Source organism: Pan troglodytes, chromosome 10, assembly GCF_028858775.2.
Source record: "Pan troglodytes isolate AG18354 chromosome 10, NHGRI_mPanTro3-v2.0_pri, whole genome shotgun sequence".
In the NCBI taxonomy this organism is placed as follows: Eukaryota; Metazoa; Chordata; class Mammalia; order Primates; family Hominidae; genus Pan; species Pan troglodytes.
This window is the reverse complement of record NC_072408.2, coordinates 97,658,075-97,727,236: the sequence shown is the minus strand read 5'-3', so window position 1 is coordinate 97,727,236 and position 69,162 is coordinate 97,658,075. Positions and strand designations below refer to the sequence as shown.

General features: G+C 36.3%; 1 pseudogene; it reads right to left on the bottom strand.

The window, feature by feature from the left end:
• Positions 1 to 13,686: 13,686 nt before the first annotated feature.
• LOC134807537 (uncharacterized) lies at positions 13,687 to 60,954 on the bottom strand (annotated as a pseudogene).
• Between the last annotated feature and the right edge of the window lie 8,208 nt (positions 60,955 to 69,162).

Sequence of the window (69,162 nt, the reverse complement as noted above, 5' to 3'; positions counted from 1 at the left end):
ATAGGTAATCAACGAAAAATGTTCCTTTTTTTCTTTCCTGGATTTGGGGAAATTTTTTTCCTCAAGGTAGACAAATGGTTCAGAAAGTAGAGAATATGATATAATCCCAGTTTTAAAGCTTCACATTTCACTCAAGATATGGAATACATTTGCAACATGGAGAATGGGGCATGGAGAATTTGCAACATAGTGGGAATGATACAACTGAGACTTTGAATATAACCTACTCCCATGCATTAGCATTATGACCTGGCTCTTGAGTATTATCCAGCAAATAACATTAAATAGCCAATTTTAGGGAAGAAGTCCTGACTTGGTTGTTTTTAATGGCCAGCCTCACCAATTTTCTTATTCCTTTCACACTTACTTTTTGATATATTGACTTTTAAATCATGCTCCTGATCTAGGATGTCTAATCAGACTCCTTTTCCTCTACCAAGATCAATTAAATTCCTTACTCTGTTCACTCAGTTTTAGCATCTACTCTGTATATCTCCTCAATCCACATAGCTCCCTCTCATAGTAGGGGCAGGGATACTGGTATCAAGTGAAATGCCTTACAACTCAATTTTTCTACAATTTTTTATCAATAATCTCAGTGTTATCAATGAGCAAGTTGGATATTTTTCTTATAATTTTAAAGCCTGAAATATTTTTCTCACATGATTTGTGATTTTTTAAAATAAGACTGATTTTATGGAGAGAAGGTTTGGGTTTTAGGTTAGTAGATTAACAACAGGCATCTCTGTATACTGATTGAGATGCCCAGCTTTTCCTCTTACTTCCAGCCAAATGCAATAGTCGAAATAAAATGTGTTCTCACTTGAGGTCAATATATCAAACACATGCTTAAGAAAGGTTCAACTGCTTGTGAATACAATGTACCAAAATGTCTCAAATGTATTTAAAGGTGGTTTCTAATGTTCTTATATATGGTTAGACCATAATTTTAAATATGTACAGTGGTCAACTATTAGCCAACTTAGCCACAAACAAAAAAAGCTAAGTGCTATTAAAGTTTGTAATAGGGAACATTGTTTTAGTTTTGCAAGTTACTCATGTCTTCCTGAAAGAGTATTGATTGAGCAGAAATCTGAAATATGAGTCAACTCAGATATGGAATTGGGAGTTTTACGCAAAGGGAAGGCAGCATATACAATGGTCCTAAGATGTGTAGGGCCATAATACATGCTAATTGACCTGCAAGAAGTTGGATGGGGAGGTAGTAACTGAGTACTAACTGGAAAGACAGGCAAGGATAATTAGTATATAAAGGCTTACACTCCATTTAACGGATTTAGGTCTCTCTCTTAAGAGCAAAGGGAAGCCACAAAAAGGTTTTAAGCAGAAAGTTGACATGATCAGATTTCTATTTTAAAAATACCACTCTTTTGAAAGAGGATTTATTAAAAAGGCAAAAGTAGATAGTGGGAGATCAGATAGAAAGTCTTTTGGGAGTCCATAAACAAGGAGGTAGCATCACGGATGGTGGTGAGAAGAGTCCCATGAGTAGATGTAGGGGTAGTGGTGAGATTCACACTTTGGTTAGAGAGAAATGAGTATATTTAGAATATTTGTAATAGAATATAACAATAATTTATTACATTGGAGGAGTGAAAGGGAGAGGGAGCATTCTATGATAACTCCAGACTTTTGGTTTCTGGCTTGTTCATCTGATGGATAGTGAGTATCTTAGTTATGGATAAGAGCTTTGACTCTGGTGACACGTGTGGGGATAAATGGATGAATGATGGGTAGGTAAACAGACGGATAGATAGATTTTACATTTCAGATGTTATTATTCCAAACATACTAACAAAAAGGAACATAGTACGAGCTTGAGCAAACTCTGGACACCCTAGGATAAAGGATCTTTATTTTTGGTTGTTGAGAGCTGATCAGCCAGTCATAACAGATATAAAAATGATAGTATGCTCAAGTAACATGTTTATGTCCATTGTGGTTCTTATCAGTAACAACAAATATGACCAAGTATTTATTTTGCCCATCCATTTCAATGTAATACATTCACAGTTCAAACCAATACATGCACATATCAGTGAGGCAGTATGATAAAAAATTATCATGTGCATTTCAGGACAGAACTTTCTGATGTGCAAATCCTTATTTTGATATTAGGGCCTTAGAAAACTTATGTATTTCTTTGTATGGTAGTTTTCTATAAGAGTAAAAAAAAATAAAATCTACTCTATGAAGTTATTTTGAGAAGTAAATTAGTTAATACTTGAAAAATGGATAGAAAAATGCTTGACCTTAGACATACAACTTTTCTACTTAGCATTTCTGCTGACTGTCTTAAGAGAGTCTTGTAGAAGATGCTAAGAAAAAATTCGGATCAAACATATTTTATTATAATATATTACAGTTGTGCTAAAACAAAGCTAGAGGAAGACAGGGTTTCAGAGAGAAAATCACGATTTCCATTTTTGGCATATTTATTTTTAGCTTGCTATGAGGTATCCAAGTGAACATTGTATACATCTGTGCAGTAAATCATCTGGAGTTCCAAGGTCATCCGGGCTAGAGATACATATTAATGATTGTCAATATACAGATGGGGGAAAAAAACTATTAAGATAGATGAAAATTACCTATGGAGACAGTATACAACAGCAATGAACTTTGAGTTCCCCAGGAAATAAGACTCTGCGGTGGAGATTAACACACTGGCAGTTTATTAGAAAGTGTTTGTAGGATCAAAATAAATGAAAAAGAAGGAGGCAGGATTGGGCAGCAGGAGAAAAATGACTATGGTGAGATATCAACAAAGACTTCAGATGACCCAACAGGGAAACTGCAACCAAGACAAATCTTCAGAATGGTCAAAGTTAAGGGATGTTTTGAGGTCTTTATAGCACTCTCCTGACCAGTCATTGAATGTAGACTGTCCCAACGATAAGGGCTCTCTGCCACCAGCATGCCCAGTGACTGGCTGAAAGGGTACTTCCATGACGCTTTTGAGAAGTGCCTGACAGCATCCACCACAAATGAAAGAAAAGAGTGTAAGGCTGACTCTTGAGCATCTCCCAGCTTTTAAAGGTCCAGAAGATGACGATAAGCCAGAAAAGAAGAATTAGAAGAGGAAGCCATCAAGTAGAAAAAATGAATGATGTTGAGTAATGGACACTAAGAAAGAAAGCATGTTGTAAAGGATGAAGTACTTCAAAGTATCAAATGTTGCTGAGTTCAAAATTTAAAAATACACTGTAAAGAGCAAGCTAAATCCAAAGGAAAGAGATTGAATAAAATATTTAAAATTAGAGTGAAAATAAAGAAACTAAAAAATAGAAAAATAATAAAGAATAAAAATGAAACCGTTTTTTGAAAAAAATTAACAAAATTGACAAAGTGTGAGCAATACTTTGTCAAGTAAAAAAAAAAAAGACAAGACTCGAGTAACTTAAATCAAGAAGGAAAGAGGAGATATCACTAATCCAGTTGAAATAAAAAGGCTTATAAGAGAATACTATGAACAACTACACACCAAGAAATTAGATGATATAGATGAAATGAGAAAATTCCTAGAAGGACACAAACTACCATGACTGACTCAAGAAGAAATTGGATAGCTGATTAGACATATAGTAAATAAAATGATTAAATTAGCAATTTGAAATTTTTCCACAAAGTAAATCTCAAGACCTAATTGTTTTACTGGTTAATTCTATAAAAAGCTTAAAAAGGAATGAATATAAATCCTTATCAAACTCTTTTGAGACACGGAAGAGAAATAAACACATTCCTTTTTATTCTATGAGGTTAGTATTAATCCAATAATAAAACCAGAAAGAATACATTACAAGGAAAAACTTACAGACCAATATTCCTTATAAATATAGATGCAAATATCGAATCCACCAGCATCTAAACATTTGTACATATTATGACCAATTGGGATTTATCCCAGTATTACATGGTTGGTTTAATACTTTAAAAATCAATCAATTTTCACAAAGAATTAATATAGTAAAAGCAAAAACATGATTATTACCATAGACACAAAAAAGCATTTGACAAAATCCAACAGTTTTTAATTTTTGTTGTTGTTGTTGTTGTTTAAAAAAAAACCTCAACAAATTAGGAATAGAAGGAAACATGCTTAACTTGATAACAAACATTTATAAAAATCCTACAGTTTACATCACACTTCCTGGTGAAAAAATGAATGCTGTTTCCCATAACATAGCTATACTGAACGTTCTAGTGAGGATAATTAGGCAATTAAAAAAAGTTAACTAGACTAAAATAAAGTTGTAAATCTATTTCTACTTTCAGATGATGCAATCTTGTACATAGAAAATTCTAAATAATCCACTGAAAGACAATTAGAATTAATAAATGAATACATCAAGGCTATAATATATAAGATTGATATGCAAAAATAAATTATATTCCTATACACTGGCAATTAACTACCTAAAAATGAAATTAAGAAAATTTTATCTTCAATAGCATCAAAAAGAATAAACTATTTAGGGAAATTTTAACAAAAAAGTTCATAACTTATACAGTAAAAGCTATAAACCATTATTGAAAGAAAACAAAGACTTAAATAAATAAAAAGATATTCCAGATTAGAAGACTTAGTATTGGTTAAATGGCAATATTCCCCAAATAGATCTACAGATTCAACATGATTGCTATCAAGATCCAGAGGGCCTAGTTGCAGAAATTGACAAGTTGATTCTAAAATTTATGAGAAAAAAACAAAACCAAGAATAGCCAAAATAATCTTTTTTAAAAAAGAACAAAGTTATAGGACTCTACATAATCTGATTTGAAAATTTACTGCAAAACTTTAGTAATCAAGAAAGAGACTGTAATGCTATTTTAAGGAAATACATACAGGTCAGTGAAATCGAATTGACAGCCCCAAAATAAACATTTACATTTATGATAGTTGTCTTTGACAAAGTTTTCAAAACAACGTAATGCTGGGAAGAGAAATGTGTTTTCAACACATGGTACTGGGACAACTGGATAGCCACAAGAAAAAAATAAAGTTGAAGCTTTATCCCACAGCATATACAAATACTAACTCAAAATGAATTGCACACTTTAATGCAAGAACTAAAACTATAAAACTGTTAGAAACAGAGGAGCAAATCTTTGTGACCTTGGATTAGGCCATAGTTCCTCAACATGACAACAGAGTACAAGTAATGAAAGAAAAATGGATAAATTGGACTTACTTGAATTATTTTGAAAATGTGCTTCAAAAGGACTCCAACAAGAAACATTAAATGAAAGAAATTGAGGTTACTTAGAACAAAAGTCCATCGTATTTAGCAAGATAAAGGTTATTTCTGACTTTATCAAAAGTTATTTTTGCTTGAATTGTGGAATTATAAGCCAGAATGGAATACATTGACAAGCAGATAGTAAAGATGTGGGTGCAGAATGAATGGACAACACTTTGAATATGTTTGGTTATGAATGTGTGAAAAAAATTGCATTGTAGTTGTTTCTGTGAGGTAAAATGTAATAAAGGGAGAAATTTTATTTCATGATGGAGACATAAAAATGTTTAAATGATAATAGGAAGGGGCTAGTGCAATGGAGAGATTAATAGGAGAGAGAACAGATTATGGAGAAAGCTGTCTGGCAAAGTACGAGAAGAGACAGTATCCAGAGTATATTGCGGAAGGAAATGTCCTCATGAGACTTATATTTATTGAGTTAAAGAGTATACATCTGAAAATATCATCGCTAATAGACAAAGGGCAAATAAACTCAAATTACATAGTTTTAGATTTCAGGTATACATGAGATAATTCTGGGCTAATGTATTTTGGTAAATTTTGTATATTATACAAATAGACTACGTCCTAGAACCAACAACTTCAAAATATCACTAGCTTTACAAAATTAAATTTTATTTCCTACTCATGTAATAGTTTGTTGTGGATATTTGAAAATTAACTCCTTAGGGCATTGGAGTCTTGCATTAGATCCTTGAAATATGGCCTGCAGACAGAAAAGAAGGAAACCACATTTCATAAATAATATTTTTATGACTCAAACTTGGAAAAGGCTTACATAACTGCTGCCCTCTTTTCATTGGTTAAAACTTAGTTACATGGTCTGACTTAACTGCCAACCTGAAGGTCCATCCAGTCACTGCATCTAGTTCAAACTCAAGGATCTCTCGATGATCCAAAGTGCTTTCTGTCAGTTTTGGATCTGCCTCCTCTTGGTCTGGGGTCCTATAAACTATAAAACAAACAAACAAAAAACATCCAAATGACTTATTTGACACCCAACCATCCCACCAAGTAAACAAAGATGGACCAAGTATAGAAAAACTGCAATTTTACATAGAGAAGGCAAAACAATAAGATATACACAGTCATTACTATTCAATAGCAATTTTTAATTTCTGCAGGGTGAGCATTAAGAAAGTCTCCTACACACATGGACACACACACACACAGGCACACACGCACACACACACACATTTTTCAGCTGTTCAGCCTCAGATTTCAGTATCTTTGTTGCCTGCTTCTACAAGACTGCTAAGCCAGTCCCAAACATTTTAGGTTTATGTTATGATAGCAACCATCTTCAAGTACATCACTTTCTAATTAAGGTTAACACTCATTGCTATAACCTATGAATCCCCAAATCTCAGCAGATTTTAACACAATATAAGTAGCACAATATACCTGGAAAAACACAATATGACTTGTGTTATAATTCAATATATAACTTGTTTTATATATAACTTATGAAATATATTTGTATGTACATAGCACACTATATATAACTTGTGTTATAACACAGTATCACTTGCATAACAATTCAATGTGGTTATTTGGCAAATGGCCACAGGTTTAGATCCTTATAACTTACCTTTCTGTCATTCCGTACGTCTTTGGAATCATCTACTGGATCCTCTAAAGTTGCAAGGTGACAAGGGAAGAGTATGGAGGATCCCCTGTAAGTTTTTAGGGATAGAAGTATGTATTAATTTCCTGAGGCTGCTGTAACAAACTACCACAGTGAATTACCCAGTCATGGGCAGTACATTTTCACACTGCTATAAAGAACTGCCCAAGACTGGGCAGTTCATAAAGGAAAGAAGTTTAATTGACTCACAGTTCCAATTTATAAAGGAAACAGGTTTAATTGACTCATAGTTCCTTATGGCTGGGGAGGCCTCAGGAAACTTGCAACCATAGTGGAAGGTGAAGGGGAGGGTCTGTGAGTGAGAACTGACCCAAAACAAAGTGATCAGACAAAAGAGAGTGAATATGCTCAGGAGGCAGATCTTGAGCAGAACATTCATTGGAGCAGAACTGTTTGTGTAAGATGACAGCCTTCCATGGAACAATTGTAGCAGAATCTTGACTGAGGTGATGTACAAGGCTGATAAATATGCTAAAGACTTGGTTGAGATGCATGTATAGAAGTCATGAAAGGCAAGATTAGATGTTAATATAACCAGATTGCTCACTGAAAGCTGAACAAGCCATGTAAAATGAAGCCAGTGGACATTAATGAACCACTATGTATTTTTGAAGATAAATTATATAATAAAATTCTTTGAGGGAAATTAATGATGTTTTATAGCGAGTAGTGGTAATGATGGTAGTGTTGACAGAGTAAGTTAATAGGAAAATTTATTAGTACATATTTGAATGAGTTTGGTATGGTAAGGGACTTGGATTGGGGCCACAGCGGTGGAAATACATTCAATTTTTTGTTCATCAAGCACAGATTTAGTAGTTTCTGGGAATGCAAGGTAGACAAATCAAAGTCTCTGCCTACATGAAGCTTACACTCTAGGTAAAAAGCAGATTATAAATAATTAAAGAGTTATGTGAAATATTGTCAGAAGCTGAAAGGTGTTATATGTAAAAATTAAGTCATTTAAGGGGACAGTTAAATAGGTTGCTATTTTAGATAGGGTGGGATCAATAGGCCTCTTAGGAGATACAATGTTTAAGTAGATGTTTAGTTAAAGTAAAGGATTGATCCATTATGCTTTCCAGGGTAGAGGCTTCCAGGCAGAAAAAAAAAACTCATTTACAAGAACCCTGAGTAAAGGTAGGGAAAGCAGTAAGTGACGAGACATTAGACAGCAAGTAGAAAATTGAGGCCGGGTGCTGTGGCTCACTCCTGTAATCCCAGCAATTTGGGAGGCCGAGGTGGGCGGATCGCCTGAGGTCAGGAGTTTGAGACCAGCCTGGCCAACATGGTGAAACCCCGTCTCTACTAAAAATACAAAAATTAGCGAGGCGTGGTGGTGTGAGCCTGTAATTTCAGCTACCCACGAGGCTGAGGCAGGAGACTCGCTGGAACCTGGGAAGCAGAAGCTGTAGTGAGCAGAGATCATGGTACTGCACTCCAGCCTGGGAGACAGAGCAAGACTCCGTCTCAAAAAAAGAGAGTAAAAAAAAAAAAGAAAACTGATAGAAGTTGAAGTCAAAGGAATAGTCACAGTTAAGTCATATAGGCCATGGTGAGATTTTTAATTCTTTTGAAAATGTTGACTTTGAGACATTTATTGGACAATCAGATGAGAATATTACTCAGCCATGTGGATTTACTAGTTTGGAGTTTAGGAGAAACCTGAAGCATAAAGGTGTACCTTTTGTACACGTTAGCATATATAATATATTTAAAGCTAGAAGACTGGATATAATGCAAATTGAACATTATAGAATCTATGAAAATGATTTACTCAGTTGATGCCTTATTAGATATATTGGGGTTCAAGAGATGAGTGTATTTTGCAGCATAGCAGACTATGATTATAATAAAACTAAAAAAATTGATTTATGTAGGAAGTTGAATTTTAAAGAGAATTAGTGACTTTGATTTCAGCTATGTTATGTTTAGAAGACATAAGATAAATCTTATAAAAAATGTAGAGTAGGCAACTAGAGAAGAGGGAGCAGAAATTGGAAGAAAGAAAAGGAAAAAAATGTAAAGATTTTGGTGTTCTCAGCCAAGAAATGATACCTGAAGTTAAAAAACATAGGATATAATGTCATTTTATCAGCAGTATACAGTATGGTGAGAATTCCAGATTCATAACTGATTATGTTAGTCTGAATAATGGCGTCCCCCCAAATATATCCATAACCCAATCTCTGGGACATGTAAATTACCTCATGTGGCAAAAATAACTTTGCGGATATGATTAAGTTAGAGATCTTGAAATGGGGAGATTACCATAGATTATCTAGGTATGCTCTAAATAATACATGCACATTCATAAGAGGGAGGGAGGCAGATGGGAAATATATATATATATATACACACACACATATATGTGTGTGTATGTGATATTTCTAGCACTTGTAAAGATTCCTTGAATAGTAATTTTTTATATTTAGATCTCTATTAAATTTTATTCTGTGTATATAAATGTACATAGTACAAATCTGAAAACTTTCATCAATAAGTTATCAATAGTTCCAATAATGCTTATGGGAAGAGACTAAAATTTAATATATATAAGCATTGTAAAGAAGTACTTTAAATGAATTTCTATATAGAAAAATTAACCATAAAGCAATATGAGAAGCTTGTAAATAGTGATGTTAACAGGAAAGTAGGAATCTGTCTTAACTAGAGATGCAACTGAAATATATCAACTGATGAAAAATGAAATCAATAATCAACATGTATTATATTTACTGCTTGCCTGTTACACACTTAAACACCTGATGGCTTGAGCTACACAATGAACAAGACATCATAGTTCCTCCATTTTTTTTTACCAATAGTTTTAGGTTTACAGGAAAATTAAGAAGAATGTACAGAATGTCCCCATATACCCCTCATATATTTTTCCATATTATTGACATCTTACATTAGCATGGCACATTTGTTACAACTAATGAACCAGTCTTGATGTATTATTATTAAGTCCATATTTTTCAGATTTATTTAGTTTTACCCTCATGTCCTTTATTTGTTCCAGGGTCCCATATGACATTTAACTGTCATGTCTCCTTAGGCTCCTCTTGGCTATGAATATTTCTCAGATTTTCTTTATATTTTGATGACCTTGACAATTTTGAGGTGCACTGGAGAAGTGTTTTACAGAACGAACCTACAATGGGATATATGGAATTTGTCTGAACATCTTTCCATGAGTAGACTGAAGTCATGGGTTTAGGGGAGGAATACGGCAGAGGTAAATGTCTCTTTTTATCATATATCATATGTATAAAATGTCAACATGACTACTGATACTGTCCTCAATCACCTGGCTGAGGTTGTGTTTCGCAGGTTTCGTTGCTGTAAAGTTACTGTTCCACCGCCTACGTTTCCATGATGTGTTATTTGGAAGGAAGTCACTATGCTCAGCCCATACTTAAGAAGTGGGAAGTTATGCTCCACCTTCATGTGTGTCTACATAAATTATGTGGATTTTTTTTTTTTTTTTTCGAGACGGAGTCTCTCACTGTCGCCCAGGCTCGAGTGCAGTGGCCAGATCTTGGCTCACTGCAAGCTCCGCCTCCTGGGTTCACGCCATTCTCCTGCCTCACCCTCCCGAGTAGCTAGGACTACAGGCGCCCGCCACCAAGCCTGGCTAATTTTTTTGGTATTTTTAATAGAGACGGGGTTTCACCGTGTTAGCCAGGATGGTCCCGATCTCCTCACCTCGTGATCCGCCCGCCTCGGCCTCCCAAAGTGCTGGGATTACAGGCATGAGCCACCGCACCCGGCCAATTATGTGGAATTTTTATGCATGGGAGATTTGCCTCTTCTCCCCGTTTATTACTTTATTCAATCATTTATTTTTTAATTTTTTTTTAATTTTTAATTTTGGGGAGTACGTAGTAGGTATATATATTTCTGGGGTACGTGAGATGTTTTGATACAGGCAGGCAATATGAAATAAGGACATTATATGAAGAATGGGGTATTCATTCCCTCCAGTATTTATCCTTTGAGTTAAAATCAACCCAATTACACTCTAAATTATTTTAAAATATACAATTAAGTTATTGACTATAGTCACCTGCTTGTGCTATGAAACAGTAGGTCTTATTCATTCTTTCTATGGTTTGTATCCATTAACTATCCCCACCTACTTCTTATTTGTGGGATTTAAAAAATCAAATCAATCATTTATTTAGATCAGTATGGACTCATGAATATTTATTTTATACTTTGGGTTATTATCCAATATTACTTTATTTATTCTGTTGCTCCAATTATTCCAGGTTTGGCCATTAGGAGTTCTTTCTGGTATCCCTTATGTCCCACTGACATTCTCCATCAATGTGTGTGTGTGAGTTTTAACAGTTTATTACTTTCTGGTAATCCAAGGTGCTTCAGGGTCACCTTTCCCACCCTGGTTCTAGAATAACCAATTTCTCTGAGAAGCCATGCTTCCTTTTATCAGAGAATAGTATTAGATACTAAGATCTCTGTGCTAGGTGTGCTTGTTGCTACTTGGGCAATTTTTAAAGTACTTTCAGCTAACGGAACAAGGAAATACACATGTTTATTTTACCCTTGTGTATATACACATATCTGTAAGTATTTTCATAAGCAAACTGTGTCTATGTTAATCTAAGCATGAGTTTTTATTGATGTCTCCAACTGTAATCCTTCATTACATGGGCCTTTCTAGCCTTCTCTTTTTCTTAAATTTAAATTCTCACTCCAACAGTGAGAAACCTGGCTCCCACCACTCACCCTCCATTTACTTATTTCTTCACTTCCAATATATATGTGTAGCAGTATCAGAATTGTAAACCTTGTATCCCATCCTACACTTTCTTCACTTCCAATATATATGTGTAGCAGTATCAGAATTGTAAACCTTGTATCCCATCCTACACTTTCTTAGCAAGCTTCTCAGGTGATTTTTGTATACATGAAAGTGATATGGTGGGTCAACCCCATTGAATAATTAATTTCTGGTTTTAATTACATTGAATTTTTCTCCCATTATAAGATTAAAAAAATTCATCTTAATTAGGACCACAATTTTCAAACTTTGTATTTTAAATATTATATATTAAATATTAAAATTAAATATTGTCTATTTACCTTTAATTTATAGACTTATCAGTAATAAAAGTAAATAACCATAGCAAAAAATCACAATAATAAATTTGTTTCCACACTTAATCTCATTTTGCTGATAATAAGTGATAGATTCCTCACTTTGAATGTAATTAGGTAACATCGTCCACCTCTGCAGGCTTTCCTTATTAATAATAGCAAATGTAATTCATTAGGATATATAAAAATGAAAACAGTTAACTGCCTACCAGAAGAAACACCTTAGTCAAGATTTAGGATGTAGGTAGCAGTGACCTACATAAACTAGCTTAAGGGGAAAAACAGAGTGGAGGTGGCTTAGATTAGAGCTTTCTAATGGGAACACAGAGGACAGAGGCAGGTCAGAGAAATATACAACAATGGGGAACTGCCAAGCCATATAAACTTTTGTTTTCATATCTTTGTTTCTGTGTACCTTTTTTTTTTTTCCCACTTAGCCTCTCTGGTTCATATGTCTGATAGAAGATGGTCATTCATGCCTCCTAAACTTGTGCTTTACTAGTTCAGCCATTCAAAACAAAGGTATTTTCTATGGACTGTATTAGTCAGGGTTCCCTAGAGGGACAGAACTAATAAGATATATATATATGTCTTAGTATACTAAGACATATATATAGATAGATAGTTATCTATATATCTATATATATCTTATATCTATCTATATATATCTATATCTATCTATCTATCTATCTATATCTTATATATATCTATATATATCTATATCTATCTATCTATATATCATATATATATCTCTATCTATATCTTATATATATCTATATATATGTCTTAGTATACTAGGATATATATATGTCTAGATATATATATATGTCTAGATATATATATATGTCTAGACATATATATATGTCTAGATATGTATATATGTCTTAGTATACTAGGATATATATATGTCAGTATAATAAGATATATATCCACATATATATATGTTTATTAAGTATTAACTTATACCATCACAAGGTCCCACAATAGGCTGTCTGCAAGCTTGAGGAGCAAGGAGAGCCAGTCCAAGTCTCAAAACTGAAGAACTTAGAGTCCCATGTTTGAGGGCAGAAAGCATCCAGTACGGAGAAAGATGTAGGCTGGGAGGCTAAGCCAGTCTTCCTTTTCACGTTTTTCTGCCTGCTTTATATTTGCTGGCAGCTGATTCGATTGTGCCCACCAGATTAAGGGTAGGTCTGCCTTCCACAGCCCACTGACTCAAATGTTAATCTCCTTTGGCAACACCCTCACAGACACATCCAGGATCAATACTTTGCATCCTTCAATCCAATCAACTTGACACTCGGTATTAACCATCATAAGTCCACCCCTTGTCAGCTTGAACCCATACACATCTCCTGAGATCACATATAATCTTCAAATAAAGACAATAATAAGGTCATAATTACACCTAACATAATACAACTATCCTTTGTACAACTGGAAATGCATCAATCCCCAACCCAAATACTATTACATAAAGTTAGCAATACTTAACTGCTGATATGAAGTCAATAAATCTTCTGTCACATGATAAAGAAAAAGGAAATAAAATGAAGAAATTGTTTTAGTACAAGTGTATACATGCACAAACGTATTTTTAACCAAAGAAGGAGGAAATATTCATGACAGTTACAAGCCTCGTTTTTGCAGCTGGTCACACGGTCACAGCTGGTCATATGGTCATAGCTGGTATTAATGACTACCTTCCTCTACTACCCATTCTGTATTCCCTTTGCCTTCAGCAAGCACCTCAGCAGGTCACGTTTTTTTTTTTTTTTTTTTTCTCCCTGGGGGAGTGACCCAAACCTTCATTACAGACGGGTCTGGACCATATGTAGTCCTGCCTGAATTGTGCCATTGTTGTAGTTTCCCATTGACCTTAATCACAGGACATAGTGATACTAAGAGATGCCCTAATGGATCTCTTGTATTCTATGCATACTCTTCCTTACTTCCATTACGGAGTAGTAGACTGATTTCATCTTGATAGACTGATTTCATCTTTGGGTCGATCACCCCAGCCAACACTGTAACTCCCTTCTTAGCCTGTTCACTTAAAGGTAGGAGGAGCCCAAAGTGTCCAGGTGGCAATCTTAACTTCCAGTTTAATGGAATCATTGTTGTTTCTCCTGGCGGCAGCATTCCTTCCTCTGGAACTAAGACCTCTAGGCCAGCAGAACATAATGTCGTGGGAACAGGAAGCAAAAATTTTGTTAGTGGATTACTAGGGGTGATGTGAGTGGTGCCACTTCTTCAATACCCTGATTCCTGGACCCATGAATTCTGGTTATGGGAGAAACAGTGCCATGTATTGGATGCTAATTCAGAGCATACATGGCCTCTGGAGAACTTTGCTCCAGCCCTGCAAAGTATTGGCACCTAGTTGGCATTGTAATTGTGACTTCCAAAGACCATTCCACCTTTCTATCAATCCAGCTGCTTCCAGATAATAGGGAACATGGTAAGACCAGTTAATTCCATGAGCGTGAGCCCCCTGCTGCACTTCTTTAGCCATAAAGTAAGTGCCTTGGTCAGAGGCAATGTTGTGTGGAATAACATGATAGTGGATAAGGCATTCCATGAGTACAAGGATGGTAGTCTTGGTAGACGCATTGCGTGCATGGTAGGGAAACCCATATCCAGAGTAAATGTCTATTCCAGTGAGGAAAAATCTCTGTCCTTTCCATGATGGAAGAGGTCCAATATAATCAACCTGCCACCAGGAAGCTGTCTGATCACCACGAGGATTGGTGCCATATCGAGGGGTCAGTGTTGGGCTCTGCTGCAGGCAAATTGGGCACTCAGCAGTGGCAGTAACCAGGTCAGCTTTGGTGACTGGAAAACCATGTTGCTGAGCCCATGCATAACCTCCATCCCTGCCACCATGGCCACTTTGTTTATGGGTCCATTGGGAAAGGACTGGGGTGGCTGGGGAATGATGCTGAGTCCACAGAACAGGTCATTCTATCCACTTGATTATTAAAATCTTCCTCTGCTGAGGTCACCCATTGATGAGCACTCACGTGGGATATAAATATCTTCATAGTTTTGGCCCACTTAGAGAGGTGAATCCACATACCTCTTCCCCAAATTTCTTTGTCACCAATTCTCCAATTATGCTTCTTCCAAGTTTCTGACCATCCAGCCAAACCATTGGCTAAAGCCCATGAATCAGCATATAATGGCACATCTGGCCATTTCTTTTTCAATGCAAAGTGCACAGCCAGGTGTACTGCTCAAAGTTCTGCCCACTGGGAAGATTTCCCTTCACCGTTGTCCTTCAGGGATGTCCTAGAAAAGGCTTGTAGAGCTGCAGCTGTCCACTTTCAGGTGGTGCCTGCATATCGTGCAGAACCATCTGTGAACCAGGCTCTAGTCTTCTCTTCCTCTGTTAACTGATCATAGGGAACTCCCCATGAGGTCATTGGTGTGCTGGGGGAGAGAAAGCAGGGTGGCAGGAGTAGAGACCATGGGCATTTGAGCCACTTCCTCATGTAACTTAGTTGTGCCTTCAGGACCTCCTTGAGCCCTATCACGTACATACCACTTCCATTTGATGATGAAATGTTTCTGTGCATGACCCACTTTATGGCTAGCTGAGTCATAGAGTATCCAGTTCATGACAGGCAATTCAGGTCGCATGGTGACTTTAAGACCCATATTCAAATGGCCAGTTTTCACCAAAGCCCAGTAACAGGCAAAGAGCTGTCTCTGAAAAGGAGAGTAGTTATCTGCAGAAGATGTCAGGGCCTTGCTCCAAAATCCTAGAGGTCTCTACTGTGATTCACCTATGGTGGCCTGACAAATGCTCCAAACAGCATCCCTATCTGCCACTGACACCTCAAGGACCATTGGATCTCCTGGGTCATAGGGCTAAAGTGGCAGAGCAGCTTGCACAGCAGCCTGGACCTTTTGCAAAGCCTTCTCCCGTTCTGGACCCTAATCAAAACTGGCAGTCTTTCAAGTCACTAGATAAATAGGCCAGAATAACACACCCAAATGAGGAATGTGTTGTCTCTGAAAATCAAATAGGCCCACTAGATGTTGTGCCTCTTTCTTGGTTGTAGAAGGGGCCAAATGCATCAACCTATCCTTCACCTTAGAAGGAATATCTTGACAGGCCCCACACCACTGAACTCCTAGAAATTTTGCTGAGGTAGAAGTTCTGTGAATTTTAGTCAGATTTATTTCCCATCCTCTGACACGCAAATGTCTCAGCAATAAGTCCAGTGTGTTTGCTACTTCTTGCTCACTGGATCCAATCAACACAATGTCATCAATGTAATGGACCAGTGTGCTACCTTGCAGAAGCAAAAAATGATCAAGAACCAAAGTTGGAGAGTTGATATACCCCTGAGGTAAGAGAGTAATTGTGTATTGCTGGCCTTGCCAGCTGAAGGCAAATTGCTTCTGGTGGGCCTTATGGACAGGAATGGAGAAAAAGGCATTTGCCAAGTCAATGGCTGCATATCAGGTACTAGGAGATGTGTTAATTTCCTCAAGCAATGAAACCACATCTGGTACAGCAGCTGAAATTGGAGTCACCACTTGGTTAAGCTTAGGATAATCCACTGTCATTCTCCAAGATCCATCTGTCTTCTGTACAGGCCAAATGGGAGAGTTGAATGGGGATGTGGTAGGAATCACCACCCCTGTGTGTTTGAAATTCTTGATGGTGGCACTAATCTCTGCAGTCTTCCCAGGGATGTGATATTGGTTTTGATTTACTATTTTTCTAGGCAGCTCTAATAGCTTCCATTTGGACTTTCCCACCATAATAGCCCTCACCTACCAGTCAGAGAGCCAATGTGGGGGTTCTGCCAGCTACTAAGTATGTCTATGCCAATTATGCATTCCGGCACTGGGGAAATAACAGGATGAGTCCAGGGACACACTGGACTCACTGTAAGTTTGACCTGAGCTAAAACCCCATTAATTACCTGACCTCCATAAGCCCCTACTTTAACTGGAGGACCACAATGACGTTTTGGTTCCCCTGGAGTCAAGGTCAGCTCAGAGCCAGTGTCTAGTAGTCCCAGAAATGCCTGATCATTTCCCTTTCCCTAGTGCACAGTTATCCTGGTAAAAGGCTGGAGGCCTCCTTGGGGAAGGATGGGAGAAAGATTCACTGCGTAAATTGTCAGTAATGTAGTGGGGTCCTTCCTCAACGGGACCTGGCCTCCCCTTCATTCAAGGGGTTCTGTGCCTGTAAACTAACTCAAGTCTGGAAATTGATTGAGGGAAATTGATCCTTTGTTTTTAAAATTCAAAGTAATCTTTTTCTATTTGACTTAGAAGTTTTCTCCTTACATAAATTAAGTAGAAATGCAATAGGCTTCCTATCAACTTCACTTATAGGACCACCATAATTAATTAGCCAATGCCAGAGCTCTGCATGAGTCAGATTATTCTGATTGCTGGTTTGTCTCTGCTGTCCATTATGGTAGCTATGCCCATCTTGCCTTTGATGGTTGAGTGCCACCACTTTGCCCCTGCTACCTCCAGATCCAATTATTCCCATTGTATTTAAATTTTGCAGTTGAGTGGCTGTGGTTCTCACTATTAGATCTGACATACAGAGAAGAGCAATCACAGGGCTCTTCAATGATGCAGGTGCTGACCTCACAAGTCTATTTTGCAAGACATTGGTCAAGGGTATATCTTCTGACCCTCTCAGCTCGGATGAGTAGGTCTAAAGTGACTAATCCACTCTACCACCTCAATCTCCCTAAGCCTTTGGATCCCTTCTTCTGCATTATACCAAGGGAAATCAGGCATTTCCAGCTCGCTCACAGTGGGCCATCTTTTAATCCATATTTCAGCTAACCAAGCAAATAAACTATTAGAACCTTTTTTAACTCCCCGAGCTGCAACATTAAATGCAGAGTCCCTACTAGTGAGCCCAAATCAACAAATTCAGCCTGATCCAACTCATGTTTCTTCCACCATTATCCCATACCCTTAGTATCCATTCCCAAGCCTGTTCTCCAGATTTCCGTTTACATAAATTAGAGAATTCAAGCTGTTCTTTTCGAGTGTAGCACAGCTCCTCATGGATCACACTCTCAACCTCACCTCTAGGGCCCCGCTGGGACTTTAGTTATAGGTCTAGAAGCAAACAGGGGTGTTGGGGGTGGCTTCTGAGGAGAATCAACATTATTTTACCTGGCAACTGCCTTAGAGGAGGCCATCACTATTGCCCCAGGCAGCTCAGGGTTCTCCCCTCAGACAAAGGTGGAAAGGCTGATGGCAGCATGGGTCAGGAGGTGATGCTGCCACTACTGGGAATGGGGAAGCTGTTCTTCTGGCAAAAAGGTTCACCAGAGTTTACAAACTCAGTGTCCTCAGCTTCATCAGGTTCCTCCTACTTGTCCCCATTCCAGGTTGCGGTGTCCATTTATTTTCCAATCAATGCTCTCACTTTAACAGTAGACACTTGGTGAGGCTGTGCATGCAGCTTTCATTGCAGGTCAGCCACTCACATGATAAGATCTTGTATCTGTTTTTCCACCATTTCAGCTCTTTCTCTAAAGGAGATAATACTCCCATACAGGGCAATCTTAGCAGATTTGAGCCTCAGTATCTGCTTCTGAAGCTGGGAGACAGAATCCCTGAGTTCATCATTTTCTTTCATCACTTTTTCCACTGAACTTAGGAACACCCAACCAGCTTCATTATGTTCCTTGGTTCTCCACATATGGTCAAAGGTATTATGTATAGTGTCACTAAGTTCCTTGCCTCTCACAAGCGGTGAATCAGGAGTGTCAAATGCATTTATTTTGCACATTCTCTAAATAGTTCACTCCAAGGACTGTCAGTATTCTGCACACCATTAGAAGTAGAATCTTTAGTATTTTGGGGTGTAATCATGTTAAGCAGCCAACTCCAGAAACCCCAAAACCAATGAAGGAACTCCATCCTTAATATTCTGTTCCTCTAGAACCACTCCTGGTACCAAAATCTATATTAATTAGGGTTCTCTAGAGGGACAGAACTAATAGGGTATATATATATATATGTGTGTGTGTGTGTGTGTATGTGTATATATATGTGTGTGTGTGTGTGTATATATATATATGGAGTTTATTAACTTGCATGATCACAAGGTCCCACAATAGACTGTCTGCAAGCTTGAGGAGCAAGGATAGCCAGTTCGAGTTTCAAAACTGAAGAACTTGGAGTCCAGTGCAGGAAGCATCCAGCATGGGAGAAAGATATAGGCTGGGAGGCTAGGCCAGTCTCCCTTTTCATGTTTTTCTGCCTGCTTTATATTCACTGGTGGCTGATTAGATTGTGCCCACCAGACTAAGGGTGGGTCTGCCTTCCGCAGCCCACTGACTCAAATGTTAATCTGCTTTGGCAACACCCTCACATACACACCCAGGATCAATACTTTGCATCCTTCAATCCAATCAAGTTGACACTCATATTAACCATCACAGACAGTGAGAGACTCTCATTGGCCTCTGATTTAGCCAAGCAAGGCCTTAAGGACAGGAGATACATTTGTCTAAATGGCTGGTCTAATCATGGTAGGGAAGCTGGGCACTAAGTAAATGGTGTCTGCGACTAGGCAGTATCTTCACATTGTGAGCTACAAAGCTTAATAAGACATTGAACATCAATAAAGGAGCACATCTACTTAGGTTAAAATGATTTTAGGTTAGTGGGCCTACAGTGCTGCCTGAACCATTTCTCTGGTATATTATTTCATCTAATATATTTTATATAGTTTCTAAAACACTACATTCATTTATTAATATTTTCCTTTCAAATAAATTTTATTTTTTAGGGAAGTTTTAGGCTCACAGAAATATTGGGCAGAAAGTACAGAAATTTTTCAAATACTTGTACTTCTTGCCCCTATGCATGCATAACCTCCCCCACTGCAAATATCCCCCACCAGAGTGGTACATTTGTTACAATTGAAGAACCTACATTAACACATCATTATCATCCAAAATCCATGGTTTACAGTAGTATTCATTCCTGGTTTTTATATTCTATGGGTTTTCAGAAAATGCATAATGGCAGTATCCATCATTGTATTATCATACAAAATGGTTTCACTGCCCTAAAATCCCTGTGGTCTGCCTAGTCACCCTTCCCTCCCCTCAACTTCTGGCAACCGCTGATCTTTTTACTCTCTCCAGTTTCGACTTGTCCAGAATGCCATGTACTTGGAATCATGCAGTACGCATCCTTTTCCCATTGACTTCTTTCACTTAGTAATATATGTTTAAGGTTGTACCCCATAAATATGTACACCTACTGTGTACCCAGAAAAATTGAAAATAAAAAAAATTTTAAAAAGATTCCTCCATGTCTTTTCATGGCTTGTTGCTCATTTCTTATTTCTCTTATTTTTTTATTTTTTTGGAGACAGAATCTGACTCTGTCACCCAGGCTGGAGTGCAGTGGTGGGATCTTGGCTCACTCCGACCTCCACCTCCTGAGTAGCTGGGATTACAGCTATGCCATCACACCTAGCTAATTTTTGTATTTTTTTGTAGAGATGGAGGTTTCATCATGTTGGCCAGGCTGGTCTCAAACTCCTGGGCTCAAGCGATCCACACGCTTTTGCCTCCCAAAATGTTGGGGTTAAAGGCATGAGCCACCACGCGTGGCTCATCTCTTTTTAGTGCTGAATAATATTCCCATTCATTCACTCTTGATCAGTCACATCTAGAGTCCTCACCTACATAAGAAGTGTTACTACTCCCAGTCGTGTATTTAGGAGTGGGAGTTGTTCATGTCAAAGTTCCCATAAATGAATAAATCTCTCAGTAAGAGAGATTCATCATTGTTTGCCTTATTCCAAAAGATAAACATCCCAGCTTTCCTAAGTTTCTCAAAACTCACGTTTTCTACTAATAAACATTTATTGATCATAAAATTGCTAGTATTCTAACACCCCAGAGACTCAGAGAGCCCAGCTGAACTCAGTGAATATCTAAAAAGAATAAAATAAAGGTCAACAAAGACACAGCCCAGCACCTATGCAAATACACCTTCAAAATTACTTTTCTCACTTGAGGCAATGTTCTATAATTAAATTCCTCAAGTGAGAGAAGGATTAGCCTGAGTGGTTTAAAGTTAAAGTGTGTACTTTATGAGTTAATGAAATATGAGGAACACATATAATTTCCTGGAGATGATAAAAAAAATCTGTACTGTCCAATCAAAAGATAATTAAAACTTATCTTCCTATGTCCCACTTGACTTAAAAAAAATTGAGTGCTATAGAAGTTATAAGATGTATCCTTATATTCCTAAAATGATATCACTTTTCTTCTTTAACTTCTGGAGTTTACCTGGTTTCCAAGTGAATAAAAAGTTTCCAAGTAAGAGGGCATACTTACTATTTGATAACAGAGCTGTATTATTAAGCCGTAAATGTCCGGCTTTCTGATGTCTGACACACAGTGGCAAAGTCTTATACATTCAAGAAGAGAACTTTGTCTCTAAAAGGTTGCCCCAGTGACTCCTTCCAAGATGCTAACATTCTTTTTGAACACTGGATTCCATCAAGAATTGCTCATGCAATGTCAAGTTAATTATTAATTTCATAATTTATTCTCAAGGACAAGGCTCCCTAAGAATGATATTCCCTTAAAATGAATCTTAGACTAATTTTACAGATATACAGCCACTAAAATGTAAACAACCTAATACCAACTAGAAACTAACTGCAAAGAGAGAGAGAGACTAGACAATTTTCTTTCTGAAATAACAAGAGTTTAAAATCTACACGTGGAATATATTACTTACATTCATTTTTAAGTCTGAAAACAGTGAATCATATGGGTGGATGGTTTTGCTGGCAGCAAATACGGAGAAGGCCTTAAGGCAGCAAGTATATGTTAAGTATTAGGTCCTAGGGGAATACTATAATAATTACATATAGCCACTAGCCTTAAGAATATTATAATGACATTAAAAGCAATGCCAATTTTAAAAAATTAATATCCATTAAATTAAATTTATTGTGTAAAGTACTCTTTAATGTGAAACCCAAAACAAGCATACTAGAAAATATAAATAAAAATATATTTCTAACTATATTTATAGGGTTCCTGAGCATTATAGAAATGGAAGATGGTAAAAGTGGGGAAATTTCTATTTTAGGCGTATGTGAATATATTATGTAACTTCTGCAGCATTCAAATTTTTGATTTGCATATGGTGTCACTTGCCAGAAGCAGATATTTTATGCATAACCACAGATGGGAGCTGTTAGCTGGGATTTTGTCTTCAGCTCATCATCATTAGATATTAACTGGAATGGATCAGTACCTACCTGCAGGCTCTCACAAGCATAAAAAAGAAAAAAAAGCAGAGTTAATCAGTTTGAAGATCACAGCTCAACTGGCTGTAAGGAAAGCATCACAAATTATGGAAAATATTTGGTATATATTCTTCAAAATTAAATTGGTTGTACTCGAGTAATTGTAGAGTGTTTAAAAGGAAACTCTGATACTCTAAAAAGTCCAGGTCAGGACTGTGAAAGAAATAAGAGTTCACCATTCCCTTGTACTAGTTCTGGGACAATACCCTTGAAAATCTATCAAAATAGAGGCAAGAGTGTGAAACTGATGCAACATTTCAAAATAATTTCCCTTTAAATTTTATCAAGTTTGAAAATGCTTATATCAATGAAATTTACAAATATGCTTTATCAAGTTATTGTTCATATTACAATATAATACAGGTTTGTTTCAGTCACATAATAGAGGATAATGACTTTTTTCAAAGATTGCTCTATGTCTTATGTCTTATACCTTCAGAATGTTTAGTATCTTTTATTGATTATCTTGTATTTAAACAACACGAGTATAATGGGAAACTTATTTAAGAACAAAAAGTTAAAGACAATTCAAAAGAAGCAAATAGGAAAGAAAGGTTATATTACTATTATTTGGCTTCTGGTTTTACATAGTTACTTCAAGAAATTTTCTTTGGGACGTGTGAATTTTTAATTTTATAGTTTTTTTTTTTATTTTTTAGAGACTAGTCTTGCGCTGGCATGCGGTGGAACAATCATAGCTCACTGCAGCCTTCTACCTTGAATTCCTGGGCTCAAGTGATCCTCCAGCCAACCTTGGCTTCCCAAAGTCTGGAAATACAGGCATGAGCCACTACACCCAGCCTGGATTCTGATCTCAGCTCCATCACTCTAAAGTTCAATTTCATTTGTGTGACATTCAGATGCTAAATTCTATATTTATTTCACAAGCTTCTTAGGAGGATTGAATAAGACCATAAGCTCCAGAGCACCATTCAGATTACATATTAAAAATCATTTCCAGAGCCTTGTGCAAGGATGGGAGAAAAGACAGGGGAGAAAGATATATTCAGAATGAGAAGAACTATTCCAGATTAATTGATAGGGCAAGGAGAGGTGAAATAAAAAAGAGAACACTCACATAGCATTTCCCATCAAACTGCCATTTCCTCCAATTGTTTTTTATTTTTATTTTTATTTTTTATTTTTTCTCCTGGCAGGGGTTGGCAACTTCTGAACAGGTAAGCCAGATTTTATTATTTATTTCTTTGAGGGTAGTTGTGAAAGAAGGTAGTTCCTAAAGAGAAAAGGCAGAGACGTGTCTCTGACACTCTATATTTAGGAAGCTCCTCTGGTCACATGTGTTTACTGGGAGAAAGCAATGAAAAGTTTTGACAATTCTGTACACTTCTCAAATATTACTTAGTTGGTAAAGCAACGGGCCCCTTTATACAATAATGTTAATAGTTGTCATCTAATGTTTTCTAAGTTTAAATTTTTGAACAATGGCTTTATTAAATAAACCCAGAAGTATCAACTATGTCTTAAATATTGTTGTAAGTGAGAGAGAGACTAGTGGAAATTAAGTACAAGACTTTCCTTGAAGGATTTGCAATTTGATTTAGAAAATAAGACATGTATGGCCAGGTGCGGTGGCTCACGCCTATAATCCCAGCACTTTGGGAGGCCAAGGTGGGCGAATCTCAAGGTCAGGAGATTGAGACCATCCTGGTTAACAGAGTGAAACCCCGTCTCTACTAAAAATACAAAAAATTAGCTGGGCGTGGTGGTGGGCGCCTGTAGTCTCAGCTACTCGGGAGGCTGAGGCAGGAGAATGGCGTGAATCCGGGAGAAGAGCTTGCAGTGAGCCGAGATAGCGCCACTGCACTCCAGCCTGGGTGACAGAGCGAGACTACATCTCAAAAAAAAAAAAAAAAAAAAAAAAGAAAAAGAAAATAAGACATGTATACAGGCAATAAACAAAGAGAAAGCCATACAAAGTTAAATATATTGTTTTCCAAGCACCAGATTATATGGCAGTGGGTATGAAATGCTATAGAAATTCAGCAAAGAAACGGTAAGTTAAGAAAAAACACTCTGCAGTTCCATGCAACTCTTAAAGTAGGAACAGAACTTAGAAATCACATATGTAGACAAGCCTCTTATATACAAACAGACTTCAAGCTCCAGCAGCTAATGTAGCTTGTTAGAGGTGACTTGAGAACTAAAATCTTCATTTTCAACACCCTAGTCACCTTGTGCTAAACAAAACTTGACATTGGCAGTGGAGGCTGGGCAGGCTTTGGATGATAAGGGGAGTTAGTATTTTAGGAAAGCAGTTGGGTAAACTGTAAAATGAACAGCTTTAGGAGCTGGCTATATTTTATTATAGCAATAGATCCTTTATGAAAGTAGTTTTATTGATTTATAGGATTAATCACATTAACAAAGAACTTTGTTTCACACATTGGAGAGCCATCAAATAAGTATTTGCTGAATATAAAAGCATAAAGATAACTTGATTTATGTAATGGAATCTATTTTTTTTTTTTCTTTACAATTCTAGAAGAATGGATGATAGAAACAATAGTAACCTCACAATTAATGTTTTTAACTAGGAAATAGTGATTGTGAATTTAGTATTTGGAGATTACATTTCCAGCTCTCCATCTACCACAAATGAACACTTTTTGTGTTCACCTTTATATTATGAACACCTTTTGTGAACACCTTTATATTCTCAACTGAAAGGGAAAAGTAAGTAATCTCATATTCTCTTTCTGAGTCATCATTCAGACTTTAAAATGAATATCTGTTTGGGTGATGGACAAACATCATTTGTGAGCTAATATTTGAAGAAAACAATGCAATAGAAGCCTTAAATGCTGCCATTATATACCTGAGACTAGTTTTTTCTTTGATTTCTAATTGTTTAAAATTCCTATCATAATTTTGAATCTATTTCATTGATTTTTTATTCACTTTAAATAAACTAACATTTATTTAGTGCATACCCTGGGTCAAATACTGTTTGGTGCTAAAAATATGGAGATGGAATGGCAATTCCTTTGCCAAATAAAACGATAATTAAGGCCTACTACAGTGAGACATACTTTAGAATCCATTATACCTAAGGTACTTTAAATATGCTACGTAATTTAATTTTTATAATAATATATAAATTATCCCATTTATAGAAGATGAATAGAAATATTGCCTAGCATAATGTAAAACCCACAAAAACATAGACAGAAAAATGTATAACATCTTATTAATTACAAATAGAAAATGTTTTTGTATTTTAAAAACTTCTAAAAAATGTTATCTTTATTTTTCTGTGTTTGAATTTAAACATGAAATTTACGAATACAATTCAGATTTTTCAAAAATAACCATTGAAAATGGTTTACATACTGAAATACTTACATTTAAACAAATTATCTGAAAATAAAAAAATGTATTTTACTTATTATCTCAATTGTTTTTGAAGAGACGTCGGCTTGGGGAGATGATTAAGCGTTTACAGTGCAGTGAATAAATGTAAACTATTCCTTTATATGTCTTAAAAACACAAAAGAAAATAGTTTCGTGACTGCAGTTATTAGAACAAAAGCTATTTAGCCTTTATTCCTGTGCTCTGACTGGGAAACTTTAATAATGATTTAAGACCTATTTCATATGCCCCTCTTATTCAATTATTAACACATTTTATTATTAGTCATATGTTCTGTTAGATGATGCAAAAAATAAGAAAATATAGGTTCTATAACCTCAGGATGCTACTGATCTATTAAAGAGGCAGACATCAAGAAAATAATTAAAATATAATTAAAAATTACTTATGTCTATCAATCAAATAAAAAAGCCACTTTTAATTATTTAAGTATTAAATTTTAATATAAGGAAATAGAAGCTTAAACAATCGTTGCAAGGTGTGATAGAAATGAAACGGCTTCATCCCATTCCCCTCAAAGGATTTCCGCAGGTAGTTTGGTCAGCAGACGGTTTTCAGCTGTTTGCTTTTTAAAGGTCTGCTTCAGCTACAACAGCTTCCTTCATTCATGGTCACACCATTCCTGGAGCAGCTCACATCTGGTGACAGCCAAGAGTGGTTATAAAACCAAGCCATTTTAACCCAGTATAGCGCAACTTTAATAGCAATCATCACTCCATAGCTTCCTATCAGATTGACTGAAAATTTTCAGGTCTGCATCACGGTTTGACCTCTTTTTTTCCCCTATCTAGTTCTTCCATCTTCCTTTCACAGTGGATCCCTGATAAACATCTTGCATCCTAAATACGGTCTCAGCCCCTGGTTCTGGAAAATGCCAACCTGCACAGAAGAGCTGGGGGACCCCAAGTCAGGAAAGTTGCCATGGAAAATCTCAGTCTGTTCTTGCACTGCTATAAACAATTACCTGAGACTGGGCAATTTATAAAGAAAAGAGGTTAAATTGACTCACAGTTCTGCATGCTATACAAGAGGCATAGCTGGGGAGGCCTCAGGAAACTTACAATCATCGGAGAAGGCAAAGGGGGAGCAGGCACATATTCACATGGCCAGCAAGAGAGAGTGAGTGGGTGGGAGAGAGGTACTACACTATTTTTCTTTCTTTCTTTTTCTTTCTTTCTTTCTTTCTTTTTTCTTTCTTTCTTTCTTTCTTTCTTTCTTCTTTCTTTTTCTTTCTTCTTTCTTTCTTCCTTTCTTTCTTTTCTTTCTTCTTTCTTTCTTCCTTTCTTTCTTTTTTTTTTTTCTTTTTGAGACGGAGTCTTGCTCTGCCATCCAGACTGGAGTGCTGTGGCATGATCTTGGCTCACTGCAACTTCTGCCTCCCAGGTTCAAGCGATTCTTCTGCCTCAGCTTCCTGAGTAGCTGGGACTACAGGTGTGCACCACCACACCTGGCTAATTTTTGTATTTTTAGTAGAAACGGGATTTCACGATGTTGGCCAGGATGGTCTAAATCTCCTGACCTCGTGATCCACCCGCCTCGGCCTCCCAAAGTGCTGGGATTACAGGCGTGAGCCACTGTACCTGGCCTAGAGAGATGCTACAAACTTTTAAACAACTAGATCTCCTGAGAATTCTACAGTGAGACAGCACTAGGGGGATGGTGCTAAACCATTAGAAACCACCCACATGATCCAATCACCTCCCACCATGTCCCATCTCAAACACTGGGGATTACAATTCAATGTGAGATTTGGGTGGGGACAAACAGCCAAACCATATCAGTTGGCAACACCAAAGACTGTCTTTCTATCTTTATCTCCCCATCAAAACTATTTTCATAAATGTTATTAATGTTTCCTTGTTGCTGAAACCAATGAACTTCTTTCAGACCTTTATTCGACATGCAGGAACTGATGCTGATAGCCACTCCTTTCTCTCAGGCTTGTTTCTTCTCTTGTCCAGATGGCGATTAAGAGCCTCAACTCAGGCTCTGAATCCCCTGTCTACCATCAATTAGCTGTGAGACCTTGAGAACATTATCTAGCCTCTCTGTGCCTCACTTTCCAGTCTGTAATATGGTGATAATCATTATATCTACTTGACAAGACCGTTGTAATGATTAAATCTGTGTATGTATGTAAAGTGTTTAGAATAGTGCCTGCTACATAATAATCACTATACGTGTGTCTTCTATTTTCATCCTGTTGTTCCACATTATCTTGTTTTTTCCTCCTTCTGACAGTTCCTTATAAGCCTATTCACTTGTGTCCCAACTGCTGCCTTAAATTTTGATGCTATCTTTTCTTGACTTTTTCCTTGTGTTTCTCTAAATCATCTGACACATATCTAGTTTAAAACAGGCCTTATTTCCAAGTAGCAGACCCAAGTTTTCAACTTTCTACTGAATACCTACTTCTTAGTATCTCATAGGCATTGAAACGCAACATATCTTCATATGGATTATTTTTCTTCCCCATCTCCTCCCAAAAAGAGCACAAAACAAAACCCAGTGAGTGGTACTACTAAGGTTATGTATATTCAGTTGCCTAAATCAAAGTACAGACTGAGATCCCCCTAACCCATATTTGTCACATCCCCAGAGCGTACCAAAAAAGTGATCAGCAACATTAATATGTATATATTCCATAGCACTCTTTGAATTTCTTACCTCCTTTCTACACCCATTGCCACTACCTTAGTTTAGGCTTTTTTTTTTTTTCAATGTTTCCAGCTCCTAACTGGCCATTCTAAATTTCAATCACATTCTCCAACCCATTTCCCGTACTATAGTCAGTCAGCATGACTTTTCTAAAATGAATGTCTCTTTACATCTCCTCTTGCTTAATGCTCTCTGCTTATTTGCCTACATTCTTCAAGAAGAACTCTTAAATCTTTTGTGTGACATACAATGCTGTGCATAATCTATCCCATATTACTTGTTTTATATCATTTCTAGCTAATCTCACATTATGCCCCAACTTTATGCCCCAATCTATCTGAAGAGAGTGTAATTTTCCAAGTGTTATTTAATCCTGTACACATGTTCTTCTGTTTGCCTAAAATGCCACCTCCATCACAAAAAATTGCTGCTTTGCAATTGCTGCTTATCGAACAACCACAAAATGTGAGTTGTGTCTATGTACACAGCTAGGATTCAGCTGGTTAGTCAGCTTATTTAAGTTGGGCTTTGCTCGAAGTGTCTCTCATCTTCCCCTTGGAGCTTGTGGGCCATCCTGGGCATGTTATTTCCGTGGTGATGGTAGAGGTGCAAGAGGGAATGTGAAAATATGCAAGATCACTTAAGGCCCAGTCACAAAACTAGACAATTGTCACTTCTGCCTAATAATTGGTCAAACCAAATGACATGTGTCTATTCTGAGTAAAAAAAAGATGGGAAATATGTCCTCCATCTTTTGTGGGAGGGACTGCAAGGTCATATGGTAAAAGTGTGAGTACAGTGAAAGAAGTATTAGAACCAGTAATAAAATCTACAACCCCCTATCCTTTGCCTTGCCTAATGATTCTGTAGGTTTCATTTCAGTCACTGCTTCTTCTAGATACGTTGGCCTGGCTTTCAGTCTAATTTTGGTGTTCCTATGTGCTTTCCTAGTAGCTGGAACAGTTTATTTTGTCATTATGAGCACATATATAATTGTTATTTGCCAGGACCTTTATTTTTTCTTTCCATTGTACTAAATGTTCTTTTAGATAAAAATTGTATTTTGTTTTTATCCCACTCAGCAACCTAGAACATAGGATGTATACTCACTAATTGTTTGGGATAATGTTGAATAAATGGATACATAAAAACAGGAGTAATTGAATGAAACAATGAATGCATGAGTGTTGCAAAGAGAAGGTGATAAAGACCTGAACCAGGGCAGTAGTGATTAGAATAGAGGGGAGGTAATCAATGTAAGCCATGTTTAGGAGATAGAATTGGCAAGCCTCAGTGATAATTGATTGTAGGTAAAAGAGTAGTAGAAATAAGCAAGATATTTAGGATGTCTCTCAGGTATATGTTTAGAGCAGTTGAGTTAATTAAGGACCATTCACCTGAATAAGAAAAAAAGGAGGTAAGAAAATACTGGAGAGGAAAAAAAATAAAGATTTAAAGATGGTATATAGCTCTTCATTTCAACATGAACCCTACAATTAAACAATGAGTTACTAGGAATGTATATTTGGATAAAAACTCATCACATTAATACCGTGTAATTTATGTGGATATACATTTCAGAAGTTACATACTGAGATAAAGGAAAGATAATTCTGCATAAAATCTTACACTTAAAATTCAAGACCTTAAGACTGCCACCTGTCCTTAAGAGTCATGGAAAATCGGGCAACTCTGAACACTCTCAACTTCAGTTTCCAAATCTGCAAAATGGGGACAAAATCTAGATCACTGCGATGTCATGGGTTAAAATAAGACAATTTACTGGAAAACACCGCCTTGCAAATAACAAATAAACATAAGTATTTTATAACACTCCATTTCAGAGTTTCTCAAACCTGATTGACATTTTGAGCCAGATGATTCTTCATTAGGGTGAGGAGTGGGAGTTGTCCTGTGCATTTTAGCACGTTTGGTAGCATCCCTGGCCTCTATCCACCAGATGCAGTAGCATTCCCTAGTGTTACAACCAAAAATATCTCCAGGCATTGCCAGATGACTGCATTGGGATGGCAAGTGGCTATATCAAATCAATAGTCCCCACTCCTTTTGACAACTACCACCGTATCTGAATCTGAACCTAGGCGGTAGATGGAAGTTGCAGGGTATTTTAGGAGGCAAGGAATTATTAAGATATAGACAGGAATATTTTCCATGCACAATTCACACTAGTAAACTGACTAAAGGACTCTTAGATAAAAATGGTTTATATTCAATGCCATTCCCGTTAAACTACAAACGACATTCTTCACAGAATTAGAATAAACTATTTTAAAATTCATGTGAAACCAAAAAAGAGCCCAAATAGCCAAGACAATCCTAAGTAAAAAGAACAAAGCTAGAGGCATCACGCTACCTGACTTCAAACTATACTACAAGGCTACAACAACCAAAACAGCATAGTACTGCTACATACACAGACACATAGACCAGTGGAACAGAATAGAGAACTCATAAATAAGACCACACACCTACAACTGTCTTATCTTCCACAAACCTGACAAAAACAAGCAATGGGGAAAGAATTCCTTATTTACTAAATGGTGCTAGGAGAACTGGCTAGCCATATGCAGAAAATTGAAACTTGACCCCTTCCTTACACCTTATACAAAAATTAACTCAGAATGGATTAAAGACTTAAATTTAAAATCCCAAACTACAAAAACCCCACAAAAAAATCTAGGTGATACCATTTAGGATGTAGACACAGGCAAAAATTTCATGATGAATACCCCAAAAGCAATTGCAACAAAAGCAAAAATCGAAAAATGGGATCTAATTAAACTAAAGAACTTCTGCATAGCAAAAGAAACTATCATCAGATTGAACAAACAACCTACAGAATGGGAGAAAATTTTTTCAATCTATCCATCTGACAGAGGTCTAATATCCAGAGTCTAAAAGGAACTTAAACAAATTCACACACACACACACACACAAAACCGAACAACCCCATTAAAAATTGGGCAAAAGACATGAACAGACATTTCTCAAAATAATACATTTATGCAGTCAACAAACATATGATAAAAGGCTCAGATTCATTGATCATTAGAGAAATGCAAATCAAAACCACAGTGAGAGACCATCTCACATCAGTTATTATGTTGGTGCAAATGTAATTGCAGTTTTTGCCATTGTAAGTAATGGCAGCAGCCCAATAGAATGGCAATTATTAAAAAGTCCAGAAACAACAGATGCTGGCAAGGTTGCAGAGAAAAAGGATTGCTTTTACACTGTTGATGGGAGTGTAAATTAGACCATTGTGGAAGGTAGTGTGGTGGTTCCTCAAAGATCTAGAGACAGAAATACCATTTGACCCAGCAACCCCATTACTGGGCATATGCCCAAAGGAACATAAGTCATTCTAGTATAAAAATATATGCACACATATGTTCATTGCATCATTATTCACAATAACAAAGACATGGAATCAACCCAAATGCCCATCAATGATAGACTGGATAAAGAAAATGTGGTACATGTACACCATGGAATACTGTGCAGCCATAAAAAGGAAAGAGATCATGTCCTTTGTGGGGACATTGGTGGAGCTTGAAGCCATTATCTTTAGCAAACTAACACAGGAATAGAAAACAAAACACCACATGTTCTCACTTCTAAGTGAGAGCTGAACAATGAGAATACTTGGACACATGGGTGGGAATAACACACACTGGGGCCTATCGGGGTGGAGTTGGGGGAAGGAGAGCATCAGGAAGTATAGCTAAAAGATGCTGGGCTTAATATGTAGGTATTGGGTTGATCTGTGCAGCAAGCCACCAGGGCCCACGTTTACCTATGTAATAAACCTGCACATGCTGCACATGTACCCACAAACTTAATAAAAGTTGAAGGAAAAAATAAGTGGTGTAAATATCCAAAGCATAAAGTCGGTAGTATAACCTTCCACTTCTCCCATTTCTAACTCCATATCATGAATTCAATTGCTATCATCCATACTTTCTAAGTCTCCAGGTTATTCTTTAAAGCTCGAATATTCATCTCTAAGCTTCCTTTGGTCTTTTCCCCCCAGGATCTGTAAAAGTCAGTTCTCCAGTTTTCCAAGCCTGAACTCTATTCTCCACTATCTCCTTCCAAAAAAATTATCTCTTAGATATTTCTTACTCTATGTAAGGTAATTTTGCACAGTTGCTAGATATTAGCAGCAGCTCTGATTTGTTTGCATAATTGATGACATTTCTAATGTAATAACTGGAATTCTTTCATGGCCTTAAAAGTTATAGAAAATCAGAGGTCTCTTTAAAATTGAAGATGGAAGAAGGACTGTAAGAGATGGGAAATTAGAAAAGTTTGAAATGAATGAATTTTTCAAAATAAGGATGTATTTCTTTTGAAAATTCAAAGATATAAAAAGAAGAAAAATATGCTTAAAGCACAGGTGGATCATGATGATATTTAATGTTCAGATATAATTTTTATGATTAAACATTTTGTGAATTGGAGACAAATAGCTTGATCTGGTCAGAGAAACATATTTTTAACCTTAAATTACCTGTCACTCTAAGTAAGATAAAAATAGTTAGACCAATAAAATATTGATTTTCACTCCCTAGACTGGATTTAAAGTGGAAATAAGTCAATGAAAAATAAGCTCCCACTTAGAAGATATTTTCTAGGGAGAGAAGGGTCCAGGAAAAAGACAGATGTACTCTGACAGGCAGGACCTGGAGTTGATAACCATGAGTACACAAAGGAACCCTGAGTCCCAACCAAGGGGTAAGGAGAATACGTAAGACTGGTTGTTCCTTCAGATTATGCTGTGGTATCAAATCTACTGCTCAGGTCTCCTTTTTTTCTGTAAGAACAAATCCAAAATAAACTTTGATCCCCAAGCACCCAAGTTCTAGCATAAGAAGGTTATCGCTATCTGTCCTTTGCCGAGTGCCCATCTCGAGTACAAAAGCCCAGACAGGGAATATCTTCCATTTGAAACCAGGACGGAGACCATGGATAGCTCACGTGTTTTATAGAACAACTATAAAAGTTACCCATTTTTTTTCCTATTTCAGCCAATAAATAAGTTTTCTTGCCTTGTACAGAAAAACTTCTGAATGATTTGAGTTTTGCCCAGGGGACATCTACATGGGAATGCAAGTATATAGTTAAATATTTGAACCTTGAACTTACTAAGAGTCTTGGCTAAAGATAAATATTTGGAAGCAGTGAATCAATAGGCAGTAATTGTAACCATGTGGATGTACATATGGATTATTTATGTATGTATGATGGATGGGTTTGCTCAGGCTTTCAAGTTAGTTATTTCCTTTTATGGGTCATTAAAGTGATATGTCTATACACTATGAAAACATGCTACATTCTGTGTCTGTTTACATGTTTATTTCCTCTCTAGAAATAGGAACTCCTGTGGACAGCTTGTGTATATTAATATTTCTGGTGTCAAATGTTTAATAACTGATTGAAGAAAAGTTACAGAGAAAGCTTTAAAATATACTCTTACATTGAGTATGACATTCTCTACCTGAAAGTTCACTCATAGAGCCAGTAATGATGTGTTTTTTCTCCAGAGTTTGGTGGGCTCTCATAAACTCATTTTATAATCTAACTCAGATTCCCTTTCATTACTATGTATTAAAGGAAAGGGCATTAAAATTGCAAGCTGTTGTTTCAGAAGAAAGTTCTTGGTATGCAATTATCAAATATGTCCGTTAGCTGTATGTACTCTCTTTTCCCTAAACAATCCCATTGAGTAGATGATATAAATGAAATACTGTTTATAAGCAAAAGTTTCTAAAATTTTTATTTGTTGAAATTCTGTGTTTTCCAAGTGTTAAATACTTTGAGCAGAAAATGTTTAATCATATTATCAAATGAAGAGTAATAAAATAAAAGGTATGATTTTGTAGCCAAGAATATTTAAAAAGAGGACTCTGAAACAATTATTGTAATAAAAAATTTTTAAAAAGCACAACTTTCAATATTTTTCTCTCCCACATTTTTGTTTGCTCATGTGCAAATAAAACAAATGAAGCAAAATTTCTGTCTGTAGATGACATGGTTTGTGTTTGTCTTTTTCTAATGTAGTATTTCTTGTACTTCTGCAAAATGTAATTATTATTACCAAAGGATTAGAGAAATATAAATTATAGTTAGAAAAACGGGTAACAAATAGACATAAAAAGTAACATCTTCACAGGAACTCAACAAATAAAAATACATTAATTAACCTCTTAAAAGCAACATTCACTTACAAAATTCTATCATGTAACTTAGCTAGTTTCTGCAGAACTCTTTAGCAAGCCATCAATTTGATACAGAAGAAAAGGATAAACATCAATTAGGTGAACAGTTAAGGCTGGTCCTCAGAGAAGCACCCTGCCTGAAAAATCACAGCTACAGGCAAAAATAGAGCAGGCTGGGGAAAACTTGGGCTGCACCTGCACAGATAAGCAGGCAAAGCAGGCATGGTCCAACACAGAAGCCTTTTGTTCTTTGTGTAATTGGCAGGCACCCAGGAAAAGTTTCCTCCCCTTCTCAGACATGTATACGATGGGAACTTGCACAGGGAGGAGAGGGGCTTACCTAAAACAAACCCACAGTTATACAAACAAAAGAAGTGCACATTGTGCCTGCCTAGAGACACACCCAGAACTACATACGCAAGGGGGAATTATGCAGACAGCTTTATGGATAAGAGAAGTTACTCAAACAGCTATAGAGATGAGAGGAGTTTCTCATAAAAGCTTTTGGATTCAACTGTAAAAACAGCAACCCACTTGGGTTCCCCTCTCCACTGAGGAGAGCTTTTTTCTTTCACTTATTAAACTTTCACTCCAAGCTCACTCTCTTTGTGTCCTCAATTGTCTCAGTCATGAGACAACAAGATCAGATAACACCTTAGATGAGACCAGTGACCTTCCACTGTTTCAAATTAACATAGTAATCTGAAATGCTCATTTGAATATAATTTTAGTTTTTTTAATCACTATGAAGTTAATCTTTGCATAATTATTTCAATGTAAAGCAGTGTCACATATATCCACATCATGTATCTTTTGACCTTTAGGTTGTGGACTCAAACCTTGAAATTTATTTCTTTACCCCAAACCTGATAGTTCTCCTAAAGTCAAAGCTTTGCTTTCAATACATAAGCAGCACTTTCAAGGTAAACCATGTCACCTTGGAAATTGTTATAAGATTTTTTAACTGCATTCAACTTTGCGCAGTTTAGATAAGAGTGTTCCAGCTTAATTTCTGAATCTCATATGATTATTAAGATAATAGAGAAGCAGGGAGTGGGGATTGTGAATCCAGGTTGCAGAATTTCAAGTTTTTGTTTAGTTGCTTCCCTATGACTAATGAAATCAGCATACAGTAGTGTTCATTTTGGGGTAACTCTGACCTATGAAGTGGAGGAATTTAGAAATATTTAAAAATCAATTCTAATTTTATATCAAATAGCAGGTTGATAGAGCTAAAAGATGTAGTAGCAGTGAGATAACTGAGTTGTTTGTATCATTTAGGCAGAACCATTCTATAACCAAAGGCTTTCTTTATTCTAAAAGCTGATAATTATAATTTATTCTTGAAGCATACACTTAACACTTTTGTTTGAGTACATAAAACAGCAGACAATGTTTGAGTGTTTTATCAATCATTTTACCTACATTTTTCCTCTCTCATGATAAAGAGACTTTTAGAAATAAAATTCAGATGAACCAAGTAAGAATCACAGAGTCAGTGACCAAAAACCCCAATTAAAATGGAGAATTTAGAAATTACTCAATGAATTCAATTCCTTAAAGTATATCATTTTTTTCACAAAACAAGTAACAAGCCTGCTCTCCTTTTCCCTAACCTATAATTTCCCTACTCCCATCTTTGCCCCAAATAATCTTATTGCCTGATTCATTTTTCTTATATAATAATAATGATAATAATAATAATGTATCACCATTTACCTAGCTCTTAAAATGTAAAACTTTCTGTGCAAAAGAACTTGGCATATTCTGTCTCTTCTAATTCTTTGAATAAATGCAGAGTTAGGTAGTATTTTACATTATGAAAATAGATTCAGAGACTAGACATATCTAAATTAAAGGCACACAGGTACTAAATAACAGAGCCAGGATTCTATTTAGGTTAGTCTGTTTACTCCATCTTTGATGGTGTTAACCACCAATCTATAAGGCATCCTTGAAGGATCAGGACTCAGGAGGCCTAAAAAGTTAGATAGAAATCTCTAACTTAAAACTTTACAACCTAAAATAATGCATGATTTTCCCTTTCAGCATTTATTTACATTAATATGGATGTGTTTTATTGTAGCCCCAACTGTATGCATGGCATTGATGATCTTACCAAGTATTTTTAACTGCTAAAATAATTTTCTATTGTATAATAAAATTACATTAGACTAAAATCTTTTGAATTTTTATGTTGGCACAAAAGTAATTGAGGTTTTTGCCATTGAAAGTCAATGTATGCCAACCTAATATTATTTAGTTTTGGAATAGAATGCATTTTCTCTCTTTCAGTCTTCTTTCTTCATTCTTAATAACATTTCTAGAATATATCCTAAAGTTTATACTGAGAAAAAACTCAGGTATTTAATACATGGTCAAGATGCAAATACATAGAAATGTGTGTGTGTGTGTTTGTATGCAAATGTATATATACATATATGTATATTGCATGCATATAATAGCATATACAATTATGAATATATATACTGCAAATATATGTATATCTTTTTTATTTAAGGAAATATTCTGAAGTCAAAAGAGCATTAAATATTATAAAACTAAGTGAAGATTAGAGAACTAATATTCTTTAACACACTTCTAGGCATTAAAACAGGTAGTGGCAAATGAATTCTGAAAAGCAGAATCTTAAATGAAACTGAAAAAGATGCTATGTTACTGCCATGAATTTAACATGAACATAACTTGTCTCTACCTGCAGGTGTTAAGTGTGACATTTCTTTGTTTTTACAGTGAAGTAGAATAAGTATCACAACTCTTAAATGTATACAATAAAGGAAATTTTGGTTGCAAAAGAAGCATCTAGTTGTGTATTTGGCTTTTACAATATCATGGTACTTTAACCCTGATTATCAACCTGAATATTCTCCTTCAAAAAAGAAAAGAAAAAAAGAAAAATAAAGATCTTAGTAACTCAGAGTAAATTATTGAAAAGTGATCTGTTTTATCTCTGCCTGCCTTGAAGAAATATTGTGCTTTAAAAGGTTTTCATGTAAACAGGACACATTGACTCTTTTCTTTCTCCCTCCTTCCTTCTTTTTTGTTGTCTGTCTCCTTTGTCTCCCTTTCCTTTCCCTCTCCTGCCTTCCTTCCTTCCTTCCAACTAACTTGTTCATTTTGAGTCAACGCTGTCCCCACTAACTGCCATGGTTTTTGCAACAGAATATTGTGGAGTGAATAAGCATACATACTGTCTAATTTCCCATTCCTCGTACACAGCACTAATCCCAGAGCTCTGCAACCATACTTTAGTCAGAGGTTGAATTGATAAAATATTATTTTCAATTATTACACGAACATAGAATTCTTGTACTGTAGCAAAGTTTTGGTTTTGTTTTGTTTTGCTTTTTAGATGGGTGGGGCTGTAGGTGCAGTGGCTCATGGATGTGGTCCCAGCACTTTGGGAGGCCAAGGCAGGAGGATCATTTGAGCCCAGGAGTCCAAGACCAGCCTGGGCAACATAGGGAGATCCCATCTCTACAAGTTTTTTTTTTTTTTTTTTTTTTTAAATTAGCCAGGTATGGTGACATGTGCCTGCAGTCCAGGCTAATTGGGAGGCTGAGGTGGGAGTATCCCTTGGACCAGGGAGTTTGAAGTTGCAGTGAGTCATGGTTGCACCACTGCACTGTAGCCTGAGCAGCAGAGCTAGACCCTATTTCAAAAATAAATAAAGAAAGAAAGAAAAGAAAAGAAAAAGGAAAAAAAAAAGAAAGGAAGGTAAAAGAAACTCGAGGAGAGACAGCTGCTGATTCCTTTTTGGATATTTGTGCATTAAGTTATGAAAATGAGTCCTAGACACACCTTAGTGCCAGCGGAGCTGTGACATCCTCCTAAGGACCACTGTTCGTTATGGCCAAGAACCAAATAAGGTCTAGTGGATGGTATAACATGTATTATTTGTAATACCTTCAATATTGAGGGGGTTTTCTCAGGAGGATTATCTGTCCAGAAACATCAGGAAGCTTTGCTAAGAGGATGGCAATGCAGGAGGTAACTGCACTTGCTCTTCAGTCTGAAACCGCAGAGTAATTTCTGTCCGTCATAGAAACATTATAACAATGGGGCACCCCCTTTTAAAGAAAATGCCAGGGCTCCAGTAAGACGGGGCTTGCTGAAAAGAATTAAGGTGCAATGGAGGGAGATGTTGCAGGGCTTGCAGAACTTTGTGCTATGACTCATTTGCAACCTTTTGCAAAACTTAATGTGGCAAAAGTACTGCGTTATTATGATGTACCATGTGGTATCCCAATTTGTCATCTTCACTTGACATAGCTTTTATTGAGGGGTACAAGAAGAAACCCCACATTGGCTGAGGAAAATTTTTCTACTTACATCCCACACGGAGATTTAAAAATATATTCCTAGAATATGGCATTTACAGGAACATGTTTCACTTTAGTACTTCTGAAAGAAGACAGCTTTTTTTACCCTTTGAGTGGAAGAATTTATGATTCTAACACATCACCACTAGAGGGCCAGTGGAACACAACTTATTTGGTAAATGGTGACGGGTCGGGGCGATGCAGTCTCCAAACATTTGAGTTTACTTTGCATCGTTTATCTTTTTGCAGTATTGACTGTTTTATTATTTAAAATGATATTCTAAATTTCTTTTTTCTTGTCACTTTACTGTTTGTAATTTCAGAAAACATTATGTCCATTATTTCAAGCACTGAGTCGGGAGCAAATTAGAATATTTTATTCTGCAGAGAAAAAATTATTGCATGGAAGACTATTCCTTCCCAAGCCCCATTATTTTCCAATATAATCACTTGTTTTCGTTTATAATATAGTTGTTATAATGACATGCGATGTGGGAAGCTGAAAAAGGAAAATATAAAAACCTGCACAATGTAACAATGATTGGAGAAAGGCATCTCATTTCTTTCATTGCAAAAAATGGAATACTTTCCATGAGATAGCTCATAAATGAGAACATCATGGTAATGTAGTGGTTTTGGAATGTACAGAAGTTAAACTTTATAAAGACAAATATCAATATATCTCAAGCAAAACGTCTGCCCAAAGCAATCAGTAGCAAATGTCTTCATATATTTATTACTAGACTATTTCTAATTTCAGATAATAATAGTCTGTTATGTAAAGCATAAGAATAGAATTTCTGCTTTCAGAGACTAATTTTTATGAATGATAATATATAGAGATGACAGAAATAATAGGCTATGAAGTTTTCAATGTTAACTTTGTTCAAAATCCTTTTTTATAATGTTAGAGAACATCATATTTCTTGAGTGCAATAAATGTGTCAGAGATGACCCCAATATAAAAGACTTAGATTACTTTCTGGGTTTTATCAAACCTTACTTGGTTTGATTTTCAACTGGACATTTGGATCAAGTAATTATACAATGATTGGCATATGATGACAATGTGGTGCCCTGACTTGCAAGCATGCTTAAAATGAATGAATGAGTATATATATATATATATATAGTCTCTCTCTATCTCTCTATATAATATATACTCCTACTAATAACAGGTTTCCTCTCCTTCTTCCTTTAATACTACTTATTATATATATATAATAAGTATATATATTTATGTCTTTATGATGTGTATGCATAGTTTTTCACATATATGTGAGTTTTCATATATAGGTAGTGATTTTAGAAACATTTGTAGTTTTTCTTCTTCTACTAAAAAATTAATTGTATATTATCCTATTATTCTTCACCTATTTCTGTTATGGTAACTGCCACATTGCATAAGATTATTTGCCCAAATGTTAGTTGCTCCTACTCATTCATGAACTCTCTGAGGAGCAAGACAGTGTATATTATTCATCCCCAAATCATCACATCTATTTATGGTTTGGTCCTTAATAGAAATTCAGTAACTTTAATTAGACTTCTTTTAGTGATGGTAAATTTGGGAACAAATGAAATAGACTTTATTTTACTTTTTTTTCTCTCCAGTCTCCTGAGTGTATATATTTATTGTTCTTTGTAGATGACTTACAACCTAACCTCAAAAACACTGCTAATTAACACCTCTATGATGTGTGATGTGCACTGGTGTCAGACAGAACAGATTCTAATCATTGCTTCACTACTTAGCAATAGTGATAGTAATAGGAGCTAACATGCTGAACATTTGCTGTATGTCAGATCCTCTTCAAAATACTTGATGCATTCTTTAACTCAATAAATGCCTTGATAAAATTTGGCAAAATGCCCATTTAAAAAAAATCTTTAAACTTGGAGTATCTGTATGTCTTTGTCTAGAGTTAATGACATACCAAATATAAAGCAACTGCCACTATTAGCTTTCCTGCTAATAACAGGTTTCCTCCCCTCTTTCCTTTAATAAAACTTTTTTGTTCATTGATGATCATAATTGCAATGTTCACTGCTTCTACCACTGACTCAACACTTGCATTGAGGCAGTAACTCACTAGGTATTTTATGTAAGTATCTTGTCTCATTTTTAAAATAACCACATGTAATTGCTAGCATCTTCTTTCCTTAATATGCTAGGAAAATGAGACAGAAAAAGGGTAATGTATAACTTGACTATTGACCCTATAAAAGAGCAATGTGTAAGTTGCCTATTGACCCTATAACCATTTGGGGATTTAAGCACAGTCACAGTCTGATACGGACGACTATTGCTTGTTTGACCTCTATGTGATACTGTTACCTAAATCCACAAAAACAGAGTTCATCATTGATCTGTTGTGCTTCAATAAATGATTTCTGGACCAGCTTTATATACTGGTACCTTTTTGTTTACACTATATTGACTCATTATTTTGTCACTCTGTTCTGTGGAAACCTACTTGAATTTTTTTTCTCGTGTTCTTCTTTTGAAATTTTAATTTTAATTGACAAATAATAATTCCATATACTTGTGGGGTACAATGTGATATTTTGGTATATATTTACAATGTGAATAATTAAATCAGGCTAATTCACAAACTTTTTATTTCAAATGACATTATTCAATTTAGCATTCACTTAGGTTATTAGTTAGAAGAATGTAGACCGATTAGGTGTTCTTCCTCTGCCTCTCTCTTCATCTGTCATGCATAGTCGATCACATCCTCTCTGCCTCATAAGGTTGTAAGAATAAAATGAAAACAAAAACAGGTGAGAAGTTAAGGAAATAACTTCAATTAATTATCACCACTTATATTTGATTTTAAAGAAGAGATTTAGAATATCTTTAAATCTTTGTTCACAGAAACGTTACACAACACGATAACATGTCAGGTCACGATATTTTCAATGTAGAACTGCTGCCTCAATATAACCAAAAAATCAATCTCATTAATGGTTTAAGAATTAAAATAGATTTTATATCATTATGCTCGTTAATCAAGAGACTTACTTGAGACTGAAGGCTGAATTGAGACTTACATTGACTTTGTTTGATCTACAAGCAATTATTTGAAAAATACGCTGCTCTTTTTCGTTACCTTTATAAACAAGCAAGTAGCCCTTGTAAGCTATTGCACGAAATACAATTTGAATTAGAATATCCACATATATCTAGTTCACAAAAATTTAATTTTGTACGTACATATTATATTATACACATTTTTATGTTTATAATAATTTATGAGGGTTCGAATATTGGTATTTAATGTATGGTGTGAAATAATTTGTAGTGAACTTGAACTTGCTGTTTACTAATATTGATTATCTTGGAATGTTACAAGATTATTTTCTAAAATGTAATTTGCATAATCATAAGCAAAATCCCACTTAGTTATGGACCATATGCAGCCAGAAGAAAAGTAAAAGGTGTAAAGATTCAGGATTAAGAGTGAGGAATTGGGCCGGGCGTGGTGGTTCGCACCTGTAATCCCAGCACTTTGGGAGTCTGAGGCAGGGGAATCACGATATCAGGAGATTGAGACCATCCTGGTCAACATGGTGAAAGCCAGTCTCTACTAAAAATACAAAAATTACCTGGGCGTGGTGGCAGGCACCTGTAGTCCCAGCTACTTGGGAGGCTGAGGCAGGAGAATCGCTTGAACCAGAGAGGCGGAGATTGCAGTGAGCCGAGATTGCGCCACTGCACTCCAGCCTGGTGATAGAGCGAGACTCCGTCTCAAAAAAAAAAAAATAGTAATAATAATAAAAGAAACAATAAAAAAAGAGAGTGAGGAATCGACTGTCAAAACCAAAATGGCTCAAATTCTAACTCTTCCTTAATAATCCTGTCATGATGAGCAAATCATGTAAATGAATTCTGCCTTAGTTTTCTTATTTGTAAACTGGAGTAATAACTATATTTACCTTATAATTTATAAATTTAACTTTTTATTTTGAGGTCATTGTAGATTCACATGCAATTGTAAGAGAAAGTACAGTGAGATTCCAGGTATTCTTCACTTTGTTTTCCCCAATGGTATTGTCTTGCAAAATTATACTACTGTTTCACAACCAGGATATTGATATTGATACACTCTAGATACAGAACATTTCCATCACAATCCCTCATGTACACTTTTATAGCCACATTTATTTCCCTCCCATTTCTACACTTTCCTCAATTCCTGCTGGTAAAAATAAATTTTAGAGTCTATTTGTGCATTCAGTTTCATGAATCCAGGCAATACCAGTCCTCAAGTGGCTAGCACTTTGCTGGGAGAGGTGAAAGGGAAAATTTTTATGAAATCTTTGTAGAAGCAAGAAAAATAGAATAGTTTTGATTGGTTAGAGTGGAAAGTTTCTAGTTACAGGTTAGTTGGTGGTTTCTTATTGGTGCAGTTTCTAGTTTCTGTTTACTATTGACATTGCACTTTGGTCTGCTTATATAGGAATTTAAAGTGAGACCAACGGCTTCCCAATTCGATTTTTTTAAAAAAATAATTCTCTCCTTTTGATGAGCCTCTTATTTATGAGAGATTGACCATTTTGGGCATGAGAGTCAGTCTGTATGATCATCATGACAGAGTTGTCTTTGTCTCTGTGGAACTCATAAGTTAAGGCATCAGGCCTGTTGAAGAGATTCCTTTTGTTTTTCATTTTATTTTTGTTGCTCTGATCACAGTGAGACCATCTGGCATACTGTCGATGTCTGCAAACACAAATTTAAGACCCTTGAGAAAATATAACATGCCAGGACGATTATAATGATGGCTATCAGGAGGATAGTACCAAGAAAGTGGAGTGTGCCCCTTAATCAAGGTCCCCATGAACCAAATCAACTATTTCTAAAGAAACAGAAGAAAAGCAAAGGTCAATGACGAAAATAAACCAAAAATTCAGCTCTGAGTCCAGAGGGTAATTAGTCAAGAAGATTTCTAGATTTTAGCTCAAGGCATATGTTCCCGGTTTGCAGTTTGAGTGTCCCTGCTTATGGCATTGGACATTTCAGGCAACTTCCTGAGTGGCCCACACGTCAGGCATGAGGGATATCCTCTGAAATTACATCAAATTGTTGATCTACAGCTTGTCGTGTTTCAGAAACAGAGCAGTTCTTCTTTTTAGTGATTCCAAGTCAGGAAAGTGGGAGAAAATTGGATTGTAGGAATCTATACCAATTCAAGATCCAGTTTAATTTATAGGTAAATAATAAAACTCAAAAGCAATGATTAGAGCCACGATCTAATAACAGGTGTACTATAGTTTCTTCTGAAACATAGTTTTTCTCTCTATAGTCATCCAAATTTTTACTGAAGATAATCAGAGTAAGAATAATTTGATGACCAAATAAATTTAGTCTCATCAAACTTGGCCTATTTATATAAGTGCAGCAAGACAGTAAGAATAGTGATTGGCCACATAGGTGCTTTTATTTATTTATTTTTCTGTTGTTGTTGTTGTTGTTATTGTTGAGTTGGAATCTGTCTCTGTCACCCAGGGTGGAGTGCAGTGGCACAACCTCAGCTCACTGCAATCTCTGCCTCCCAGGTTCAAGCGATTCTCCCACCTCAGCCATTCAAGTAGCTGGGATTATAGGCATGCATCGCCACACCCAGCATATATATATATATTCAGTTTGTCCTATATTCTTTATCTTTTTAATTGTGGAGCAATTAGTCACTCTAGGACAAAAACTACTCTCTTTTTTCCTTAAACAAAACACATCCTCATACTTCTTTCTTTATAAAACATGCCTACTTCCCTTGCATACAGAGTCGTTCCCTTATTGTTTCTAGAAGTTTGTATTACATATAATAATCCGAATTTTTAACTTTTAGTAACTTTAACTTTTACTAAAAACTAGTAGGCATTGTTAACTGCTTTAGATTAGCATTTTGTAGATAAACAGCCTCTCATAATTTTTATGTCTTTAATTAATGGATTTATACACATTCAACTTCTTTATTCCATATAAAAAACGAGATGCCAAAATATATATACTTTAAACTTATGTTCAGCAATTAATGCTAAAGTATTTTAACTTAGGCCGGGGGCAGTGGCTCAAGCCTGTAATCCCAGCACTTTGGGAGGCCGAGATGGGCGGATCACGAGGTCAGGAGATTGAGACCATCCTGGCTAACACGGTGAAACCCTGTCTCTACTAAAAATACGAAAAAATTAGCCAAGCGTGGTGGCGGGGCCTGTAGTCCCAGCTACTCGGGAGGCTGAGGCAGGAGAATGGTGTAAACCCGGCAGGCAGAGCTTGCAGTGAGCCGAGATCATGCCACGACACTCCAGCCTAGGCGGCAGAGCGAGACTCCGTCTCAAAAAAAAAAAAAAAAAAAAAAAAGAAATAACTCAGACATTTAATGACAATCTGTTGTCATTAACAGTTGTTTAAAAACGTGTAGCACTTCCCCCTTTATTCTCTCTCTCCTGCTCTGCTATGTGAAGATGTGCCTGCCTCCCCTTCGCCTTCCACCATGATTGTAAGTTTCTTGAGGTTTCTTCATCCATGCTTCCTGTACAGCCTGAAGAACTGTGAGTCAATTAAACCTCTTTTTTTCATAAACTCTCCAATCTCAGGTAGTTGGTTATAGCAATATGAGATTGGATTAATATATTCTCCAAGTGGGCTTTGAAATCAGTAGCAATTTCTTTTCTCTGCAGGTTTAGTTGATGGATCAGTCAGCGTGGACAGGAAACACTTTAGGAATGGCTTTCAAAAGACTGTGTGTGTGTGTTTCTTTTACTGGCTCATACATGGGCCAGATAGGGGTTTGTGATCCCTAATATCCTAAAGGCAATACCATTCTGACTCTTGCGTCCAATTTGAGCTTCTCTGGATCCTATCAACATGGATTTAACTAGATTACTAAGTTTAGGGTGAAACTCATTAATGCATAGGACAGACAAAGCCTTTCCTTTGCCGACAGGGATACCTTTCATTACTGCTCTGAGTGCCAAGATTGTAACCAATGCATAAGGGTGGCTAAAAGCAGACTGGGCCCGGCATGGTGGCTCATGCCTGTAATCCCAGTAGTTTGTGAGGCCAAAGCAGGAGAATCACTTGAGTCCAGGAGCTCAAGACCAGGCTGGGGATCATAGTGAGGTCCTGTTTCTACAAAATCAATCAGTCAATAAACAAATAAATAAATAGTCAGGTGTGGTGGCATATGACTATAGACCCACTACTTTGGAGGTTAATGTGAGAGGATTGCTTGAGCTTGGGAGGTTGTGGCTGCAGTGAGCTGAGAACGTACCACTGCACTCCATCCTGGTTGACAAAGCGAGATCCTGTCTCAAAAAAAGCATACCTGGTTGATCTGAGAACCTGTCATTAGCAATCACTTATCTAGCTGTTTCTCCACCAGCTCTTTGTTGGGGGGAGGCAAGCAAACCAGAAAAATGTTAGCAGATTCAGAATACAGAGGAGGATAGAGAGACAGATACAGTGCTTAGAAGCATCTATATGCCAATCCAAAATACATCCCATTGTTTTTGAGGCATTCATGATGTTTTGTTTTGTTTTGTTTTCCCTATAGATGAGCAATTTGGTTTGGGTTACAACTTCATTGTGACCGAAAAAATTCTAAATTTTGGTAAGATTTACCTATTTTTCTAGAGGTTCTGATGTGGAGTCTCAGACTCCTTGGATTTAAAGAAATCCATTATGTTCTGTCTTTCTGGAAGCTTTTTTTTTTTTTTTTTTTTTTTTTTTTTTTTTTTTTACCAGAGGTCTTTCATTAAACCCAATTCAGTTTCTGTCTGACACAGTCAGAAATCTGAAGCCTCCCTACCGGACCCAGTCTTATTTCTGTTGCAACTTTCAAACCCAGTTGAAATAAAAAATGCTCAAGTAAACTTGGAGAAACAACAGAAGTTGTGGGGCTCTTGTATCCTACGGGGATTCCCAGTGATGACTTGCAAATGTGCAGCAAGAAGCAGGGAGCATGAGGTCAGTAGGGGGTCTACACCTGCCTGCTTGTTGCTCCCAGATGTCTTCATAGGGTAGTGTCCTTCAGATTCTCACTTCTGACACCAGATATAACAAAAGAAAAACTCAAGCACATTTAAATTTTAAAGAGTTTATTTGATCACTATTTCTTTAAAATTTAAATATTCTTACGTTTTTATTTTATCATTGCCAATCACTAATTTGTTCTTCATGTCTCTAATTTTATTGTTTCAATAATGATATATAAATGAAGTTATAAAGTATAAAAATTTTTTGGATTTTTTTTTTCTTAGCATAATACTCTGGAGATTAATCTAGGTAGTAGACTGGATCAATAGTTTGTTCCTTTTTATTACCTAGTAATATTCCATGATATGTACTACAGTTAACCATATACCTATTGAATGATAGCTGTGTTGTTTCCAGTTAAGAGCTATTCAAATAAAGCTTCTATAAACATTTGTGTACAAGTTTTTGTATAAAAATAAGTTTTCATTTCTCTCGGATAAATACCCATAATGCAATTTCTAGGTTATATAATACTCATTTTTTTTTCCCTTAAAGAAACCTCCAAATTGCTTTCCAGAGCAGCAGTTAATTGCCACCAGCCAAGTATAAGCAACTCAGCTCCTCAGCTTCCCCACCAGCATGTAGTGTTGTCACTACTTTTTGTTTAGTCATTCTGATAGATGAACAGTGGTATCTCATTGTAGTACTAATTTTCATTTCCCTAATGGTTGATGATGTTGAACATCTTTTTATGTTCAAATTTTCCACCTGTGTATACTGTTTGGTGAAATGTCTTTTCTTGTCTTTGCTTGTTTTGTAATTAATTGGATGGTCTTTCTACTGTTGCATTTTGAGGTATGTATATAATATTCCATATATGATATGAATAAATTATATTCCACATATAACATGGGATATATAGATATATATTTTAGATACAGTATTTTTGATATATATGTTTTGCGTATATTTTCTCCAATCCTGTAGCTTCTCTTTTTTATATTTTTAACAGGGTATTTCATGGAGCAAAAGGATGTAATTTTGATGAGCTCTAATTTATGAATTTTTCTGTCAGAAATCACGTTTTTGGTGTCAAGTTTAATAATTCTTTGCCTAGTCCTAGATTCCAAAGATTTTCCTCTTATTTATAAATGTTTCATAGTTTTACATTTTACACTTAAGTCCATAATCCGTTTTGAGTTGAAAGTGTTTTTGATTTCCTTGAGACTTCCTCTTTGGTTCTTGGATTATTCAGAAACGTGTTGTTTAGTTTCCAAGAGGTTGAAGATTTCTCTATTTTCTTTCTGTTATTGATTTCCAGTTTGATTCTATTTTGTTCAGAGAACACACTCTGTATGGTTTCCATTTTTAATATTTTTCATTATTTTATGGCCTAGTATTTGCTCTGTCTTGGTATATTACATGGGCACTTAAAAAGATTAGCTCTCTATTATGCCAATATAGAAGTCTGATTCTGAATATATTTAACACGAACATAAATATATTTTGTCAAAATTTCTCAATTTATTGAAAAAACTCCTTTTAAGCAACTGTATGGTAGAAAGAGTATTAATTACAACTGCTAGAGAACTTGTTTCTCTCTGGCAGTTCTTTCATCCAAAAAATTGAGCTAAGAAATTCGAGGCATAAATGCACTTCATTCATTCATTTGACAAATATTATGAAGTGTCTAGTACTACATTTTGAGATACCAATGTCAGTCAAACCCACCAGTTTGGTGAATGAGACAGGCTTTAACAAATAATCATGGTAGTGGATCTAAAAATTTCAGTTCCAAGACAGCATGTAACAAGTAAATTTCCACTAGTCAGGAAAGTTTTGCTGAGCAATATCTGCAGAATAAGCAGGAGATGAGTTTTGGTATAACTAACTCTACAAGGAGAAATTTGCTGAATTTTGAGCACCAGTTCTCAAAGTGGACATAAGACAGTAGGTTATCATAAGGGATGACAGTGTGACTTTGATGAAAGATGGGAAACCACTGTAATAACACAACATGAAATATGTCTTTAGCATTTGTTTTAGTGGTTGTTGACCAGTTTTCTCCAAATAAATCTCCAATAAGCACTTCCTTCCTGTTTCTTCCATTTGGCCAACAGCTCGTACCTTTATGATGTATTTTTTTCCCACAGGATACTCTTGAGATGATTTAATATATGATGAATATTTCCTCTGTATTCCACCTTTTCATTAGTTCCTCATTTCTGATTTTTTAAATGAGTGTTTCTATATATTATGGAATCCATGTGATTATTTTTTGGATATATGTGTATGTATATGCTGGGGTAATATTTATCATAGAGAACAGAATAACCTTATTGCAGATGAAATCCTTGTTGATAGGGATAAGGAATGGGATAAGAAGTTATAATCAGTAAGGAAAAAACAGTGCACAAATATAGATCATTAGATTCAACCTTTGATGTTCTTATATTTCTCTTTCCACAATATGTTTCCACAATCTTTTCTCACTAAGGATGTATCAGATGTATTCATGATCTTCCTCAAGCAGTGTTTTCTTGAATTATTCTTTCAAAACCCAAAAGATTTATCTTAGTTTAGGACCTTTGATGTTAAACTGCAGAAGCTTTTCTTCAAAGGTGAAAAGAATTTTCATTTCAATTTCCATCTTAACTTGTTTACAACATTCAAGATATTTGCTTGCAATTGAAATGTTAGCCTTGGTCTTATGAGATAAGTTTTATTTATTTATTATTTTTAAAAATTTATTTTATTTTATTTTAAGTCCTGGGATACATGTGCAGGACATACGGGTTTGTTATTTTTTTATTTGTTCCACATCTCTTCACTACCATTCCTCTCCCAATGCCCTCACTTTAGAAAGAGTAAATTAAATTGTCTCAGTTATTTTTAAGATATGAGACAGCGAAAAATATATTTTTCATTCGCTTAAAAATTGCTTGAAGCTTTATTTGTACTGATTTAACTCAAGAGTACATATAAAATTCATCCTTGGCAGTATTACGCAAGGGAATAAAAATAAAGCCAAACTAAAAAAAATCCTATATGATTTAAACCTTAAAACATATAACAAATATTTTATTCTTAATTTTGGTTATCCAAATACAATATGTGCATTTTCATGTAACAATACAATTATCAAAGGAGAATACTATAATTTTGTTTATTTTGCATAAATAATCATCAACTACCTGCTACATAAAATGTATTCAGAAACCAGGAGAAAATAGAGGTGAGCAAGGTTTAGTTTCTGCTACCAAAAGAGTCTAAAATGGGAGTACAGGATTATTATAGTACAAAAGAAGGGATATAAACAAAATGTTACAGGAATTCAGAAGAGGAAGAGATCCCAGACATCCTGAAATTCCACCACAACTATCCTGTTTCAAGCAGCCATCATCTGCTGTTTGGATCAAAGCAATAGTCTTCTGATTTGTCACTCTAATTTCACTCCTGTTTCCCTTTAATTCATTCTCTCCAAGTGCCCAGACTGACTTTTTAAAAAATGTAAATCCAATCATATCACTCCTTTGCTTAAAATCCTCTGGTTGTTTCCTACTGCACTCCAAAGTCTTCACTAAACCCACGAGGTCCTACAAGATCCAGACCCTGCCACCCTCCCTTTCAGTTCTGTAAATGCAAGCTCCTTCCTGCCTCGGCCCTTGATCCTCCATGAGCTTGGAATCTTTTCTCCAAAACCTTGCCTTGACTTGCTCCCTTGTAGTTCATGTCCTAGGTCAAGTATGCATGTAAAGTGCTCACAAACACCTGCCACTCCTATGAGGCTAATTATGCCTTATAGAAGTGTTTGCTGGAGATGACCATGTAATCTCACATAATCCTTGCGTTGCTTTTTTTTTTTTTTCCAAGAAGACATTACTTGGTGTTATCTCTTAACGCACTGTAATACAGGACATATGTTTTTATTTATTTGCTGGCTTATAATTTATCTCCCCTTACTAGTATATAAGCTCTGTGGGCAAAAACTATGTGTTTTGCTTTCAATTGGATTTCCAGGGTCTAGATTAGTGCCAGCTATCTTGTGGACATTTAATAAAAAATATGCCACAGGAATTTTTTTGAACAAAACGTTACTTGAATAAAAATTTAATTGTCTCAGTTTGGTTTAAAATTAGGAATCCTCTTTAGACAAGGTGAGTGTGCATGTTATTTTTCTTGGCTCTAAAACTGTGTGTTAGGAGTGGAATTAAATGAGAGAGTTTTTTTTGTTTTTGTTTTTGTTTGTTTGTTTGTTTGTTTTTTTGAGACGGAGTCCCGCTCTTTAGCCCAGGCGGGATTGCAGTGGCACAATCTCGGCTCACTGCAAGCTCCGCCTCCCAGGTTCACGCCATTCTCCTGCCTCAGCCTCCCGAGTAGCTGGGACTACAGGCGCCCGCCACCGCGCCTGGCTAATTTTTTGTATTTTTAGTAGAGACGGGGTCTCACCGTGTTAGCCAAGATGGTCTCGATCTCCTGACCTTGTGATCCGCCCGCCTCGGCCTCCTAAAGTGCTGGGATTACAGGCGTGAGCCACCGCGCCCAGCCAAATGGGAGAGATTTTTTTAGGCTGTGAAGGATGTAATGATGTTACTATGAAGACAACCCCTGGCTCATAATTGCTCATCATAGTGTCCCCCAACCTCTATACCATTATGATGGTTTGTCTCTGAGACCTGAAAGCTTTAAGAAGGTTAAGATTTTAATTCTTATGTGCATTCCACAAGGCCAGAGATGATACTTTTATTGACCATGAAATTGATTTTCAGCACTGCTTGCTGAAAGGGCCTCCTTTCTGCATCATAACATGGCAATAGGGCAAGGCACATAGTGGTAGCTCAATAAATATTTGCAGAATGATTGAAGCAACTAACATCTTGAAGGAATTATAGGAGCTAATAAATGAGTCAGGCGATAGGCTCTTAGGTCCAAGCAATAGACACCTTTTTCCTCGGAAAGAAAGAGATTATGGAATATTACAGACTGAACAGCATAGTAATTCATCCACAAACTTGGGTGACAGATGTGGCAAAGTTTAGATCCATTTTCTGTTATTGATGACATTGGGGCTTATTCAATAAGTATGTCACTACAACTTGTGACTTTTATGACAAAGTGGTCCTAATTCATTCAGTGGGAATACGTTCAAGATGGCTTTGGTACCTTTTCAGTTATAGGCCTGTTGTTAGTGATTACTATGTTGATTACAAATATATCTTTAACGTTTCATAGCCTACATAGAGTTAGTATTAAACTCTTAAATATTAAATATTAAAATATAAGAACCTTGCAACCACATAGCTCCATTTATATTGCTGTCCTTCCTTTATGTTATAGTTGTCTTATGTATTTCCCGTACACACATTATAAATCCCACAAAACAAAGTTACATTCTTTTTGCTTTCAACATTCCTGCATATTTTTAAAAAATTGGAAGAAAAAAATTATGTTTTCTCAAATATTTGTTATTTCTGATACTCTTTTGTCTTCCATGAAGATCCAGATTTCCCTTTAGTCTCATATTCTTCTCACTTAAGCAACTTCCTTCAGGCCTTTCTTACAGTGTAAATCTACTGGTGATGAATTCTCCAAGTTTTTTTGTATCTAAAATGTCTTCGGGTCGCCTTTATTCTTGTTTTGGACTGAATGCTTATGTTCCCCTGCCCCTCTCAAGCCCCCAACACACACCCAAATTCAAATGTTGATGCTCTGACCCCTAGTGAGACTGTATTTGGAATAAGGAAGTAACTAATGTTAATGAGGTCGTAAGAGTAAGGCCCTGATCCAATAGAGTTAATGTCCTTACAAGAAGAAACAACACAGACCTCTCTCTGTCTCTGTCTCTGTCTCTCTTTGTCTCTCTCCAACTGCATGCATCAGGGAAAGCCCATACTAGCACACAGCAAGAAGGCAGCCATCTACAACCCAAGAGGAGAGCTCTCACCAGACACCAAACCTAATGACACCTTAACCTTGGACTTTCAGTCTACAGGACTGTGAAAGATAAATTTCTGTAACTTGAGCCACCTGGTCTGTACTAATTTGTTATGGCAGCCTGAGCAAAATCATACAGTTTTAAAAGGATATTTTGCTGGATATAGATTTCTGGGTCAAAATTTTGTTTTGTGTTTTTTTTTTTCTTTCAGCACTTTAAACATATTTTACTATTTCTTGATCTCTATAGTTCTATCGTTTCTGAAGAGAAATCAGTGGTTATTCAAATTGTTGCACTCCTATATGTAATGTGATGATTTTCTCTGGGTGCTTTCAAAATTTTCTCTGTACCTTTGTTAATCAGCAGTTTTACTATGAGATAAGAAGGTATGGTTTTCTTTGTATTTATCCTGTTTACACTACACTAGCTTCTTGCATTTATAAATTAACATGTTACATCAATTTTGAAAAATTTTAGGCTATTATTTTCTCAATTATTTATTTGTCTCATATTTTCTTCTCCTCTCAATATTTCAACTAAATGCGTGTTGGATCTTTTAGCATTATTTCTCATATCCCTTGTGTGTTCATTTATGTTTTTTCAACATTTTTCTCTGTTCTGTGTATTGGATCACTCATATTCATCAATGTTTATGCCCATGGACTTCTTCCCCTGACACCTCAAAATGCCCATCCAATGAATTTTTATTGGTTTTTCTTTTAGTATTTTTAACCATCTTTTATAGTTTCTATTTTTTTCTGCTGAGATTTCTTACCTTTTCATTTATTCTGAGAAAATTTAATTTTGCCTGATCAAGCATAGTTATAATACCTTCTTTGAAAATCCTTGTATACTCAAGAAAACATCTGGATTATTTCAGGGTAGATATCTGGTGATTGTCTTTTCTCTTGAGAATGAGTCAGATTTTCCTGGTTCTTTGCATGTTGGCTAATTTAAGATTGCATTCTGGATATTATGTTGTAGATTCTGTTATATTTTTCTAAAGAACTGATTTTTGTTTGTTTGTTATAGTAGGCAATTTAAACTTGGTTGGATGCAAATTGTAAACTCTATTTTAGGAAGGCAGCTCAAATTTTCATCAGTTCTTTTATGTTATGCTAGAATTTGTCTTTATATTTATTGAGAGTCAGCCAGAGCTTCTGGTGGATTTTGTCAACAGAATTTTGGTAGGTAGTCTAATAAAATATTGCTAAAACAGGTGTTAATCAGGGGTTATAAAATTACATTAAGGGCCTATATTTGTCAGATCATGGCAAGGAAGTACATACAGAACCACATAGTATCCTGTTACTAATTATGGACCAGAATAAGTCATTTGAGCAGTTGGCTTTTCATGTCTTCTATATGGATGGTGGGTCTTCTACTGAAAGCTACCTCAGGGAATATCAAGCAGATAGACACATTCCTACACCTTGAAACTTTGCCACACCACTTTTACTTGTCCCATAAGGGCTATCTACTACATTTTCAATGGTTAAAGTTACTCCAAAGCTGCCGGAATCAATGGGTTGGGTACTTGATGCAGAGTGCTTTTCAGGGTATGGAAAATAAAATATCTAGGGTCTGCACTTGACTTGGACAGTGTAACGTTAAAACCCACCTTTAACCAACCCCTATCACCTCATAACCAGGTAGAAGACAAAAATATGATATTTTGAATAGCTCTGTGATTTTAGACAAGTCAGTTTAACCTCTCTAAGTCATAGTTTACTTGTTCACAAAATGAAGGTAATAATATCTACCTTTAAGAGTTATTAGAAAAAGATAAGATGACTTTTGTAAAAAAAAAAAAAAGGAAGAAAAGAAAAGAAAAAAACACCTGGCACATAGCATGTACTTTAAAAATGGTAATATTTTTGTCATAAAAAAAATTCAACAAGTAGTTCATACTACCTCAAAAGTGATCCTGTTCAAAGGACAATCAGTAATTAAGAGTCATACTTTTCTACTTTTGTTAAAATGTTTATATTTAATTCATTTATTTTTTATTCTTTTTGAGACAGAGTCTTACTCTGTCACCCAGAATGGAGTACAGTGGCACTGATCTTGGCTCACTGCAACCTCTGCCTCCCAGGTTTATGTGATTCTCCTGCCTCAGCCTCCCCAGTAGCTGGGATTACAGGTGCGTGCCACTACACCCAATTAATTTTTGTATTTTATTGATTTATTTTTTTGAGACGGAGTCTCGTTCTGTCGCCCAGGCTGGAGTGCAGTGGCGCGATCTTGGCTCACTGCAAGCTCCTCCTCCTGGATTCACGCCAGTCTCCCTTTTCAGCCTCCCAAGTAGCTGGGACTACGGGCGCCTGCCACCACACCCGGCTAATTGTTTGTATTTTTTAGTAGAGACGGGGTTTCACCATGTTAGCCAGGATGGTCTCGATCTCCTGACCTCGTGATCTGCCCTCCTCGGCCTCCCAAAGTGCTGGGATTACAGGCGTGAGCCACTGCGCCCGGCCAATTTTTGTATTTTTAATAGAGACAGGATTTTACTATGTTGGCCAGTCTAGTCTCAAACTCTTGATTTCAAGAGATCCACCTGCCTCGGCCTCCTAAACTGCTGGTATTTTAGGCATGAAGCACCACCTGGCCTTAATTCATTTAGTCTTTAATTCATTCATCAAATATTTATTGCTGTGTCCAAGACACTCTGATAAACACATGGGCTCAGCAGAATGACTGCAAACATTGTCTTGTTTTTTTATGGACCTTACAATATAGCACAACAGACATTAAAAAATGAATTAATAATCATTAATTACGATTGTGAGAATATTGCAAAGATGATAAGACAAGGCTTGCAGTTCAGACTTGGAGCTTTTGGAGCTTTCCATTTTGGAGCCTTTAATTTCTTTGTAAGAAGTTTGACTCCCTGGTTGGAGAGTGCAGGTGTAGAGACTGTGAGACCACGTGAAAAGAAGGAAGAGCCCAGCTGAGCCCAGTCTTCTACTTGTTTTCAGCAAGGTGCCAGGCATTTGAGTAAAGCCTTAAGCATTAAGCACCCTGCAGACCAGAACAGATATTAATTGGAAAGGAATCCCTAGTTGATATCATATGGCACTAAATTACTCAGCCAGACCAAATTCCTGTCCAAAATGGTGAGATAGGATAGAATGGTAGTAGTGATTATTTTAGCCCTAAGATTTGGGGGGATGTGTTATGCAGCTATATATACTAAGAGAGATGTTGATTTTTATTAAGAGAAAGAATTATGCCCAATTTATTTTTTAACATTATAAGAAACATTTATAGATAAGTAAATAAACAGATAAACAAGAAAATGTACATGAGTACGAGGTTTGTTTTATTGGAAAGAGCTGAGGTGATAGTCTTCCTGCTCCAAGACCACTGCTATAACTTTCCTTGAGAAGAGTGGAAGAACCATGTTAGATGTGGAGTCTCCTATCATTGAATGAGGCCTGTTATATTTCTGGCAGAGGTCACTTTCAAGTAAATACTGTCAAACAGAAAGTCTCGGAAGCAAGCATGTTGATATAAAGCAGATATTCTTTCCCTGGCTCTGTGCAGCGCTTGAACTGCTGACTTCAGATAACATTCTTGTTGACAGGCCTGCAGAAGAACCACAGTGTAGCACAGACAGAGCGCCAATAGCCTCACACATCCAACACTTTTGCAATGAAATTCTAATCCTCTGATTTTTGGTTTGGCTCTGTTTATCACAGTGCTCCATGTGTCTACACAGACAGGAGCTCCGTGTGATCACAAAGATACAAGGATATCAGGAGTCGGAAAAACTTGGCTGATGATCTGAGCTCTACCACTTACCACCCCTGTGGCTTTGCAAAAGCTACTACAACTCTCCTCTACAGTTTTCTCAACTGTAAAATGGGAACAACAATATCTGTCTCATAAAGATGAGGTTCGAATGAGTTAGTCTACATGTGAGTGCTTTATTGAAAGTAAAGTAACAAGCATTTTCTTTTTTAATATCCCCAAGTCGTTTACCATTTAGTCTTACACATAATATGTTAGCAGTGCTTTCAGAAAGTCAGTCTAAACTATAATTGCCTATTTTGATAATTAGCAATTTTGTAATAACTTTTCCCTTTGCTGCTGATTGCTCATCTAGATGGCTGTGCTTGCTTTTTAATTGTATGAGTGTCTATTAAAGTGAGGGAAGAGCATTTTGCTTTTGAAAATAAAGAACCTTAGTTCTTTCAGAGCTATTCAGCAGTTTAAAAAATCCATTGAAATGTTCACTAAGTAAAATAGGGAAAATCAAATTCTTATGCCACTTCATTAAGGTACTTTCAAATCAAAATCACAAAATCAAGGAAAGTTTATAGCCATTTTTCACTAAGTTTTAAGATATATTTTGAGTTCTAAGAGGTAGTAAAATTGAGAGCTTGGAAAAGTATTTATTTTTATTATTTCTAGCAGAAAATTTGAGGGTTTTATGGTATTTATTTATCTAGAAGTCACATAATATAAACTACCTATTTTACTGGAACCTTAAAATAAAGTCCTCATGTATAATAATTTTATAAGACTTAAAAAGGATGAAGTTATATAGTTCATTTTCTCAAATTATTGTATCTGTGAAAGGTACACATACAGTAAAGATAAAGTTTACTATAATTTGACTTAAAATATCAACGACTTTGCTAATGAATTTGCTAATCTATGGGCTAAGAAAACTTTTTTGAAAGCTGTAAATTAATTATTTTCAAATTATTTTTCTTATTAATTTAAAGATAAAATATCTGGTAGTTGATATTAATACTTTTCTCATTGTAGTTCCAATAATACAAATATAACTGTTCTGTCAAATTATAAACCTTGAAAATCTGAGACAGGTGTCAGTTAATTTAGACAGTTTATTTTTGCCAAGGTTGAGGATGCATGCCCATGACCCAGCCTCAGGAAGTCCTGACGACATGTGCCCAAGGTGGTAAGGTCACAGCTTGGTTTTATACATTTTAGGGAGACATGAGCCATCAATCAATATGTGTAAGATGCACACTGGTTCAGTCTGGAAAGGTGGGACAACTGGAGGCAAAGGCAGAACAACTCAAAGTGAGGAGGGGCTTCCAGGTCATAGGTAGATAAGAGATATGGTTGCATTCTTTTGAGTTTCTGATTAGCCTCTCCAAATGAGGCAATCAGATATGCATTTATCTCAGTCAGCGGAGGGGTGACTGAATAGAATGAGAGGCAGATTTGCCCTAAGCAGTTCCCAGCTTGACATTTCCCTTTAGCTCAGTGATTTTGGGGCCCCAATATTTATTTTTCTTTCATAAAATAATACTACTTAATACACATTAAAGATATATGTTGCATTTAATGAAAAATTTTGCAAGCAGTCAACAATGGAGTGTTTATAAAAATGAAGGCAGTAATTAGGATTGTTGGATATTTTATTCAAGTTATTTTGAGAAAGGAAAACATAATACTTCAATCGTAACACTTTGATATACTCTCTTTTAATATTAAAGAAGAAAGAAAAAAATTACAAATATCAAAATTACTCCAAATTTTCAGATAAGGCTTATAATGTGATCAAAGGCATTTGTAAAGGCCTTTATTAATATTTATATTGTTTAATGATACATCTAAGGGGAGAGAGTACTCTGATATATAATAGTTAACTCATCCTAGGAGTATTTGTATTAAGAAGAATTTTACTAATTTTATTTTCAATTTCTGGCACTATGCTTATTGAATGCTTGTGTTCCTTATGCAGGAGGGGCTAAGATGATAGAGTTCCAAAGGTTTGAATCAGAAGTAACCCAGGGACTAAAGTTGTGACAAAATGTGATTCAGGATATTATCATAAATAAGCTATTGCAGAGCCTGATATCAGATTCAATTCCTATGATGAAGCAGATGTTTTCCCCATATTTACGTACTCTTTTCCCCTAATATTTGTTTTCACCTTCAAGAATGTGTTTGATTTGTGGACAATCTAGTGGCAAATACATTTGTACAAAATTGTTTTCGGTAGTTTAATTGCTAAAAGAATGATTAGGTTTTAAAGAAAACAATCTTCAAGTAGCCTTGAACTTGCTCAAACTGTGTAAAATATTTTTTAAAAAAAGGCCAGAAAAAAAGAGACAACTATACAAGGCAGATACTACAATATCCTTTATATTTCATTTCAACTTAATTCTATGGTCTGGTTATGGGGATTTTCTTCTATCCCATATTCCTTCCTGAATATAAAATATTATCATACCAAGATTAAGAACGGAGAATATTAGGTTCTTTTTCTAAAATTATTCTTTATATACACACAGCTAAGTATAAATTTAAAACTGATAATATAATCTCTATGACTCAAGTAATAAAAAATTCAATTTAAGAAAAAAAATTGAGTATGTACTCTTTACATGATACTCTGAATTACTTAGTGAAGTATGATAGCCTTAAAAGAAAATAATTTTTCTGAGGAAGGCTGCAATCTATTCACGGATACCAGGAATAAATATATGTGGACTTAAAATAACGCAATAGGCAGAAAACACATAGCACAGAATAGTTCATCATTAAATTGCTGTTTACCCTAACATTAAGGAGCCCTCAGTCTCCCCAGTATTTCAGTCAGGTCTGAGAGCTTCACCCTGTTAAAAGATCAAAATAAGCACCTCAGCCACATTCCCATTTATAATAGTTAAAACAAGAGGTGTTTGCCTTTGAGTCCATCTCTTCCCATACTTGATGCATCTCTTCTGATCTGACTCAATCTGTCATAAAGAAAAGGAAAAGTATCTTTCTTAAGACTTTATCTCTCCACCCTTTTGAGCTCTAAGTCTGTAATCAGTGAACATCTTTAAATTATTACTCTTTTCTCTGATTGTTCCCTTCATGTCTGTGTTTTTACTGAAATCGAGCTGTCCCCTGAGGAAGCTACTTCTCTTCAAATAGAATCAAAGTTGTTTTTCTTTTCTCTTTTATACCATGTTCCTCAGGGCCAGGAGGGGAAGTGAACTTCCTCCTGGCCCACACTGACAGTTTCCAAGTGTAACAACCTGTTGCTTTTGCAAACCCTTGCTCATTTGAAGCATATGCTATCAGGTTATATTACCCACTCCTTTGCCTCCCTAATTACCCACTCCTTTGCCTCCTACCAATCTCTTGTCAAGCTCTCCAGGCATTCAAACTTTTAACTGGCTTGTTTGCTCAAAAGTCCTCAATATAATTATTTTTATTGCTGTTCTCACCAAAACCTCTAATCTGCTGACTGACTGCTTTCTTATTATTCATCAGCTTTCACCTGTCTTCACTTTCTTCATTGTCTAGCATATATTTCATAACCCATGGTAATATGACAGTAACAATATTTGATGTTTATTAAATACTTTACCAGACACACTGTTTAAAGAGTTGTACATGCTTTACATTCAACTCACCCAACTGTATGAGGTAAGATCTATTATCCCCATTTCAAAATGGAGAAATCAATAGTCAATCATTTAAATATATATATGCAAATGATCCCCAATTTCCTCACTTGCTTCCTTCTTGCCATTGTTCTAAACTTGCACAACCTTGATCCTGAAGCAACCTAATTGTGTTTCCTCTTATTTGCACACAGACAGGTGAACTTTGCTGGAATAACTAACACAATTATTCAGACTGATTGTACTTTATGTTCTCAAGTGGGGACTCAGTACTACTGACAAGCGTATTTGTGTTTTTCTGTGGGGCTAACTTCCCATTCTTTGGGATAACTACTACTTCTAGGGTCTCTTCTCACATGTCACGCACCTCCGTGCCTACACTTCCCTCTCACCTGATGACCTCACTTCATACGTTGTTTAGAAGTAAGATGGCATTGAGAAGGAAACTCCCTCATTTTCATATTAATCTATCTGTGAACATACCTGCCCCTGCCACCTTTTGTCTCCCCCTGCTGCTGATGGACCTTTTCTTCCTCCTGGTGAAGGCCAGCCCTGTACTTCTGAGCTGAATCTTGCTTCTCAAGTATTGTGTTTCCTTCTCTCTTTGGAGCTTTTAACATTCCTTTAAGTCTAAGCTGCCATTAAATATAGGTAGTGCCATTACTTTATGTACATTTATTTTATTTTCTTTAATCCTGGTAAAATATACAAAACATAGAATTTGCTATGTAAACCATTTTTAAGTGTGTAGTTCAGTGACAACAAGAACATTCCCATTGTTGTGTGATCATCGTCCATCTCCAGAACTTCTTTCACCCTCCCAAATAGAAATGACATACCCATTAAACAATTACTCCCCATTTTCCCCTACTCCTACCTCCCTTACCCTAGCACTACCATTCTGCTTTCTGTCTCTATAAATTAGACCTCGTGAGATACATCTTGAGTTACCTTTAGGTATCTCAGATAAGTGGAATCATACATTATGTTTTCTTCATCACTGGGTGATTTCACTTAGCATAATGTCATTAAGTCCCACCTGTGCTATAGCATGTGTCAGCATGTCCTTCCTTTTTAGGGCTGATTATACTCTGTCACATGTATGTACAACATTTTGTTTATCCAGTCACCTGTTGATTGACACTTGGGAATATTCTACCTTCTGACTACCGTGAATAATGGTGCTATAAACATGGGTGTGCCTTCAATTCTTTTAAATGCATACCTAATAGTGGAATTGCTGTATCACAGAGTAATTCCATGTTTAATTTTTTTTAAAGACCTACTATATCATTTTCCATAGAGACTGCAGCATTTTACATACTCACCAGCAATGCAGAAGAGTTTTGATTGTTTTTTTTTTACATCCTCATCAACATTTCTTAATTTGTTTTTTGTTACCACTTTTATAATAGCCTTTATCTGCATTTCACAGAGATAAAAAGTATATGCTTGAAGACAGGAAAGCTAATAAAAAATTCCCAAATACTTGAACATCAAAGGCCTTCATCTTCAATGTAAGGATGTGTGAGGACAAAAGCCTACTAGGCAGAAAGGGAAAGCAATGGAATGTGCCAATTTTAACCTTGACACAGAATGAAAAGAGGAGGGGGAAATAGCCCAAGAATTGAACACAAGTGAGCTTCAAAGACCTCAAGTGGAAAATTTAATCTAAAAAGGATTTTGGTGAATATTGCCTCAAGATGACTTGTAGAAGCTAATGCCAATCCTCTACACTTCATTTAATGGATTATGAAACATATTCCAAATTCAGAATCACTAAAATGTGAAAAAAACCTGTATTTTAAAATTGAAGAAATATGATATTTCTACCCAGAATATCATTCCCAATTAACATATACACAGTGTCCTTCATCTTAAAAAATATAATAAATCCGAACCCCTATTTTCCTCAGCTATAACTCAATTTATTTGATTGTCTTTGTTGATACAGGTTTTTCAAGAGTAATCTCTACAAGGCTCTATCTGCTTTCTTTACCACAATTTACAGTTTTTAAAAAAACACTTTTTTTAAATAATATAAATAATATGTAAGCACATTACCATTGTATAAGGCGCAAAAATTACAGAAGAATGCAAGTTTTAAACCATTCTCTAATGCCTCCTTCCCTTCACAGTATAAATAAATAAATATATATTTATTTCACCGTGTTTGCCAGGATGGTCTCGATCTCCTGATCTCCTGATCCACCTGCCTTGGCCTCCCAAAGTGCTGGGATTACAGGCGTGAGCCACCGCGCCCAGCCATATTTATTCTCTCAAACCTTGATTTTAAAAAAGTCATTCACTAAGAATATGTCTTGGACAACTGTCCTTGTTAGTACATTTAAGGCTACCTCAGTGTTTTTACTGATTGTCTATCTTACAGCAGAGACGCACACTTCCATTACTGAGAGAAATTAAAATTATTTCTAATCCTCACTATTTCAATGCTGCTACGAATAGATTCCTAGAAGTAACATCTCTGGCTCTCAAGAGTGCATATTACATTTTGACAGACATCACTAGTTGATGCTACAAAAAATTCTTCCATGACTTACATTCTGAATGAAAGTTTAATAGACAGCCAGGAGCTGCGGCTCACACCTGTAATCCCAGCACTTTAGAAGGCCGAAGTACACGGATCACTTGAGCCTAGAAGTTCAAGACCAACCTGCAGAACATGGTGAAACCCCATCTGTACAAAAAAACAAACAACAACAACAAAAATTTCAGTAGACACCCCATCTCATCACATCACTAATTAACTCCATGCCACTTCAACTTTTGTTAAGAACTAATCCTTCAAGCTGCCAAATTCACAAGCACTGTTCTGTTCTGTTCTTACTTGGCACTTCTGCCATCTTTCATAAAACTGACTGATTGATTCCTGCCGAAAAAAGTGAGAGCTGAACTTTGAACAAAGTTTATGGAGAAACATTAGCAAAAGTGTTTCCAGAATTCCCTCAGAATTCTTATCTCATTGTCCAGGACTGAGTTTTATGACCATCTCAGCTGCAAGGGAATCTGGAAATTTGGGTAAGACCATTTCCATGTTGGTTTAGATCAATCTTAATTTATATCCTTTTATATATTTACTTAAATGTATGTTAAACCCTTAATTAAAGATAACTGAAGTCATTTTACCAACCAGGGGCTACTGATGAGAGGTCAGTATTACAATATTAATAAAGGAAAATTATATAAAATTGCCACATGGCATATTATCATATAGTTATACAAGTTACACTAATTTGGTATCAAAAGGTATGGATTTGGTCTCAGTTCTCTCACTAGCTACATAATTTTGAGTATGTCGGTAAGCTTCCTATTTTTTCATCTGTTAAATGAGGTTGATATAGCCACCTTAAATAATTCTCAGAGGAGCTAAAGAAATTAAAATGAGATAGTAGATTCAGAAGTCAGTCACAAATACTTATGTATCATATAGAGTGGTCTTTATTACATATATATACACACACACATATAAACTTTAATTTTTTTAATGGAAAATACTAGTATTCTAAGTTTAAACAAGGAGTATAATATGACAGCTTTATATTTGAAAATGAGTATGTCTGACACACAGAAACTTTATACAACTACAAAAGAAAAATGTACAATTATTAAAATTACTACATGGGGAAATTGAAACAATTTTATTTAAAAGACACACACACACACACAAAACACACACAAACAAATAAAAAAAAAAAGCCTTTGTATATAGCACTTCCTACATGCCAGGTGCAATTCCTAGTCTTTTACAAATATTGACTTCTACCTCATGAAATCAATTTGAACTAGTAAATACCATTTAAGTTTCACATATGATGAAACTAAGGCAAAGAGGGTTGAGAAACTTGCTCTACATTATAAAGCCAGTCAGTGGCAGGACTGGGATTTGAAGCCAGATATTCTGCTCCAGAATCTGCACTCTGCTGCTGTACAGGGTGCCCTGTTATTATACAAGTTGGGATCAGGCTTAACTGCAAGAATACTGTGAATTATGAATTACATAAATAGGAAGTTATTTATTCTATAACTTGGGGTCTGGAAGTGGGCCATGTTGGCTTGATTATATAGAAAAATGGCATTAGGGACCCAGGATTTTTTTCTATTTTATTACCTTCCCACGTTAAGATGGTTTCCCTACACTCACAAACATATTCAAACAAGAGAGTCAAAGGTAGGACTACAATGCTTACAATTTGTCTCCTTCCTGCTCAGATCTAGGCCAATGTGGTTTATTTGCTTTGCAGCTAGTAGGTGGAGAGTCAGCTTGGGGCAATAGGGATAAAATGGGTTTGCATATCAAACTAACCAGGGTTCAAGTTGTTCTACCTTTTTTGTTCTGTTACCTGGAACAAGTTATTTTTAACCTCTCTGAACATCAGTTCTCTCTTCTTTATAATGGAGACAACAGTTCCTTTCTTTCAGGTGTGTTGTACAGAATAGAAATTATATGTATAAAGCAGTGACCTAGAGCCAAGTTACTACTTCTTTTACCTACAAGGGGCCATCCCTTAATATCTGAATTGAAAAGGCCCTAGTACAATCCTGAATGGGACTTGCCAGGCACTGGATTTATTTCCTTGCATTCTGAGGTGAGATTAGCAGAATGAACCTATATTAACTCAAACTAGCCCTGCTGCTAAGTAGTATTTAGCCTTTCTTGTTTATTTAGCTTCATCACCACCTCATAATTTCTTTGTGGCGCTAGCCTCATTCTATTCTTAACTGCCCTTTCCCTATATCTTCACTTGCAACACTTGGTTAGAGAATTAGAAACATCTTTTCTTCTTAAAGACCCTACCCTATTGCTCCCTGAGATCACAATTATTCTGAAATAAATATCCTCATTTTCAACTCAGCAAGGCTTATCCACAATGAAGGACGGATATCTTCCTGGAATACTCATTCCTTGAGCCCCTGAAGTCTGAATTTCCTTTGAAATAAAGAAGTTAACTTTTAACATTGCCTTTTGTAAACCCTGAGTCCCACTGTTATCACCTCTGTGTCCCTTCGTCTTCCTCTACAGAGTTTAAGGAGAAAAATAAAATAATAAGAAAAAGAGGACAGGCAGGAATCTTTGAGTGCACAGCTATTTTTCTTTCCTTGCAGCAGAAAAGCCCCTTGAATTTTCAAAAGTGGCCAATTCTGGGATTATAGAGTAACAGGAAAGCTCCAGGACTATTCTTGGCACCAGCATCAAGCCAGAGGAGGAAAGACACAGTGAAACTGAAAAGAGAAATAGTGCAGAGGCTACTTCCTGTGTTCTTCATGAGGAATGAGCAGATATGGTATGGAGCCAAGACTTAACTGGGAGCCACTTTAGATAGCTATGTTAGCAAGAAGTCCAGGTAGTCCACACAACCACAGTTCTAAATTCTTTTGCACCCTTTGAGCAAAAAGCCCTCTTCTTGAGAACATGCCTACTTATATTGAATTGTTTTTGTGTGTGCAGAACATGTTTCTATTATGAAAAAGTTGCTAGGGTACCTTAAAGGGTCACCTTGGCAGATGACCTGATTATTTACTGGGTTTCTGTTGGCAGAAACTTAGATGGGGGATCTAATATGACTAAAATGTAAGAGAAATGAGTCTGTTGCAGGATGTTTAAAACTGCCAATGGGAAGAAAATAGGTTCTAGCCATAATGGTGCCTGCCACAGGGTCACAAGTGAGACTGGACCCAGAGGCTGAAGAAAACAGGGAAAGAAAGAAAGCTTATTCTAAAGGAAGAATCAGCTTTAACTCTGGTTAGTGATCATGCCTCAAATAAATTCAACAGATCCAAAAAACTTAGACAAATATGAGTTTTAGGGACTCAGTCCTTTAGCCCTCCAAGACAGGCATAAGAAGTAATTTATATATTGGCTCTGGACGGTCCTCTTTCTCATTTAGGGATCAATGAGTATCATATATGTCAATGTCTTTCCCATTCATGATACTCTTAACCTACCTATCTCTTGACAGTTTTCCTGAAGCCCATAGACACTAATTGGGATCCTGAGCACTCAGATCCATGTTGCTAACACCTATATGCAATATTTTATGTCACTCACTGAATTGACTCTTCCTTTTCCCATATACACCAAACATAAGAATGGCACTGCTGAGTCATATGCACACTATATATTGGAGTATCCAGTTGCCTTCTTTGCAGTCAGTATCAGTTGAACATATTGCTAGTACCTAAGCATATCAATCATAATTTTAGTAAGTTCGATGAAGATAGGAATTAGACCTGTATCATTGGCCATGTAGTCCCACCTACAACTTATTAAGTGTTCAGTGAATGAGTGAATCAGGCTAACAGCATGTATGATGCATGTCTGATTATTTTTTCAACCAACATATTACTATAAGTGATGGATTCAATATCATTTGTATATTAGTTACATCAGGCACATTCTGGATTAAATAGGATCTTATGGCCTAACTTAGGTACCCAACTGACACGTAAAACATTGTTTTTATGGAGGAATACATTACCATTTTGAAACAACTCATCTGCAAATGAACTTTTAGAATACGAACCATCTGTATATTGGAGACTGCGTGTCTTTAAATTTATTTGAGTCATTTTTTTCCCCATCTCAAACTTTTTGCCTCACAGGATGTGTCTTAACATGTTGCGCTGAGCTTTTTCTTTCCTTTTGTTCCTATTTTTTCCCTTAAAAATCAATCCTCTGAAGGTCTTGGCCACGTGTCAGTGCTATATTCACAAGGATTAAGGATCAGCAGGGCTGCTGTGCAGCAATTCAGAAATTGAGTACATCCTGTGGATTGGCAGCACATAGCCTGCTATTGTGCAGCAGGCACTGGTGTTCCAGTAAAGGCATGTTAAATTTAGCAGCTGTCTTGTATTTGTCACTGGGGATAGGGTGGAGGCAGTTGGCTGTAATCTAGATCCATTTGGGAATTTTACTTGAAAGTTTACTTTAAAGGATTCATCTGAGGGAGAACATATTTCACCTAGTCTTGTTTTCTGTAAATTGTAATAACTCTGCTCTGAAAACGCACACACACACACACACACACACGGACACACGCACACTCACACACATGCATGTACTGCGCACCCTATGTTCTTTGTAGTATCTTCCTTGTTTTAAGGATTCTATTCAATTTCATATAAACTACCAGGCCTTTCAGTGACAGCTTATGGAGGCCATCATTCTGGTTATTTTTATTCATACTCTATGTCTGTTTACAACAGACGAATAAATCACTTTGGAAAGAAGTGAGAGAGGGTAACAAAGGAGTTAACAATGAATCAATTGTCATGATGACAGCTGAGTTTTTTTTTTTTTCTCTTAATAGACACTCAGGTGGGTGGGCAGTGATGCTAAACTCATTTATTTTATAGTCCCTCCGTACGCCAGCTATAGTCTAACTATGCTAAACTATGATAGGCTCAAGGAAACTTCAAGATGGAAGTCAGCCTTGGAAATCTAAATGAAGCTTTTATTTTACTGCAAAGAAGACTGAGGTACAGAGGAAGGATGAAGGAATTAGAATAAGGCAGTTATGGCATACATGACAACAAGATACTTGATTTCTAGTCTAGTGCTAATTTTATTGCTTAACAATAATTAAGGGGGGTGAGATAAACCCTTTCTCTACACCAAGCTATGAGAATTAGGTCTTTACATTCTTGAAACCTGCAGAAGCACAAAGCATTTCTGGAATTGGTTTTCTTATGGTCCCTCACTAGGCCTTTCAATGGAGAGAAAACAGCATTGGCCAGGTGTGGTGGCTTTCGCTTGTAATCCCAGTGTGTCCAGAATTGGTGGGTTCTTGGTCTCCCTGACTTCAAGAATGAAGCCGCGGATACTTGCAGTGAGTGGTATAGTTATTAAAGATGTTGTGTCCAGAGTTTGTTCCTTCAGATGTTCAGATGTGTCTGGAGTTTCTTCCTTCTGGACCTTCGCAGTGAGTGTTACAGCTCCTAAAGGCGGCGCTTCCGGAGTTGAGTTGTTCTTTCCTCCGTCTGGAGCTGTTCATCCCTCCCGGTGGGTTCGTGCTCTGGCTGGCTTCAGGAGTGAAGCTGCAAACCTTTGCAGCGAGTGTTACAGCTCTTAAAGGCGACGCGTCCGGAGTTGTTCTTTCCTCCTGCCTGGAGTTGTTCGTCCATCCCGGTGGGTTCGTGGTCTCGCTGGCTTCAGGAATGAAGCTGCAAACCTCTGCAGTGAGTGTTACAGCTCTTAAAGGCGACGCATCCCGAGTTGTTCTTTCCTCCTGCCTGGAGTTGTTCGTCCCTCCCGGTGTGTTTGTGGTCTCGCTGTCTTCAGGAGTGAAGCTGCAGACCTTCACCATGAGTGTTACAGCTCTTAAAGGCAGCACGTCCAGAGTTGTTCTTTCCTCCCGTCTGGAGTTGTTCATCCCTCCCAGTGGGTTCATGGTCTCGCTGCTTTCAGGAGTTAAGCTGTAGACCTTCTCAGTGAGTATTGCAGCTTATAAACGCAGCACAGACCCAAAGAGTGAGCGACAGCAAGATTCATTGCAAAACACAAGAGAACAAATCTTCCACAGCTTGGAAGGGGACCCCAGTGGGTTGCCACTGCTAGTTTGGGTGGCTTGCTTTTATTGCCTTATCTGGCCCCACCCACATCCTGCTGATTGGTCCCTTTTACAGAGCGCTGACTGGTCCATTTTACAGAGAGCTGATTGGTTTGTTTTGACAGAGTGCTGATTGGTGCATTTACAAACCTTTAGCTAGACACAGAGTGCTGATTTGTGCCTTTACAATCTTTTAGCTAGACACAATAGTTTTCCAAGTCCCTGCCAGATTAGCTAGATACAGAAGGCTGATTGGTGCCT